Raw genomic sequence first — 72,089 nt, forward strand, 5'->3', positions numbered from 1 at the left:
AGTCTACCAGAGCAGCTTTCTAAAGGTAAATTGAGTCATCTTGAGTGTTTTCGATTCCAAGGCCGAAAGCATTAACCCTTAAAAGACTGGGCTAATTTGAACCTTTACAAAACTGGGGGGGGGGGGGGGAGAGGCTAATAGGGTCCCCTGAGATCTCGTCAACCGAAACTTCGATCGACTCCAAATTTGGCATGGTGATAGATTGCATACTAGTTGTTAACATAATTTTTTGAATTAGAATAGGCATATGCTAACTAGAGCTAATTAATTAATAATGTTTTTTTTTGTGGGGGGGGGGGTCTTTTATATTTGTCTTTATATATGATGCTTCTTATCAAACAAAACTGTGGTCATGGTACAATATACATGCTAAGATTCTATGTACACAAGCTTTGATTTTTAAAAAGGTAATTGATATGATAACTTTCCAACTAATGAATAATAATGATGTGATATTATATTATGAACACTTGAAGTCATGAAAGACACTTTTACTTCCTTATGTTAAGTGCTGGTTTATTTGTCTTAGTCATGAAAATTCTTTTAGTTTTACCGCTTTCTGTGTTTTGTATTTGTTTTTCTTTGTTTTTCGTTGTATTATTCTTTATATATTGTATTGTTTTATGAAAATGAGAATGCAATAAGTTTTATTTATCATGCCAAATGGGAATACTAACAGTACATGTGAAAATATGGGTTTAAAACTGTAACATAAAAGGTCATCTAAAAACTCTGTACTTTATATATGGACGAATTATTTAAAAAAAAGAAGAATTTTCAGTGACACACGACCGCAAAATGTTACATAACACCCAGACCATTGACTCGGTGTGCGCAAATTTGGTATAAAAAGATGCGCAAAACTATATAACCAAAGTATGTCTAATATTGCGCTATTATATTTTACCCCACCCCCTCCTCCCCCTCCTCCCCTCCTCCTACCCTCTCTCTCTCTCTCTCTCTCTTCTTCACTCCCCAAATCAAGAATTTATCCATGCGAGCCTCACTGCCAATTTTCTTGACATTTTTCATAATTTACTTCAAATATTTGGCTTCGGGATGCTTGGGATAGTTAAAGTACCATCTAGGACTAACATATGGAGAGAACTGATATGAGGGGGGGGGGGGGGGGGGGTTGTCTACAGAATATCCTCTCAACATGATCGCAATAAGTTTCGGAAAAAGTAACTCAGATGCAATTTCAACACACAATTGTATATCTCAAAGAAGTCATATTCGGATCACGTAATGATCACTATTGTATGCACATTTCGAAATCTGCCTCGAAACTGAAGCAGCTCCTAAAAACTTTCTCTAGATCATGGAGCTGAGTGTCAGAAAATCTTAAGTGCCTCGCTTCATATTTCTAATCAATTTTTAGTTTTGATGGGAATTTACAAGGAAGTATTGCAACCATGATTGCAACCCAGAGCATACTGTACTTAAAAATCACAATTTGACTCTAAACAAATCCCGCGTGTTAATTAATCTGCGATTTGCGTAATAAACAGGAATCAACTGCACACATACAACATTTTCATATTCAGAAGACCACTAATATGTTAATTATGTTAGCATTTTGTATAGTACTGATCCTGACCGAGCCAACTTTTGTCGCAATGGATATTGTCAGTAGCACCGGTTATGTGGGAGAAAAGATCTATATGAGATGTTTCGATCCAACCGACCAAGTTTTCCAGCCAACAAGATCGGTATTATGGATGAATCTGTTTCACGGCGATTGCACTGTTACCCCAACGTACGCTACGGTTGCCAGATGTGAGCATGGGTTTTGGGAATACCTGTCATACGGACATCAATTGGTAGGCAATAATGACGCATGTGAAAATGGTTTTGCTTACATGAGAGGAAAAGAACCAGGACATTTCAACTACAAATGCCAAGGAATATCCGAGGATAGAACAGATGTGATGAGAGAAGTAACATTCGCGATCACCATTCATGCTCTTGACGACTCACCAATATCAACATGCCTTGCGAAATACGTGCCTTCGTCACAAAATCTGATCTTTGATTTCACATGCAGAAATTACCGCCAACGAGACTGCCTTAATGAAGAGGAATGGGAAAACGTCTTTCTCCAGCACAACGGTGTTCGGATCATTCCTAACATTATCATGGCCAACAAGATCGTAGCCCGTATAGGGCTTGAGAGCATCAGCTCCATATCCCAATATTACTGTATCAATCAGAATCGCTCATCGCCATGTGTAGTTGATAACGTTACACTGGGCAATCCAATAGCCATAACACCCATAGTAAACCGAGTCATAGAGGGAGGTGATGCTTTTTTTGAGTGCATTCATAAGGATGGACATGCGAGAGGTGAGAAATATGAGTGGAGGTTTTCACGTCACATTGAGTTCTCAAGAATATCAAGTACTGCAACATCGACGTTGAAGATATCGGATGTCAGGTCCGAAGACGATGGTGTTGTTGTGACATGTGCAGTAGATGTTAATGGAACTTCATATTTCTCAGAAGCTGTACTCCGTGTCTTTTCTAGACATATTACATCAGAGGCTCTATTAAGAATCCGCACTGAGGGAAGACCTTCAACCACGGCATCATACTCTGCTGATACGACCAATCTGCTTCCATTACCAACACAACTTTCCAACCTCACAGCAGACAGTTGTAAGCCCATAATGATGTATTTCCTCATTCCTGTTTTTGGTGTTCTTCTGATTGCTGCGGTGATGGTTTTGGCAGTTTATTGCTTGACCAGAGACATCCCTGACCTGCCTTCAGCAGATGCTACATACGACGTTGTTCAGATCTAACGGTCTTTTAGCCAAGTTGGCTTCTTGGCGTAATAGTGACACTCTGCCGTATTTTTGCCAAAACGTCTTTACCAAAATTTAAGTACCAGTACTAGTACCAACTAGTTCAGAACTTGATGTACATGCTAGAACTAAATATTTTATACAATGTTTCTGACAAACAGCTTTTGTATCTTTTCAAAGTGCCAGAGTCTTGTTAGCCAAGTTGGCAGATTTAAGAGTTTGCCAGAGTTGGCAGATTTTAAGGTCTTCGGCATAATTGTTATAATACATGTATTTATACATGTTTAGTAATTTGCTGAAAAGAGACATAGTCAATTGCCATCTTAAACTGGCAGGGTGAGTTTGGTAGAATTAAATAGGTTTAGATTTTACTGGGTGGAAAAATTTATAGTTGGCCAAAGTGGCGAATTTATAGTGGTTGAGCCAATGTGGCAGATTTTAGGACTTACCAAAGATGGCACCAATTCGATATTTTGTTTATTGGTATGTTTTTTATTATGTGTTGTTTCCTTGACCGTAGACATTTAAGATGTGTTATTTCGTAAAAGTAATTTGGGAGTGGTAAACATTTTTTCTCAATTAGGATACTATAGACTTTTTGGACTCCATGGAAGAACAGAGCCATTAGGTTAATGTCTCTGAAATGGACTATCCAACCGTTTCATCATTCTATCATTGTTATATAAGTCTTTGATTTTGTTATATTGTGTTATTGTTTTTTATGATGATTTTCGGAAATAAAACAAACAAACAATACTATAGACTTCTCTAAACACAAACTGGACAGAGAGGCTTTGGGCTTGTGTAACGTAAAATATCACCAATGCCTTATAATGTGTGAGAAATCCTTTTGATTTAGAGGACGATTTATGTTTAAATTTAACTCTTAATTTAATGCCTCAACATAGTAACTTAATCTATAACTTTAGTTTAATCTGTTAGATAGTGAAAGCCTCGTTATTGTATCTATAGATGACAAGGGCAGCTTTTTAATTGAATTAAAAATGCCTTTGCTCCTATGTGTAAATAGAATGTAAATAGTTGATCAAAATATAAGTAATTTGTTAACTCACACACACACACACACACTCTCTCTCTCTCTCTCTCTCTCTCTCTCTCTCTCTCTCTCTTCGCACTCAGAAGTTGTACATTAAAAAACGTCGATTACTATTACTTAGAGTTCATTACAGATCATAACAATTTGTGAAAATTATTGATATTGGACAGTGAAATGTAGGTTTAGCATTGAATTATACAGAGAGCAAGGGACAAAATCTTAGATAAACCGGTTGTCTATAGATTGAAGTACGTTTAAAACTGATTGGTTAATTCTGGATTTTGCTGAAGAAGGAATGGTAAATTATCGCAGAGACCTTGGTATTTAAAGTCACATGTGTAGCCCCAAAGTGAGCTACCATGTTAGACTAGGGATGGAGAGACCCGTTAGTGACATATAGGATTTCCCGGCCAAATTCGCGCGTTTGTCATTCGAATTCATTTACTTTGCTTTTAAGTTAGCGCAGATCGGCTTTGCTATGCCAATTATCATTCAATTTTCCAGTTTTTTAATTAAATTTAGGATTTTGGTCGAAGGGTTTCATAGATCTGTCATTCAATTTAGAAACTGCTCAACGAGCATTCAAATTAATATTCACTTGTCAAAGCGTAATTTTATTATTCAAATTAACACCTGTCATTCGTATTCGTAATATTTTCATTCAAGTTACGAATGTTAGGGGGAAGAATTGCAACAAACTTTTACAGTTTTTAAATAATGAAGTTAAAATGCATGATTTGCCATTGGGGTCTAAGCTGTTATTCCATTTATTCACTGGCAGGACAATGCAGATGGGTGTAGTCAGACATAAAGTAAAGAAGGGGCGAAATCAAGGGAAATGGCATTTCTGCACGGACATGTTCTATACCTGGGAAAGGTGGGGGTACCCTCAATCGCCCCCTTTTTACTACAGTCTCGGAATTTTACAAAAGTAATTCACATCGTCTCTTATACCCAGCACACCCCTCTGTTTTTCTTAAAGAGTTTCATAGTTTACTTGCCCGCCAGCAGATCGATGGCTAAAGAAATGGCTAAATAATGAATCATGTTCAAATTGTTGACTCTAGTCCCTACCCCAGTCACAATATTGTACCCTTCTTCCATAATGAAATTATGATGAAATTATGATTAATTTATGATGAAACATAAGACAAACAAGTTCCTTACATGGACATTTACAAATATACTGAGACCATCAGGTCCGTAGATGCATGCAAGTCGTTTTTTTCTTAACAATCAAACTTAAATGCTGATGAATATCAGAGTCTAATAACTTATTAAAGTATAAGTGTATAACTGCAAGAAAATGAAATATGATGAAATACACATGGAAAAACAATCTTGAAAGAAAAAGAATGAGCTATAAAAAGTGTGTAATAAACGAGAAATGTATATTGACCATCAATAAGTGCACAAAGTGCTAATTTGAATGCTACAAATGAATTAGAATGCTAGAAGTACACCGTCGCGTTGTCAGAAAATCGTGTTGCGCCAAATCGAATGACCAAATAGCGAAAGAAGCACATTGTTCATTTATTTGAATGAAACATACGTAGATTCTAACGAAAATTCCATACATTTGAAAACTAGAAAAGGGGATATAAACAAGAGATATACCTGACTGCACTAAAACCATCGAATTTGAACGAAAGACAAATTAATTTGAATGACAAACTCGCGAATTTGGCCGGGAAATCCTATATAATAAATCATGTTCAAATTGTTGACTCTAGTCCCTACCCCAGTCAAAATATTTTACCCTTCTCCATTATTAAATTATGATAAAATTATGATAAATTTATGATGAAACATAAGACAAACAACTTCCTTACATGAACATTTACACAAATATTGAGACCATCAGGTCCATAGATGGAAGTCGTTTTTTCTTCTTAACAATCAAACTTAAATGCTGATGAATATCAGATAAATCTAATAAGTATAAGTGTATAAATGCAAGAAAATGAAATATGATGAAATACACATGAAAAAACAATATTGAAAGAAAAAGAATGAGCTATAAAAATTGTGCAATAAACGAGAAATGTATGTTGACCATCAATTTAAGTGCACAAAGTTTGAATGAAACATACGTACATTCTAACGAAAATTCCATAGATTTGAAAACTAGAAAATGGGATATAAACCCGAGATATATCTGACTGCACTAAAACCGTCGAATTTGAACGCAAGACAAATTAATTTGAATGACTAACTCGCGAATTTGGCCGGAAAATCCTATACTAAGTTGAGCGGTGAATATAAGATTGGACTAAAATTTGGTTTGGAGTAATAATTTGATGGCTGCTGGCTAGCCTAAATTAATCGTAGTTATGTTGTGTTTAGCCCAGAATGGAATTATTTCTCATGTTTTTTGTAGAAAAGAAAAGGCACACTTTTGAGTAGAATTCAGTTGTTAGGGGGCTAATATTATTACTTCATAGACCTGTACCTATAACTGTTAACATAACACTTCATATACTATCCATTATTCATCTGTATATAATGTACATTATTATACTACTTACATTCCATTAAATTTGACATGGCTTGCGTATGAATTAGGCTCGAACAACACATTGTTTATAGTTGAAATCTAGTAATAAAGTGTTACTTATTATTTGTTCACTTGAACAATTTAGGCTGACAGATTCATTCTTATAGTAATACATGTCTGGTTACATACTAGTTACAGTAGTTAAGTGTGATGGTGGTTGGTACCTTTACATCTTCTTTAGATAGCGTGATTGAGAATTTAGACACTTTTCCATGTCATTGTGCTTTTAGATTGCTTGCTACCCTTTAGGAGGAATGCGATATAGGACGTGAGAGAAAGTTCCCCAAAGATTCGAGTGTGAATAATGTGTATGGTAGACTGCGTGTAAAGGACATTAATTTGCCCTGTCACATGTTTACAGTATGTTGTGCAGGTCGTTTAGAAGATTTAAGTTGCACACGTCTGGTATAAATCTTAGGATTGAATAATGCTTACATAGTACTGATAAAGAATAATTCAGATCCTATGATGATATTTTAGCCCATCTCATTGAGAAAAAAAAACTTGTTGTTTGTTGTAATGAGCGATGTGGAGATGAGAAAGGCTTTTTTTGTCGGCGTTCTTCTTCTTGCAAAAAATAGTAATTTTGGGAATTTACTGTTTGACCTAAAATGTTAATCCCGACATTTGTCATCTCCACCCGAGTGAAAATACTTCAAACTCTACTCGTTAAAAAGATTACATTTTCATCGTTCTGTTCTCACAATGAGAGGCGCATGCACGTGTGTATGGAAGTAGAGCACACGTTAATGGGGTTCGAATCAACCGTATAAATCTCTGTGTATTATATCAATGCCCATTTGCGACTTTGTTAATGAAAATGCACAGTATTTATGTTAAAGTAACACTTTTAAAGAAAGAAGAACCTCCTTCGTTCTTATTAAAATGCGATTTCACCCATCCATTTCAGGAAAGCATGTCATATACCAATAAGAAGACGAAATATATGCTTCAAACTCCATGATAATAAAACAAAATCAATAAAGATGTAAGTATGTCCGATGATGATGGCGATTATGATTCAGATGATATACATTATTCCAATAATCATGTATTACCTTTCAGAAATGAAATGTGAATAACATGAACTTTCATTATCATCAGACTAGAGTCTCAAACGCTTAATGTCAACAAAAAGTGGATTAAAATTGCTCCTTTTGCTGATACCTAAGAAGCTTTTTTCAAAGTCCCCGTTTACTTTATCAGCACCTGCAAATGTACATGAAAAAAGAAAGAAAAAATAATCCGTTATAAATGGTAACATGGAAGTTCTAAGATTAAATAATTAGACAGCGCGATGTGAGAGGGGGTAGGGGAGGGGGTCATGCATCGTCACAAGTTTATACAAGTAACGAATCCAGCATTTTTCCCTATAAACGTTATGAGAAACTATTAAAAAAACACCCAGGAGATAAAACGTCAACATCAAAGACAGTATGCCAAAAGTAAATAAAGTTATGGTACATTGTCAAAGAACCGGGTAACCATGACATTTAATTAAATTTAACACTGGGTATCAAAGAGGAAAGTTATAGTTTCCCCCCAGGTAGCGCTAACATTATCTACCAGAGTTGCTTTCTATGCTTTCTTCCCCACCCCATCTCTCTCTCTCTCTCTCTCTCTCTCCCTCTCTCCTTCTCTTTCACTCCTATGAATTAAATAACATCAATAATTTATTCGTGCGAGTTTAATTGCTTATCTTGCTTTTCGACATTTTCCCTCATGTAGTCTATTTACTATATCTGAATTTCATAATTTTCTTCAAATAAATTGTGAGACTTTTAGCCGCATGCTTGGAAAGTTACAGTATCATCTAGGACTACTATGTGGGGAGAAATGAAATGAGAACTGAAATCAATTCAGATGCAATTTCAATACCGTATTGTATATCTCAAAGAAGTCATATTCGGATCAATAAGTGAGGATCATTATTGTATCCACCTTTCAAAAGGGCAGAGGCAAGACTTTTATATTTGCCTCGAAACTGAACCTGGAAATGACAATCCCTTTGAGGAGCTCCTTGAAAATTTTCCTGGATTTATATGGCGGTGTGTGTCAGAAAATCTAAAGTGCCCTTTTTCATATTTATAATCATTATTCTAGTTTCGATTGGATTTAAAAGGAAGTATTGCAACCATGATTGCAACTCAGAGCTACTCTACCTTAAAACCATATTTCGACTATACACAAATCGAAAGTATTAATTAATCTGCCTTTTGAATAATAAACAGAAACAAACTGCACACATATAGAATTTGGTATCTTATGCAATCTTAACATCACTGAAGTTTATCCATTTAGCATGTTCAAGAAGTTCTTTTGACATGTTTTAAAAGTTTCAAATGATACCAGGAAGTGAAAGTTCAAAGTATTGAGTAGAACTCAACACCGGAAGATCTGTGCTCATTTACGTTAGTCAGACAGCTTTAATTGACTGCATGCTGCTTGGTTTTCCAACCATTTTTTAAGTGAAACTGTCAAATGGCGTGAAAATATGAACATCGTCGGGATGCTGCTATTGAGACTGATGTTGGTCTTCACCATACCTGCTTATCTCACAATCGATACCGTTGATGGTATTGTTAATATCACTGGTTATGTGGGAGAAACGATCGAATTGAGATGTTTAAATTCATCGCCAAGAGACGTCCTTCGCAAGGGAATAAGAGATGTACATGTATCATGGATGTATCTGTTTCAAGACGATGCCAATGATATATCCACATATGTTAAGGTTGCTAAATGTGAAACGGGGTCTTGGGAATACCTGTCATACGGCCATCAATTAGTAGGCAGTGATGGCTCATGTGGCAACGGCCTTGCGTACATAAGGTCACGTGAACCAGGAAATTTCACCTACAAATGTGAAGAAAAAACAATGATCGAGGGTAGAACAGATGTGAGAGAGGAAACATTCATGATCACCATTCCTGCTCTTGACAACTCATCAATATCACCATGCCTTGCGAAAAAGGTGCCTTCGTCAGAAAATATGATCTTTGATTTCATCTGCAGAAATTACATTAATAAAGAGGAATTTGACAATGAAGCTTTCATTCAGCGCAACGGTGTTCGAATCATTCCTAACATTACCTCGGCCAACACAATAGTAGCCCGTATAGGGCTTGAGAACATCAGCTCCATATCCCAATACTACTGTATCCATCAGAACCACTCTTCACCGTGTATAGTTGATAATATCACACTCTTCAATCCAGTAGGCATAACACCGATAGTAAACCGAGCTATAGAGGGAGGTGATGCTATCTTTGAGTGCAGTTTTAAAGATGGACATGAGACAAATGAAAAATATGAGTGGAGATTTTCACCTCACATTGAGTCTTCCCGAATATCAGGTACTGCATCATCGACGTTGAAGATATACAACGTCAAATCAGAAAGTGACGGTGTTATCGTGACTTGTGCAGTAGATGTAAGAGGAACTATATTTCACTCAGAGGCTCTGTTAAGAATCCTTTCTCTAGGAGCGTCTTTAACTACGGCATCATACTCTGCAGAAGTTACAATCAATCTGCTTTCATCAGCAACACAGCTTTTCAACCTCACAACAGCAAGCATCTCTACCGAATATATAGGCCTAGACAATAATTGTAAGCCCCTCATGATGTATTTCCTCATTTCTGTTTTTGGTGTTCTTCTGATTGCTGCGGTGATGGTTTTGGCAGTTTATTGCTGGACCAGAGACATCCATAGCCATCATGTCGTTCAGATATAACGTGTCTTAACGTTGAAGGGGACAATTTCACATGATTGTTGATCAACTTGGCTGAGCACGAATCCTCGAAACCGATCTTTCTTGTTATCAAATGTGTAATCATTTTAATAACCCAGGAGCATCATTTTTAAGAGTGAGGATGGATGAGACGGGTCGGTGGAAAAAAAAGAATATTTTTCGTAGTTATTAACCTCACGCGATACACAGTAAATATAGGGGAACATGTGAAGAAACACTGATGGTTTACTAAAAAATCCTTAACATCTGTTTTTCTTGAGTTTGATGCATCTCCTTTTTATCATGTTCATTCTCACAAGACTATATATACACACTGGTAAAACTGAGATACATATTTGACAAAACAATTTTGAGCAATGAGATAATGTGAACCATCTGCGAGTGGGCAGCTTTTCTATCATGCTGGTGATGCTCCTTCTGCAAAAGGGGACAGTGTCTCATCCAATCGTCATATCTACGAAACGCAAGTAGATAGTAGTGCACTAGAGGTCAATAACCAGTCCAAGACTCCTTTTTACTTCACACTTGAGTCTGAGAAAGATAGGACATTCCAGGATTGAGCAGAAAGCAACATACGACCAACAACTCAGCAAATTAATAATGCATGAAGAGCGTCATCAAGGAATCAAAACATTTCGGGTTGGTGAGGATAAAAAACCCTGAATTAGACTATACGGAAGATTTGAAGTGTCCTAAAAACCTAGGAAGTGCATGGACCATCCTCGTTGATAAATTTTGTAAACCAATCCATTTCAGCAACCAACACGTGCTGTAAGATGTGTTAAAACCCTATTACTGACGAGGTGTCTAATTGGTGTAAAGTTGCAAACATTTATGATGTATGCTATGATAAAGATCAAGGCTAATTTGTGTAACACTGCGGAAGGGCTAGATTGAGTGACTCCGGGAGTTCCACCCAAAGACTCCTTGTTTGCCTCTCTGAGATCTTGATGTCTCTTGTTATTGGTAAGGTCGTCCATGCGATGGACATCACTGTCTGCAGTGTTTTGTAAATGAAAATGCTATGAAATTATCCGATTATTATCGTAGAGTGGCACTGTGTATAGATGAAATCACGAGAATTATGAACTTAGTATTCTATCTCCTTGACATCAGCTCGTCAAGTACAGGTTTACACTATCATGAGTTGGTAAGTCCTATGTTTTGTTGTCCCACACGGATACCGACTTCACCGAAGATTTACATAGACCTGATTGAAAAAGAAGAAACAATAGTCTTACTGAGATTGTATTAGACCGAAAATGAAGGAAAATTATGCTTCGGGTTTTGATTAATTAAAATGTTCCACGATACTTGGTCAATTTTGGAACACGAAATAATACCCTACTTCAGGCATGCCTAATTAATACAGTGTAGTTGGCTATAATCAGTGTCGTTACGGAAGGACATTTCAAGAGAATAATCTATCTTTGATGAATTTCATCTAACATTTTAATAAGATTAAGCTTTGCGAGTTTTTATTCTGGTATATATAAAACGCAACATTTATATTTTGAAGGTTGGTAAATAAAATAGTTGAAGGTTTGCATCAGTTTTACATTGATACATGATACAGTGTGAGAATATTTGGTCTCTGATTACAAAATTAAACATAAATACTTTTTCCCTTTTTGTCCGATTTCATTCTATAGTACAATAGTCTGCATCTTTATTAGTCTTCTGCTTTATTTTAGAGTAGTTGTCTATTATAAGGTTGTATATTTATTTCAATAAGGTTATTGATGCATTAATTATACAGGAATTAAATGGCAAAGACTGGTTAACACTTTATGAAAAATTGAAATATCTTCCTCACATTTTGTCAGATCATATCGAATTAGAAATAGAGAGAGAGAATAAGAGCGAGAGAGATAGAGAAAGAGAATTGGAAGGAGAAGGAAGACAAGGGAACGAAATAGCAGAACGGAGAAAAAGGGGGAGAACAATAAACATAGACTTTGCACACAAAAAACTGATCAAAGCCAATTGGAAGTTGATGTTGTTTCCATTTCGCTGGACCATACAAAAGTGAATAATTATAATGATTACGGACTTGATTTGATATTCTAGATAAGACTCTATGTATAATCCAGAAAATAGATTATCTTATCTTGATAACATTTCATATTTTGAAGGCTAGATGGGGAGAATGTGTATGTGATTGAGTTAGTGTGTGTGTGTGTGTGTGTGTGCGTGCGTGTGTGTGTGTGTGTGCGCGCGCGCGCCTGCGCGAGTGAACTCACAAGCTTCAATTCGCTTCAATCCATTATTTGTCACAATTTTGCTCTATCAACATGACTGTATAGTATTGTTTATGTATGTTCACGAATATTAACCCGATGTTTTTTTATTTATTAAGTTCTGAACTATGGCTTGTTATTATAGCAACGTCAATGCTAATAATAAATCGAAATGAAACTCAAAATATCTTCTGTTTTTCAAATGAATGGTGTTTTCTCCGGCGTAATACTAGGAGTTAAATGTTCAATGGTAGTCTTATGGATATTTTTTCTCTTCATAATCATATTATGTAATTCTTATGCATTATATTTATTCGGTCTACACTTATCAACATCCCTCACTGCATCCGTATCTTCTCTATCTTGTCTCTCTCTTTCTCTCTCTCTTTCTCTCTATCTTTCTCTCTATCTGTCCCTCAGTTTGTCTCCGTCTCTCTGTTTCTCTTCCATCTACGCATCCACTCCTCCCTCCTTCGAATTCTCTTTCGTCATCTCTCCCCAATCTTTAAGCCTTCATTCCTACAACCTTGCATTTGTATTCTTCCTCTTTATATCATGCATCTTACTTTCTCATTTTATTCAAGCTTTTCTCTGTTTTGGTCTTCTTGGTCGTCTTCTCCTTTTTTTGTTCTTCTTTTTTCTTCTCGTGGGTTTTCATCTTTCTTTTTTCTCATAATCTGGCTTTCAGACTCTTCTTTCTCTTCAATATATGTTTGATCGAGTCTTCGTTGCCTAGGGCCGGGAAGGGTAGGAGTTAACGTTCTTTAAACGAAACAATTTCAATAAGAGAGAGAGAGAGAGAGAGGGAGAGAGAGAGAGAGGGGGGGGGGGAAAGTAAATATTCTGGAAGCAAGAGTTAAATATATTTTCTCTACTATGTCCCTTTTCTATTTATAACTTGGACCAATGCTTTCGAAATTGTGTAAACCAATTATGATGTGCATGTATATGGAAATAAATAATAATAATAAACGAAACACACACACATATGCGGGCACACGCACACACACACACACACACACACACGCATACGCACACTTTTTATAAAACTTTTTTTTTTATTCCTCCAATAGTGTAATACAAACATACAATGAAATAAAAACGTTTTCAATATTGATTGCTTATACATAACCAAAAACATAATTAAACAACAACTCATATGCAGTATATATAACTGAGCTAAAATTGAAAGTAAACTTAAAGTACATAAACATAAGTTATAAGGAAATTGTACACATTATTCACTTATAATAAAAAAATAAATAAATAAATAAAACAAATGAAAACTGGAGGTTATTTTACTGGTACTCCCAGATCCCCCTCCCTCACAAAAACACATACACCCACAAAACACACCACATTCATACACACAATCATACAAAACACACGCCCCCAAAAACATCTTATCACACACCACAACAAAAGTTGCCAAGCTGTGAACATTTGCACAATCTTATATTCCAAGAGCTACCCCCCCCCCCCCCTCCCCAGTCCCCGAACCTTCCCTTCGACCCTCTCAGTCCCTAAGTACAAAAGTTTGATAGGTCACATTCCCTGATTTTGAACCTAGTTTACATACAGTATGCCGAGATGGAATGAAGTTGATAGTAATACTAATAAGAGCACAAAAAAAAGAAGAAAAACCTTTGGCATTCAATTCAATTCAATAAGGGTTTATTCATATGACGTTCTGGCAGCCAAAGCTGAATTGCAGGTCATTTATACAAGGTAAAAACATCATGATATTTAAATTACACTGAGCTTTATACATGTTGACATAAAATAAAATTAATGCCATATAAAAGGATAAAAATACTAGACACATTTATACACATAATAGGCAACATCATTAAACATAAACATATACAAAAATACATGAAGATTACTTTTTTGAAAAATAATCATTTAAAGATAAACTTGAGTTCTGGTAATGCGATTGCATTGTGAAAGAAAAGGTGTGGAATGGATCAGAAAAGTTGATCATATATAGCATGTAAGTAATGGTGTGTAATGCAAGGATCTGGAGTCATCAAAATCATCATAAATTTGGCAGAGTTTTGGTAAAGTAACAATCACTTACACAGAAAGATGTATATGGGACAACACACATGGTGTCGGGGCTGGTACTACCCTGATTTCCTTATCTTTCTATGCTCATTACTCAGCCAGTATACATTTTCTTCCAAAATTGTTTGGCACATGACATTTATTTGAAATCTTGAACATTCAGTGTAAGTTTCGTTAGATTCTGTGAGAATTCATTTTCTTTTTTTACCAGAACTCAAGTTTATCTTTAAGATACGAACAAAATAGGGAATAGAGCTATTATTAAAGCGACTGGTTTTACAAATAAATTGAGAATATTTCTGTACATTTTGTAAATTAAATTTAACAATTCTTTGACTTGGTAGCCATAACGAACACAAATCATGCTTTTCTAATTTAATGGCGAAATCAAAACAAAGTTTATTCCTACGTTCTTCCAACGTTAACAAATTGCACAATTGCAGAGCATGATTATATGTTTCATAATTAAGTCCCAAAATAATTCTACATGCCCGTTTTTGTATTCGTTCAATATTATCTGTTTCTTTACGCGTTAGGTTGGAATGAAAAAAATGCGTGTAGCTTTAAACAATGCCTTCACGGATACTTAAGCCTCTACACACTACAACTCACTGCAAAAACAGCTCCATATATACCACAGCTTGTGGCAATTTCAATATCAATTATCTTACTTTGTACCTGTATGTACATACTAATGTTTGAGGCCCCTAGTAACATGAAAGCACCTAGTTACAGGCAACCAAATCACATGAACCTTCCCTTCGACCCTCTCAGTCCCTAAGTACAAACGTTTGATAGGCCACATTCCCTGATTGTGAACCTAGTATACATACAGTATGCCAAAATGGAATGCAGTTAATAGTAATACTAATAAGAGCACCAACAAAAGAAAGACAAACCTTTGGCATGCGTGTAGCTTTAGACAATGCCTTCAGGGATACTTAAGCCTCTACTGACTACAACTGTATGTCCATACTGATGTTTGTGGCCCCCGCTGAATGGACCTACATGTAGTTACAGGCAACCAAATCACAGGTACACACACACACACACACACGCGCACACACACACACACACGCACGCACACACACACACACACACACACACACACCACGGTTAATGTACCGGTGGAACTATTCGCTCTATAATCACTTTTACATTATGCATTTAAGTACCCAAGCAAACGTAGGCCATAACAAAAGGAAGAAAGAAATACAATAGCAGAAGATAAGCCGTTTTTGTTCAAGGTATACATATGAGGGATAAATGTAGACTATCCTGTTAATTAAATTGTTTTAATGTTTTTACTTAAATTTATTCACGAATATTGAGACAGAGTAGCCTGATCAGCATTAAAAACATAAAGAACTTACAAATATCCAAATGAAAGATAAAATGCAAATTAACATAGTCTAAGACATAAACATTTCATAAACATGGATCGAAAGAATATCTCTTGAAAAACACGAATAATTTGCTGAAAAATCATATAGGCCTAGATATCATGGAAAGGCGTGAAATGCAATTTTTAAAGACCTTTCTCAGACCCCTGAACGTTAAGCCTCGGTCAAAAATACCATTACGAACTGCTACGAATGCCGTACGAACGATTTTCAGATCATTTCGCAAGATCTTGTTAAGAGGGCCGTACGAAACCAGCGTTCGTAGGCCGTTCGTAGACCGTTAGTAAGTTCGCAGACTGGTCGATGGTCTTGTCCAAAATTGTTTTTAACTTCGTTAGAAAGCCTCTCTTCTTAAGGCGGCCGAACGTCGTAAGAACATCGTAAGAACCACGCAAGATCTTCGTATATTTCGTAGGGTTGTTATAAATGTATTACTTAGTTCAGTCAATTAAATAGAACAAATTTTAGAATGTTATACAAAATACGTTATCTCAGATCTTATTTACAAGCTCTCTTCATTTAAACATTGAATCCTTTGATGTCATTTGCCATCCAAATACATACAAAATGTCCGAGAAAAATACCACCGGTAACCATGGTGTCCTAATGTATAGACTCCCGTCCTACTCATAGAGTTCTTAAAGTAAATATGTTACAATCATTAGTGAACGTATACCATATTATGATACGCAGTAACTGTGTTTGTACCTGTTTGTACTACTTGATTAAGTAAATTTGAAATGGCAAATAACAATTAATTCCTATGCGTGACACAGGGTAAAGATCAATACATTCATGGGCATAGCATACCCTTGCAATAAATATATAGCTGCCCCGGTTCTTCAAGCAACCCAAAGTATTAAGCTTCTGTGCGAATATTCCCCTGATCTGTCGCGTCATTGGAGGTGCTAGTTCTCGGATTCAATCTTTTCAAGTTTTCATAGTGATGGATGAAGGCTGCTCCATCGAACTTGTTAAGGTCTACACATGCCTGCTCCACTCCGCCAGTCATACCTGGAGGACCACAGCTAAACACTCCAATCTTTCCCACCTGTCCAGACACAAAGAGTACTCTGATTTGAATCATTCTTGGACAAGGTCGCCAATGAAGACAGGATTCATGTTATCTAAACTATATTACGAGAGATGTATAGTAGATGATATATACTCGTTCACCAAACTATCTTTCCACTTTAACATATTCTACTGCTGTATGGAGCAACAAGTGTCAAGTTTTTTTAAATTCTGTACACTTGACCTTAACTAATATATAAAAAGAATCCAGTCAAGAAACAATTTTTATGCCAAAACGACATGATTGTTTTATAATATTAATAATGATAATAATAGGCATTTCTATAGCGCCGTCTATCTAGAAATTCTATTCCGAGGCGCATTTATTATTGCTCCGGCATTAGCCTAGCTGCCATTACAGCGCTCCAGCATTTCAAGGAATCAATTCCTGCCAGGTTTAGCTACAGAGTTGTGGTAATTTTTAGAGGATAGAAAGATTGACACTTGGTGCTCTTTGACTAAATCTATATTAAAAAACTGGCGAAAATGTCCAATCGCGTTATCACCATCAAGATAACATAACTACCTCGGGTTTATAATGATGGAAATTACCATACTGTATATGGACAGCGAAAAGTAATAAAATGAAACCCGATTGGAATTCGGCTGCATAGCCAAAAGTTGACGTTTCTTTTTCTTACTAATCTAGTCTTTAATGCATAGGTTACTAAACTATCGCATCAAGCATGTTCTTGAAACGGATCATTTCCAACAGTGACTTGAAGCCGAACTCCTGCTCTAGTTTGCCAAAGAAGAATTCGGGAGCCTGTGCAGCGATCCTCTTTAGTCCCATTAAGTCTCCTCCGTTGTAGCTTAAGAACCAATTCTGAAGGTGAGAGTAGTTGTTCCGACATAACCAATTAACAACTTCCCCTGAATCCCATTGTTGCACGATCTGCACACAGGTAGTTCCTAAAAAATTGAGAAATTAGAATATGTTTTTAATACAGGTGACCCGACATTTGCTCCGGCTATAATTTATCGGGGCTTTCATATTTCTTAAAAGTATAGGATTACGAGTAAGGTAGCGATTAGGTTTCTTGTGATTTAATTGTATTACATCTAGTATAATTCAATTGACGTCAACATGTAATTTACGTTGTAACTAAAGCTTTCTTATATTTCAATGTGTTACGTTGCCTTTGCATAGTTAATTCCCCAAACACTCTAGCTCACCACATCCACACGCGCACACACATTTATATTATATTCTATTCCCTTATTAGTATTTGCATGTGTGTTCGTATTGTAGGTGATTTAATCCGTATTGGGAAAAAATGAACATAACTTAAATGAAGACACCCACCCTCAGATTTTGGAACAGCCGGGGCCGGTGCTGGTACTGCTACACTCTTCTCAACAATGATCATGATGCTATTGATGATGATGATGATGATGATCACGATGATGAGCATGATCCTGACATCTGATTGAAAAAATGAGGGGACATTTAGATAGCATATAGTCTCAGCTAGAACATACTAAAAAAACCAAGCAGAAACTATATAGAGAAAGGGAGAAGTTATATCGACTTGTAAACAATGATGATCATGATGATATTGCTCGCGAAAGACGGGAATGTAGAATCCAGTTTTTAAAAAAAGTCATGTCCCATAGAGAATACACGCAAAATGTGAAAAATTGATATGCCTCCTTTAATCGCAAAAATACGCCATGATGCATTTGTCAAATTGAAAAACTGGGGAAACAACATTCATAGAAAAGTGTCTCAGCTAGAACATATCAAAATTTGGAAGAAAATCGATCAATATTTACAGAGATACAATCAATTTTCCAAAAATATGCTGACGTCATAATATGCAAATTGAAATTTTGAGTTCGTAGGCCATTATGATGACGTCATGAGTTAATTGAGAGTCAAATGAGACATGAAATCATATTTCCGATTCATACTCTATCAAAATATGAGGAAAAAAATTGGGATCACCTTGCATCCAAAGAGCTACAATGAATTTTGTATAGGCATGTTTTTGCCCGTATATGCTATGTATTACAAGAGCTCGCACGCACGGACATGTTTCTTAAACGGACGCTCATTCCGTTATTAACGGGCAGAAAAGGGTGGACAAGGTATCAAAATGCTTGGAAAAATGTGCCAAATATGATGACAGAGAAAATTTGGTGATTCCATGTTGCAAAATGCCATTGCGCGCGCGCACAATTTTGAAATGCTTAATGACCTGATTCGTACTCTCGTTTAATAGTTAAGTGATTTTGAGCAATTTTAAATTTTGACGCGCGCGTTTGCGCGCGTCATGACCTTTGTTTGACCTTTGATGACATGACCTGTTGACCCTTGAAGTGAAATATATGTGATATGAATACTAATGAACTTTGAGTACGCATCATGAAGATATGATGGATAATGTGATTTCACAAAATGGCGCCTGGATGACGTCACGATAATGGCCTATGACTGTGCCAAAATTGAAAGAAATTAACACAACCGATCTTGAGTTATCCTAGGAACAAAAAAGGGGGAGAAATAAAAATAAATAAATAAATAAAGAAAGAAAATTCTGACGAAAACAATAGGTGATCTGTCGCAGACGACAGACCACCTAATAATAATCTTAAAATCTTAAATGATAATAATAAACACTTAATATGTGCAGAGTGGCAAGGGTGACTTCTTGTCTTGCCAAATGTTAGTGCCTGGCTGGAATTCGAACCTTCACCAAGTTTTGAATGGGTACCTGGACATAGCTGGGCTAATCCCTCAGCCTCAGGAAGAACAGCATAGGTGCTGATGAGGCTAATTCCCTGGCTAAACAATATTTGTATCATTGTCATTATTATCATTAGCATCATTATCATTATTGTTATTATTGTCATCATCGCCATTGTTATTTATTAAGCATGCAAGGAATACATTCCTACTGAGCCTCAGTTCAATACACCTGGGTGGAGAGTGGTAAATCTAGATTAATATCTGGCCAAATTACATAATGCCTCAGTCACACCTTTGCGTATTTGGCTTGCGTATTGCTGCGGTTTATGGCAAGCCGTTTTAACATTTATTCCTATTTCTTGATATCAAGATATTATTTTCTGTTGTGAAAACGGCTTGAAATAAATACGCAGCAATACGCAAGCCAAATACGCAAATGTGTGACTGAGGCATTAACTCGAACTCTTCACTAACCCGGTCGACCAATGGGCACTGGGATCTTTGAACGCGGTGAGTAATTACGTGAATCACCACGGGACATCGATGGACCAGCGCCCGGTCGTGGCGGCACGAAAGGCGGAGAAGGTGGCTGCATGTAATGATTGGCTGCTGGAATATAGACACCGTCAACGTCTTGGTCCTCATCGGACGGATAGCGCCCCCTGTCGGCCAATTCGCGGACCAGAAGTGACATGTTTTCCTGGACCAAGTCCAGCGTGTTCATCTGCATGTATAACTTGTTCCCCAACATGGCGCCCAACCAACCATTGGGAGTGTAGCCGGTCTGCATTTTCAGAGGGATGATAGCCTTGCGTAGCTTGTACGTGTATTCTGCCTCTATTCAGTCAGAAAATAAATGAGAAACAGCATTCGTTTTAAGTGCTGGTCAATTGTAGTCTGTAAGCGCAGCCTATGATTTGACACATGACATGCTTGAACACAGACACAAACTTTGTTACCTGAACACATTTCCATAAAAGCCCTGATCTGAGCCTAACTCTGTCAATCTCTGGCTGTGTCAAATGTCAGGAGCAGCAAGAGTAAATAGTCCATAGGGTAACTAAGATAATTCGTTCGTCCAATTTTTTTTCTCCTCATAGGCCACCAGCCGGCCTCGGTGAAATAAATCATCAATCGGGAAAATTCCTAATTCGTCGAGTCAATTCAGAAGCATTCAATATTTGAATAATATGTTGTATGTAATGTCCAAATATCCTCAGCGCCTTTGTTTAGGCAACTGGATATTGGCTCTCTAAAATTCCTGAATTGAATAGAATATATGAATCTAATTTATGTATATTTATATATAACTTGAAAAAATACCTTTACACGCGTTAACCTCTTTTAAAGTGTTAGAGTCCTTTTAAATATGTCCTTCGTCGCAGAACATCATCTCTCTGATATATATATATATATATATATAAACGTATACGCAAAATAAAGCCAACCAACCAATTAGAAGGAAGCGTGAGAGCTGATTTGATGAGATAACCACGTGCCAGTGACCACGCAGGGAGGTCTAATCCCTCCTGACCAAAACTAGTGCAGATAGGCATTAAAGCCGTCCGTCCCCTGGTTGCTTACTTACAAACACATATTTTCTTAGCAGTCAGGTAAAAAACAAACCAACAACAATACACCTGATATATGTTATGCAAACATTCCCAACCTAATTATGATACTCCTGTTAATTCGGTTACAAAATTAGAAATGCCTCATTCAGCCCTTCCCGAATTAACTTAGAGTACAGTAGTACATACCTGTTCGGCAAGCAGGACTGTCTTTGTACTTTTCTGAGAAGCAGATGATAACTACACAGGCTTCCTCCACGGCATTCGCCATCGCCTCTAAGGTTGAGCCTCCTAGGTAAGGCAAAACAATCATAATGATAAGGCCTTTATACACATGTTGTATTGCCCATTGCGACCGACCCTTAAATCTTGAAATGTGCGGCCGGCTTTTATTTTATTATTTTTACCGTTTCTTACAGAAAAAAAATATTAAAGCATTCAAAAATGAGAAATATCAGCCAAAAGAGGGAGAAAAAAAAAGTTAAAAAAAAAGAATTCCGACTTACCGACCCATGTTTTGGCACCTAAAGGGCACTACAACATTTTTTAGGCCTAATCATGATACGAAATAGGCCTACTATTGATGAAAAATGATAGCAACATTAATAATATCATTAGTAATTAACATGATAATAATGATGGTAATAGTTACAATATCATAATGATAACAATTATATATGTAGTACTGATAATAGTAATGATGATATTGATGTTGGTATCAATAACGATAATAATTCTTTATCTGGACATGCATTCGTGTCACAACGATATGCGTGCGATGACGCCCGTGTTTTTACGTGTCGAACGGAGGAGCTTCTCTCGGACTATCCAGAGCAATTTGTAATTAGGAGTCTGTAGCTTCTGTGATAGTGGAGATAGATAGGGCGAAAGAAAGGCCTTTAAAACGTTCCGAAGTCAGTGACCTTGGTGGGTTATTAGAGACAATATGCCTACTCTGACTCTCCGAAAGACAAGGGGTATTTCTTGATTGGACTACGGGTTTGCTGTGTGCAGAATTTTACATCCAGTAATGGTACATTTATTTCCACCAAGTCTGGTGTCAGTGAATTATGACCTTCTGCACATGGGAACTGCCGACTCTCTCCCCTAAAGAGGTTGATGCCTGAATAAATAAATGCAGATATGTCGCAATAAATTTACCCATTCTCTCCACATCCAACCACACATTGAATCCAAGCGCTTTCAAAATGTCCTTGACCTTTAGTATCTGTTTCTGGACATCCCATTGGTAGCTGATCATCACGTGAGAAAGTTTTGGGGTTATCTTGCGGTCTACTTCCGGGTTAGAGGTCTCGGGTGACGCCAACCCATTGTTTGACCCGTTGCATTCTCCACCTTTCTCTTCCGGTTTGTCATCTTTATCCTCTTCCTTCTTCTATGAAATAAAAAGTAAGATTAGCTCTTTATAAGTGTAGGATTTCTGATCTTTCTTTTCTTGACGAGCATTTTATTATAAGAATACAATTTATATATGTTGCTTGCCACGTTATGGCGACCTCATCACAATCCTCAAGCTTTTGATATTAAGGAATATCGCTGGAACTCATTCCTAGATATTCTAATTATCATAAAGAGTATCTCAACTCAACATTCCCCCCTCCCTCATTATTATTTTTTGTTGATTAATAGAAAATTGGAGGAATGTTAAGTATCCACCCTCTTTTACAAAATCCTTGATCCGCCCCTAGTCATAGTTACCACTTCTGATCTTGTTATGACTTGGTCTTGAAGATTCCATAGGATTGCTTGGCAGGCTCGGGTATAATCATCAACGCCGATGCAAGCTCGCACGTCTGAAAAAGAAGAAGAACAACAGAATAAAAAATATAAAAAAACCCACTGCGCTACTTAGAGCTACTTGCGCCCTCTGTTTAGCAAACAATGCCTCTTAAATCGATGCATGTTGGTCCCCCATGATCCCCTTTTTCGTATTGCAGCAATTTTAGCCCCAAAGTGAATAAATGAGTAAACTGTCGGTGACCTTGCAGGGTGGTCTAACCCCCCTGGCCAAACTATTACAGACGAGTTTTAAGAAGAACAAAAAGGATGATGATGATAATAGTAATAGTAATTATAAAATAATAATAACAGCAATAATAGTAATAATAATGATCATGACAATGATGATGATGTTAATACCATTTCCCACCTTGATACAACATATATATTCAAATACGTTAAATAAATCATGATTTCATTTTCAAAACATGCCTCCTCGGCGGGGCATTTCGGTGACCATGAAATAAACCAGTTTAAAGCGTCTTCATTTTATTAAAGTGGCAGTTTCAAACTTCTTGATTATGTGTAAAGGGCTTTGCTCTCCCTTCAGTAAACAGTAGGACCTGCAGGGGCCTCTTTAAATTACTTAAATGGTGCAATAAGACGATATTTGTTTTCAAGTCGATGTGAAAAAATATGATGTCGAACCGATTGTTTTCACCAAACTTAGTTTATGGATGTAGCATATGTTTCGAAAAACATAGTCAATAGGCCTACAATCTATGAATTTACAGACTTTACGTATTATTCTTTCATTGATTTAGCCATACCCTAAAACCAAGTTTTTCTTGTTCTACGGTCCAGCAAATCCTTACACATATACAAATTATAAAAAATTATGAAAAAACTTACTATCGATGCAACCTTTCTCATTAAAAATGGCGTCCTTGTTATGTGCTGTAAATGAAAGCACCCACAAAGCGTTGAGAGCGGTGTTGCGTTCTTCCTTAGAATTCTTCTCGTCTATCATGTAAACAAGGTGAGGAAGGACACCAGCCTCGATGAATTTATCCTTAAAGGAGAAGGAAGAAAAAAAAGAAATTTGCGCCTTCAGCATTTAGTTTCAATTGGAATTGGCACCTTACAAATCTATCATGATCATTACTACTATAAAGAAGTTGTAGTAGTAGTAGTAGTAGTCGTAGTAGTATTAGCAGTAGAAGCAGTACTAGTAGTGTTGCAGTAGTAGTAGTAGTAGTAGTCGTAGTAGTTGTAGTATTAGTAGGAGTAGTAGTATGAGTCCCATTGGTACAATATCCCTTTCAGTGTGACCAGACGTCCCGTATTTCAAGGAATCATGACCGCATTGTAAACAATTATTGTCCCGTATTTAATGTCCATGGGAAAATAATAACCAGTTATTATCATTATTATTATTTTCATTATTACCTTGTTATGGTCGTTTGCCGCTACTCTCTGTATAGCTTCCACCACCTCAACGGCGAAGAAGTTATAGTGAGCGGAGTAGTGGGAAGGGTCTTCCAGGGCCCTACGAAGGACCTTGACAATGAACTCGATGTTAAGACTCGTCGTATTGAGATCAATATTTTCCTCTTCAGTCACAATGTAGGCCAGAATGAAGAGCGCCTGTGTAAAGGGATAACAGGAAAAGGGTACACTGTAAAAAAAGTTGGGCAATATTTTTCAACACTTTTCAACCCAACCATCTATTGGGCAATATTTTGCCCAGTGGTATTGGTAAACGTAAGTACCCTATATACTTCACACGTGCATAATTGTTTCGTATTTTGACAAACATTTGGGCAAAGATATGACCCTTCAACTGCCCGACTACGGTAGCCCACTTGTTGGGAAAATCTTGACCAGCTGTTGGGCAAAATACGAAAATATTGCCCAATAGATGGTTGGGTTGAAAAGTGTTGACAAATATTGCCCAACTTTTTTTACAGTGTATAAAACCAATGGTTTGAAACTATTAAATTGTCTTTTTTACTTTTAAATTTTCGAACTTTTGGACTTCCGCAAACTTTTGAGCTTTTGAATTATTGAACGTTTAACTTTTCGATCCGATGAGTACTTGTGTTTTATCGCTGTTCAGCCACATCTGACCTTATATTATTAATGATAATGCGGATCCTAATCAAATGATTGGTTGAGAGCGTACACGAGACCAGGCATTTAGTTTGCCTAACACGTAATTTTACTAATGACCGGTTATTAATAAATTCATGTTCTAAAACATCATTTCATAAAAACAAACAAAACATCATCTTATAAAACAAATAATACACAGTATTTGTTCGAACATTAGTCAAATTACCCATACTCGGTACCTTTGGAATAGTCTAACACGCCTGAGACGATAGTCGGGGGCGTTTAGATTGTTTCGAAAGTACTTTGTGTGGGTAATTCTTACTAATACCCTACACAACCGTGTATAAATAAAGATATCTATTAAATTCAATGCAATCTAGAATATAACATATCTGCAAATACATTGAGAAAGTCAATTCAAGCGGAATTTGTATTACACTAGATATTGTCTTACTTATAGACACTGGGGCTAGTTTCTCAAATCCGTAATAAATCGTATTTCATGGACATCCAATTGAAACTTGAGTTCATTTTGTAATACGCATTTTAGCGGGATGTCAAAGAACTAAGAAGTATGACAGTTTCGTGAAACTTGCCCCAGGTTGAAGTGCATGTAGGCCTATATACGTCATTGTAATGTCACAATAATTTCAGCAAGTGACGCATAATTATGGGACTGCTGAAAGTGAGCTTAAGTTAATAACTTGAAAGTACCCAAGTTCGTGGTGAAGAAACCAATGCTGTCTTATCTGATTTCATTTTATTTTTTTCCAACGCTAAGAGCGAAATGAAGAGTCATCGCTTGCCCCTTTTATTATATAAGTTGAATGGAAACGCGATCTTAATTATTCAAAAAATTAATATATAATAATTAAGGTGAATAAATACAAACATGCCTGCATACAGAAATGAATAATGAAAATAAATATGAAGTTAATAAATAAATAAAAATGGTTAACTTAATAAATAACCTTTGCACGCAAAATGTAGAATCGGCAATCCAAGAAAGGCTTGAGTAGTTCCGATGCCCTGCTCCGGCGAAAAAACGCTCTGTTGTTAGGATGGTTTCTGAAAAAAAAGAACAACAAGAACCCGTGACGTAAGACATATACTCTGGTTATTACATCGACGATATCCCAACGTTTGTAACGCATATACGCCTATGAACACCGGCTAATTGTGCATTATGGTGACAACCTTTGGTGTAACTATAAGAAACATGAGCCCTCCCCCCCCCCCCCCAAAAAAAGAGAGGTGAAAATCATACAGATAAAGGACAAAGGAAGCGAGAGAGGAGAAAACCTCAAAAGAAAGTGCTGCAACCCGCCCGCTCCATTTAATGGTCTTCTTCAATGCCCATCTCTATGTATGCATTTTAGCCACTCAGTAATGCTACATGCCCCCCCCCCCTCCCCCTCCCCATCCCTATAATGCCGGATCCACTGAATTTGACGACCAAAGATGCTCGTAAAATATGACGCTGCAACACCGCGGCGGTTTCTATTTTATTTGTATTTATTTGTTATGATAACGTTAAGTGCAATATACTTAAATGCACAACATCTACCCTTTTAACACAAAACTAAGAGCACAATATGCGCAGAACTTTGCTGCGCACACTTCCCATTCATTTTACACACATAAAAAGCGCGGCGGTTTTCTTTTCCTTTCGTTTTGCGGCGATTAACCGCGTTATATCTTAGCGAGCCTTTTATCGTACCTGATGCAATTGTAGAGCAAGGTAAACATCTTCTTCAGTAACTCCCTCCTCGACATCCATTTGAGCTCTTCGTCGTCGCGGTTCAAGGCCTCAAGGTCGTAGAAGGTATTGCTTACGAGTTCAAGGATTAATGGCACAACCGTGTGGCCCATCTGGCGGCAGAGCTTGGGGCTTTTCTCAGTAAAGCGTTGGGCGGCGTCAATGAGGAGGTTGAAAGCGATATAGAAGCCTGGGTGATTGATCTATACAGGAAAGATAGATTTATAGGAGCTCGTGAACACAAGGTCCGTTGGGACAACAGATATATAATGCCAAACACACACACACACACGCACACACACACACACACACACACTCTCTCTCTCTCCCTCTCTCAATTATTGTATTACAACAATAATATTCAAATGTTCACTGCTTTAAGGGTTACGGTAAAAACTATGGCCAGAGGTGAGCTCGAAACTGTGCTATGCCCCGCAACGATAGTCGAGGTTGCGAGATCAACGAGGGCTATGGTTTTCACCGTGACGCGAAAAAGAAGCAGTCAACATTCGTTTTATATACCGCATCGTTCGATAGCTCAAAAATTAATTTAAAAGACAGATAAAATGCGGTACAGTAACGTTTTTTATAAGGGTAATTCTCATCGATCGCTCTTTCGAAATTTCGTTCGGTGTAAAGCTATGTTATGGTGCAGGCCGTGCACCCGCTTATCTAAATGGCAAGCTACGCGCGCGCGTACAAAAACATAATGCTATGCCCGGTCAATATTTTTCATCATAACGCCCGGCAGTCCGTAGTGAATTTCATGCCCGAAAAATTTGACCAATCAGAGGCCTAGAATCTAGACATGCGGTATATAATATGATTTATCCTTGAGTAACATTTAGTTGCCTTTGTATTGGTTTGTGATACCATGGTATATTATTTTTAAAACAGGTTGCTACTTTGAGGGGCACGGTGAAAACTATGGCCCGAGGTGAGCAAGCATATTTACTGTGCTAGGTCCCGCGAGACGACAGTCAAGGGACATATTAAAGGCAGTTGCGAGATAACCGAGGGCAATGGTTTTCACCGTGACGCGAAAAGAAGCAGTCAATATTTGTTTTATATACCGCATCCTTCGTTAGCTCAGAAATTAACTTCAAAGACATATGAAATACGGCACCGTAACGTGATCGTCATCGATTGCTCTTTCGGTGTTCGGTGTACATGTATGATGATGCCGGCCGCGCGCCCGCGTATCTAAATTGCCAGCTACGCGCCAAAAAACATAATTCTATGCCCAGTCAATATGTTTCACCATAACGCCCGGCAATCCGTAGTGAATTTCATGTCCGCAAATTTGACCAATCAGATACCTCTCTTTTGAAATCTAGCCATCTAATTGGTCGAAATTGGAGTCGTGGTTTTAGCCATACCCGCCTACCAATCAATATATTTTTTAAAGATGCCCGCCAATCGGTAAATATTCTTTTAATAATGCACTGGTTAACGGGCCGCATGAATAATTTTTGCAGAGATCCCCATTGGTTTACGTGTAATAAGTTTCTTTGTGCGAGTGCGGATACCATAGTTTTTGTGCGATTAATTTGGTCTTTTTTTTTATTTTTATAGGTAATTATGTTTTTTTATTTGCGACGGGGCCTAGGCCTACATGTTATGTTTTTTTTTTTAGTTTCTTAACTTTGTTTTATGTCCAAAGGACAAAGGAAGCAATATTGGCTGAAGCGACTCTTCCTAGATTTCAACTTCTTGATGGGAATGATGATGATCAATTACAAGACTTTATTAATTCTGCAGACAGCAAGAACACCAGAGATCTTCCCAGGTACATGCAACATCACTACAAGGCATGCCCATGTTTTAAGCCAGCAGGTTCAAGCCCCTACATTAAATATCCAGAACTGCGTTGTGAACATTTAGGACAACAAATAGTCTAGACTCTCACAGTCTGCGTAAATATGTTGCGAATCTGGAGTTTTATGGAGTTTTATGGGGTTCTATGACAAAAGTTACTGTTTGAGTTAATTTATTACTTCTGCTTTACCTGTTTTACCAATCCCCGTTCTACTTCTACTGGAGCACAATTTGATGATGATTTTTAAATGTGAACACCCCATGATTGGTAAGTGGCACATGTATTCTTTCACTCTTTTTACAGTTTATAAAATATGTAATGACTGCTTTAATATTCGAGGTATAGTTGTTTGTATAGGCTCTCGGGGACGTTGCATCTTGCTATCACCCCGAGGCGTGCTGAGCCTATAAAACAACTATTCCTATTTGTTTTATATAAAGCATCCCACTTAAATTTCAACAAAACATGCCTGTCAAAGTGTATTTATTTGTAGAGTGAGAGGAAAGCATTGCATGCGTTTCACAGCGCGTATCCATTGCTGACATGCACGTTCAACTATTCGTTCATGCCATGTACGCGCAAGTAGAACTTGCCCTGCAAATGTTATTCGCTACGATTTCAAGCAATTAGTAGTAAAATTCGTGCCTCCTGTTCTTTGGACCAATCAGAGCCCTATAATCTTCATATGCAGTATATACGTACATACTTAGTTTATTCACACACACACACATACAGAAAGGATTGACGGAGACCTTTGTAGATTATATCTTTCTCAATAAAATCATCCGATCAAAAAGTTTTATTGGCATCTCCTTACCTGATCATTGAAGAATGAATCTTCTGGTATCACTTCATCCTTGACTTCATCCAAGATAGATGTAAAGATTCCAGTGAAATCTTCTTTGGTAAAGAAGTCAACGCACTTTTTATCTCGTAGATTGCTCAGCTCACAAAGGGACAATAGAGTATCAAAACGTTCTAAAAATATTGCTGTTTCCAGGCTTTCCAGGGTCTTTTCTTGGATATTCTAAAAATAGATGTTAAATAATGTAAAGAAATTCATGATTGTCTTCAAAAGGAGGTTCTTGAATTTGGACTTGAACTTGAAGAACTAGACCGATAGCAGACCGACAACAGACCGACCAAAAAATGCACAAAATAATTTAACAAGTATCGATAAGTAGGAGTCACGTTAATTGGTGGTGTGACTAAGCTAGTAAAGGGAATATCCACCCTAATATTAAAATGAGAGGAACAGGTCAGTGAAAGTATGATCAGAATCCGATTTCAAATAAGAAAGTTGTGAATCTTTTATATAGTTGTCGTCTGTGAAACTCAACTTGACAACACTATGGTGTATTTTGCGAGGTCCTCTCCAATTTACTCAGTACAGAAGATTTCATTAAACTTTCATTTTTGTCTAATCAATTGTTGACGGAACAGATGTTTCATACAGGAGTTTTATAAAACATATTTGCAATAATGTTAGGGTGTCTGTATGATTGAACATTTTCTTTAGGGCAAAAATTGACATTTCTTTATTTTTTAGTATAGGGCAATTGGGATAGGACCTCGCAAGACATATGTCAGAAAGTTGCTAATTTCTGTATGCTTGATCGCTCCTTCCTGTTTTCAATAACATAGAGAAGATGAGGGAATGATAATGTACAAAAAACGCTTATACAGTCATGTTCGGGCAACTGGGGTATTTGACGGAGGGGTAAGGGGACATTTCCCCCACCTACAATATATATATTTTTTTTAATTGATTTTTTTTGTTGTTTAATCTTAATTTAATGAAAATAAAATATTTTAAATCTTTTTAGATAAAAATTGGCATTTTTTTGTTCTTTCCAAAAAATGTTTTTTTAATTTTTTTATAAAATACATTTTTGATGCAGGATAGAAAACAAATATACCATGTCTCTATTCGAGGTACTGGTTAAAACGATGGGCCTCATACTATTGTATGATACAAGTATAAAACTACTCTTTAAAAAAATATAAGTCTGCACAAATATTTTTGATGAATGTATGTTTTTTTATTTTTGTGATGTGGAATCGAAATTGGATGTACTAACCGAACATAATGCGAACTGTATGAAATTTACAATGCTTGACTTGAATGGATAAAGTAGGCCTACCTTTTGGGAACGAACTGATTTTTAAATGCCATTTTTAACTATATTTTGGGAAGTCAGCTTTTTGAAAGTGTCAGTGTATGAGGCTACTGGAAACGTGTACATTAATGCATAACAAATTTGATGTAGTACCTTTTGGAACCGACCTCTTCATATATAGTCCTAAGCAAGTATTAGACTAAAGGTACATAGATCGGTAAGTTAAAAAGGGAGACGCGGGATCGAAACCAAGTCGATACATGCGCCTGTGTCCATTTGGTAAGGCATTAATCCTCATCTCCGAAAGCCGTCGGTCCCCTTGTTCATTATTTACAAGCAGCATACACATGCTTTCTTAGCAGTCAGGTAAAAAAAAAATGGCTCTACTGATGCCAAGGCCGATCTCGATACGTCACTAATTCAGGCGTTCCTCTGGTGTCAATGACCTAACACTGGATATAGTCTGCATGCACAGACTCTAACTTGACACTTAAACACAATTATATACTGTATAGTCTTGAGTGAGGGTCTAGTACTGCCTGTCTCTGGCTGTGTAAAATACAGGAGCAGCTAAAGCATGGGTAAATTATACAGAAGCTATGGCCGGGGTGTACTAAAACTTGCTGTCTTCATAGTCTGTTAGTTCAGACACTGTACTACGACCTACGACTGACAAGGGTCTGCGCCTGCAAACTATTTCTGTTGGATTTGTGTTGGATAAGGATTTGACACCGAATATGCCGGTATCCGGATGAACCTGATTGAGGACTTTGTACATGTAGATATTCCATAACTCTCTTTCCTTTTCCTGTTCCTCCTCTTGCCACCGCTGGTCCGACGGGCCTTGACTGCCTTCTTGGAACCTATTTTGTTTACTCTCTTCATGAAGTGATTGCGAGAATATGAAAATCTCACTCAGGACTTTTAAATCTAAAGAATCGTAGAGTTATATATATATATAACTAACCCTAACCCTAAACCCTTTCCCGAAAACGATCTGTAGAATTATTGTCCTCTTAATGACAATGTCTACTTAATGACTCACCTTTTCACTCCAAATGTCCTATCTTTTAAGTACGCCTTTAGAAAAATATAAATACATATATATCATATATATATATATATATATATATAAGGTTTTGAGAGCATATTTTGACCATCATTCCATGGGAAAAAGTAAGCAAATTCAATCTAACTATAAAGGCAACAGTGTAGCCTGCGGACACACTCTGATTTGAAACAATTGCATAGAGTTTTGAGCAGAAACTAACTCTGTCAGTCCTTGGATATGTCAATGGCCAACAGCTATAGCACAGATAATATTTGGGGCAGTAGACCGTGCAGTCGGAATAGTAAAGACACTCTGTTCAAGGGGCTGTAGCATGACGAGACTACGTGTCTTTCCCGTGGCCTGATTCGGGGCCAATCAGGTCGACTACGGACGACGCGATCGCAGTACTACGTATTCACGTGCGTGCAACATACGCGAAACCGAAGCGTGAGGAGAACTTCGGAGTGTTTCGCGAACGCTAGCGCGCGCATATAGCTCCGTTTAGTCTCATTTCACAACGCCCCCTATCGTCAGAGTCAGCAGCCATACATGTTAGCCTATGGAATTGTACCAAACAAAATCGTTACAAATTATTTTTTTGTTTAAACGAAAAGCACATCCACCCCCGACTTACGTTATCACTAGCTCTTTCATTGGAACCCTCATGTCCCAGTGACTTTTGAAAGTTCACCCACCGTCATTTTATCAAAATAGGTTGCAAGCTCGTCATTGCCTATAATACACATGTCAAACAAGACGAACTTTGGACTCAGTTTGCCAAGCGATTTTAAGATTATAGGTCAAGCACACGAAGGATAAGAAGAATGAATTATCATAGATCACTTCTGCTTGGTTCATTATGTCCATTTCATCCAACACCCCACCGTCATTTTTCCAGTTAGTAAAAGCAAACATTTTGCCGAGGAAAGCAAAAACATGAATATTCATGAACGGTCAGACAATACAGCCTTTTAGAACGTAACGTATAGTGAATGGAAATGGGCGATGATCCGTCCAGGAGGTAGAGGTCAGTGGTTTGTGCTGGCAATATTCCAGCGAGCGAAAATGAGACAATCGGAGCAATATGATAACCCAGTTAATCAAGTTCATTTGTTTACGTGCAGTTGTCCAAAAGAAGTCGCAGATGGTGTTAACCAGTACTTGCCATGCTACAGCCCCTTTAAGAATTACGACCGACCAGTAGGTTCGCAGGATTTTTTCAAGGGGGGGGGGGAGGGGTTAAATTTGTAAATTTCGTAACGTCTCAGCCAGGCGCTGAATAAGTGGGGGGGGAAGGGTAAGAGCACATTTTTTTTTTTTTGGTGGGGGTCCAGTTTTTGAGGGAAAATTTCGCAACGACTCAGCCTGCCGCTGAATAAGCGGGGGGAGGGGGTGTGGGGGTAAGAGCACTTTTTTTTGGGGGGGGGGGGCCCGGAAATTGGAAAATTATGGCGACCGATATTTCGTTCAGTGGGATGGGGGGGGGGGGGTAGGGTCTGTTTTTTCACCCTTCAGCACAACAAAAAAAGTGAGAGGGGTTATCCTCCGAAACCCACACATAAAACAAATTTGAGGAGGGGGTTAAAACCCCCGTGCGTACAGCGCCTGCGAGCGTCAAGGGATTGTGCCTGCGAACTATGCCGGGTTATGTTGGATAAATCCTTGCTCAGTTAAGTAGCTCATATTTCGAGGTAGGCATACCTGCATATATTATATTTCTGTTTCAATGAGTAATCGATAACGTATATTGATGGGTGACAGATTGTCTTCCGTTTCCTTCAATTAAGGTAAAACAGCAACAGCAACAACATGATCGGCATTTCATGGGCATTTTGTGAAGGTTGGAATTATATATGCAATTCTTCTGTAAGGCTTAAACAACAAAAAAGTTGTATTGCTCTTTAGGTGCCAGAACTTTGGTCGATTGGTCGTTTTTTTATAAATTTTGTGTGTGTGTGTTCCCCTCAAAACAGCGACCGTCGCCAAACAAAACTCAAAACTGGGAACGCCGCCCAAATCTCGCTGGTTTCTAGCTGGCGCAGTACATGGTATACATGTAAACGAGACTACTTGTTTACGCTAGCAGGAATTCGAAACTAGGGCAGAAGACAAGTGGGAATTTGGGAATAATTTGATGATTTTAATACATTTATATCCCATTTAAACAAACAAACAAAATAATCTTTTATTCATTAAACCTGTTTTTCTTCCAAAAAAAAAACGGTTTAAAAAATAATCAAAAGCCGACCGTAGATCTTAAAGAGAAGGTTGAGTTCTGGGAAAAGGTGACAAATAATTTGTGAGCGTTATCATTTATATTATGCAAGTGTGGAAGAACATCAGATAAGACATGTTCCCTGAAAAGCATGGCTCTTCAAATGCCTTCATATTCTAAATATGTCATGTAACATCGTAAAACTCCGAGGTAGGATTTTTACGCCACGTGTTCGTGTAGTCCCATATACATCTTTCTGTGTACATAGTGTTTGTAACTTTACCAAGACTTGGCCAAATTTCTTATCATTTTGATGATTCCAGATCCTTGCAATACACACATATTCTTATATGCTAGATGATCAACCTTTTCTGGTCGATTCCACACCGTTTCTTTCACAATGCAATCGCATGACCAGAACTCAACTTCATCTTTAAGACTTTGGGTCAGTCGCAAAGGGCAATACAAAATCTGTTTGTAACGTATATGGCGATCACAAGCTTTGTGATTTCGGGGACTTTCGCCTGCTTCGTACTTTATAAATAGCATTCATTTTAATTTTAGGAAAGAAATAAATGTTAATTGAATTGAAATAAAAGACATTAGAATTCAGATATATGTACAGTCATGTGTAAGAATGTTAATCATGAAGATTTAGAGGACACAGGAACCATCGTGGCAAATCAAAATACGTTAGCGACGTAGTGTGTGTGTATGTGTGTGGATATTTGTTTGTCAGTATGGTGTAATTGGGTTTTTACAGACGTGTAGGCCCGTACATCTTCCCTAAATCTATTTCTTTTTAATTATTGTTCTTACCGCAATGTCTTCAAGGTCGATCTTCCCAGACCCTTGGAAACTTCGGCCTTCTTCGGTAGATTTCGTCAGGTACTCATGAAATTCCTTGAACTCATCTGTTGTGAAGCGTGCTATATCCGGATGTCCGTTTTCATGGATTCGATCCAGCGGTAGATAATGTGCAGGTCGCTCCCGCGGACTTCGGAAAGGCCGAGGGTAAGTTTCGGGATATGGCTGGCCTGCAGGTAGGGGATTGAAAACAGTCTCACGGATGCCCGGCCAAACAGAACTCTCCACCTCATCATCGGGTCCAGTTGTTTCAGCTCTTTTTGGTACCGTGTCTGATATTGTAATAGTCCGAGTCGGCACAAGAGCGATCGTCTCGCGTATAGGTGAACTCATGATGCTTATTTGTATATGGAGAGCCTGAAGGATCAGCTAAAAAAAAAAACGATATTAAAATCCTAAACTGTTCCATTCAAATATTTTGCTCAGAAGCGTTTGTCTTTGATTTTTTGATGTCCACAAATATAATAATGTACAGGCCTAATCCCGAGAATATGGCGAAACAATGGAGACCAACTTGTGTTTTATCAGCAGTGGCCTGCAAAGTGAAAAATCCTGAATTTGATTGTGACAAATCGAAAGTGGTAAGTTTTACATGTCCTCCGAAAAAGCCCTACAGCTCCATGTATCCTAGCTGTCTGTCAGCAAATAGACGAGTAAAAAAAATCAGGAAACGCATACGCAAATCTGTTAAAACATTGTGCGTCAACTGTTCGAACAAGGTCAATGGGCCTCGATGTACTAGGAAATTCAATGACACACAAGAAGACTATACTGAAAAAGAATAACCGTTTTCACAGGCGAGCGGATGTAATCCAGTCGGCGGCCTATTAAAGGAAGGTATAGTGCATGCCAAACAAAAACGCGAATTAGCAATTATACCAAATTGTGTCTGCTCAAGATGCACGCCTAAAAAAGAAGCAAAATCAATCCAACTTTTCCGGGGCAGGCGTTCTCATTTTAAGCACCCAAAATGATTTTTTTTTTTTAAATTATATTGTCGCTTAAAATTGAAGCTGAGAGAGCCAAAAGAAGAATCAAAAAGTTGATTTGATTTTTTTTCTTCTTATTCGCTTGAATACGTATTAAAGATACTATGTCCCTTTTGCAGCCAACTTCAAATTCTGTAGAACTATGCAGGAATTATGGATATGTCATGTGTGTCATATCTGTGAAATTTATACATTAGCAGTGTCCTAGTATTCAAATTATGCAAGGAAACCCGTTCACCATCTAGACTTTACTGTCAGACACTATCGAATGACTGACTGACATCTTTTTTCTTTGGTAATGACATACATAAAATGAGCTGTAAAGATACATGGGCATTTGTCTATATCAATAACCCACTACTTGTAATGGCCAAAATTAAACTAAAAATTAAACTGAAAATTAAGGTGATTGTGACATGTAATTGTACATATGTATGTATATATATAAATAATTCATAAAATAGTGTGTGGCAAAAATAGTCAACTGTGACTGATTGCCAAACAAAATCAAATCAAGAAAGAAAGAAAGCAATCGCTTAAGTCGATTCGACAACTAATGGCCGTTAGTTTAAACATATTTGTGGCTTACAACCAGTACATAAGATCGATTGATCGATCTGTAATTGAACAATAAGTCAGAAAAAATCTTGGAATAATGGCCGTTAGTTTTCAAGACCTTCCGTTTTGAGGGAGGTTCTAAATTAGTATTGTCTTTCAAATGCTGTTGGAATTTAACCTTTCCATGTTTTGGGCCTGCAAATGGGACGTGGTACCTTTAACATTTAAGAAAAAAGTATACTAAACTAAACTGAACCGAACAGGAATCAAGCAATTTGCTCAATGTGCAGAGTGACTATCTATTCACGAGTTTGTTACCAATACCTCGGGGCGACTCTGAATACCCCAAAAACAGATATAACATGTAAATATTGACGCTGAGTATTATCCTTGTCTTAATGGAGAAACATATGACAAATATTGATTTTATGTAATGAATGTTTTATTTGATCCTACGCGTATGATACATTAAGCTTTCCATTTTTAAAATATTTGAAAATTTGTGCATTTGTTTTGAAGATGATTAATTTCATTGATACTTGAGTCTTTGATTAATGTCACTAATATTTCTGTCCTTATTTATTAATTTAAATATTGTTTGTGTCCCTTTTCCCTATAGTTCATCTGCGAGCGTCATTTCCAGAAGATCTCTAACCTATCTCTGTTCACTGTTCTCATGTCCATCTCTTATTTCAGAAGTCCTCAGTTCACTTCTTTCCTTCAGTCACTAGGGGATGAACATCCAGGGGTAAGTATCTCACTATTCTCCTTGGCCAAGCATATTACCTTTACTCCGGGGACCCGTTTAAAAAAGCCCCTTTTCAATGACAAATGACATAAATCAGTGACAAATCTGTCGACAACCAATCAGAAGCAAGGCTTTCAGTAGCTTATAACAAAAACTGTCATTTGTCACTGATGACAAGTTTTGTGAGACGCCCCCCTGTTTAAAAGCCCGACTTAGTGGGTAGATTTAGTCCACTGATGCATAGAGCACCCATTTTCAATCTCTCCATCCTCTAAACATTACCATAACTCTGTAACTAAATGATAAAACAATCATGTTGTTTTGGCATAAAAATTGTTTCTTGACTGGATTCTTTTTGTTTATTAGTTAACCCTAATAAGGCCGGTGGCCAGTATTCCCCCCCCCCCCCTCCACGATTTTTCTTATTGTTCGGGAACGCATATGGATGGCCCCCGGCCGCTCGCTGACTTTTTTCTTTCGAGTCTTGCACTTCTTTAAAAAAAAAAATGAAAATCTGACCTACAGTTACTAGGTCACGTGATCTTTTGTCTTTGCATGTCTGCCCGAAAATCGCTCATTTTTGTGATTTATGTACAAAACATATGGAAATGTCATTTTTCCTAAAAATAGATAAAACATTGGTTATTGGGTCTTGTGTAAAGATTAGGTGATTGTTCTGGGGGTCAAAATAGTTGAATTGTAGTAAGAAATGAAATAAAACAACAAAAACAATAAAATACATAACTTATAATAATTATTATTACAATTATTACAATAATCTTAAGTATTAAATAATTTCATTGTTTCAGACGCAAATATGACAACTCCCTGTAATTTGTTTTCTTCCTGATTTAGCAAAATAAGCATGCATTAAACATATCAAAAGTAAGTGAAATAACAATCATTATTAATTGATATTACAAGGAGAGTAAAATTATAGTTTTCAGCCTTGTCTTGTGAATCTCAAGTACATATTTATTAAAACGGTTTCGACACCTTAAAGCCTTGAAGTAGGCTTCGTTATACGTTACATGTCAATAACTTTATTCATATCTTGGTTTTTATTTTCTTGATTTAGCAGAATTCAGAATGTCCTAGATTTAGAACTGTATCTTTGTCCTTTGTAGATAGTATTATTATCACTATCAGAAGCTCATTTTAATCATTGACTGTTATTATCACCGCATGATCATGGCGATGAAATCTTCACTGAAGTGTATGTTGTTGTTAAATTTCTTGGAGTTGGTCCTATCTGACCCACATCACATATCAGGTCCCGACGACAGGCATACCTTCAAAGATAATGCTGTCAATCTCACGTGCCAGGTGAGAGATGCATCCGGTTATTCCATTGTTTGGCACGCTGTTAACGGGAACGGCACTGGAAGATTTGTAGGGAGGTGTTTCTCCTGTCCCGATCAGGAGTCGTGTTCAGCCCTACCGGGAATGGATAGTAACTACGCAGCGTGGAGAGAGGGGGATTCTTACAAGTTGGCCATCCTTAACCCTCAGGTACCTCAGACGGATCTCTTTGGACACTTCCAGTGTGGCTATCAGGAAATGAACTGTGGTTCTGCCCCCACTACGATTGGCACATTTTACTTGTTTCAATCTGCTATTATGTTTGTCTATGATTTTCCTACGTGTAACATTGCAATAGCTATTGTGTCTGGAAGAATTTATCGCGAGTTAACGTGTTCATGGAAACCTCGATTTTATCGACAGGATAGCTGTTTGATCGCAAGGTTGACCTCTGAAAACGAAACGATTGAGCCTGATCTATGCCTACCTAGCGGTATCGTCAGCCGTAAGATTATAACGAGTCTCCGCGACCTAGAAAGACCAACTTCGGATGCAATGTGTACCGTTGATCTACCAGAGAATCTTTCAAGATCGTGCAGTTTTCCCTCATCAATGGAACAGGATATAAATGTGCTCATTAGCCCTCTAGATGTCAGCATCCACTCTGGTGAATCACAGGAGTTTCGTTGTCAGGTTCAACCCAATGCAACCATGGAACGTACTTGGGTATTATTCCAGAAGGGGGGACCTCCTGAGACTAATACGTGTACATCATCCGGCGACGTGACGTTCTCTACGGACACCAAGGAATCTCTTCTCCTGAAGCCTCGTACCGGAGATATCCACTATTTCATCGAGTGTAGTGTTAAGACAGTCGACGGCAGGAAGGTGTCTGCATTTGCCTCTGTGCAGACACTTGGGGAAGTTACGACCAATCTGCTTCCATTAGCAACACAGCTTTTCAACCTCACAACAGCAAGCACCTCTAACCAATATATAGGCCTAGACAGCTGTAAGCTCCTTATGATGTATTTCCTCATTCCTGTTTTTAGTGTTCTTCTGTTTGCTGCGGTGATGGTTTTGGCAGTGTATTGCTGGACCAGAGACATCCATGGCCGGACTTCAGGAGATTCTTCAAAATATGTTTTCCAGATCTAACGTGCCTTAAAATAAAATAGGGACACTATGCTGACACTCTACTGTGGATCATCTGGGCGGAGCGAATCAGGTCGGGCAGATCGATATTCTCCGTTAACCAACTTCTAATCATTCTAATGACTCAATTATTGTGTTTCCATCAAATACAGGGCCACATTGTGCAAATAGAAGGGGGGGGGGGGTAAATAACAGAGGGTGAGGTCCTATACCGTCTTCTTTTCTCATCGCTTTCCCATTTTCTATTTTAACTTTCGTTATTCCCCCTGTTTTATTCGTCATGGGGGGGGGGGGGCGTGCCCAATTTGTACTCCACACTCACGAATTAGATTAATAATGACAACAATACTACTAATAATGCTTCTCTTGATTATGAGTAACACTAATAGCGTTAACATTAAAATTGTTGATCATAATAATAATCATAATAATGATAATGAAAATGATGATAATATTAAACATGAGTGATGGATTATTTCAAAGCGCAAATCAGAACCTAGCAGTCCTGAGAGATATAAACTATGAATGATCACTTCTTGGTAGGGTCTAGGGGCAGAACCTGTGCCGGGTCCTTAGGGTCGCAGCCCCCAAATGCTCTCGAGATTAAGCAATTTAAAACCTTCAAGATAGTTGTCTTGAGCGATAGAAAATCTAATCTTTCCCTTGAAATTTGGAGCGCCCCTATCCGCCTATTGGTTTATTTCGTTAGAAATCAATTCTCTCTCACACATAAACTCTAGGACATCTGTATAGGACCGCCTTGTAAACCAACTATATCTTTAAGGAGAGGGGGTAGGGGATGTTCACAGGTGATCCCTTGAAATAATTTGAAATGATTATAGTTCAACAACTATACAGATTTGTTATTCTTGCCCTCTTGATGCTCACTGAAGGTACCATAGGTAATATATTAACCGTTGTAAATGTTACAGGTTTTGTTGTAGATATAGCGGAATTGAGATGTTTTGATCCATCATTAGATGTTAATGAATTCGATAAACCGGTAAGAGAGGTAACGTGGATGTATCTAATTAAAGGAAATATGTGTTCAGATAACTCGGCTTACATATTTTTATTATTATCAGACTAGCGTATCAAACTTTCAATACGGAATTTTAGATTTGCACAACGACAACGTGGATTGCTACGATTGCTCCCTCTGCCTGTAGCTGAAAAGCTTTTGCAAAATCACCGTGTACGTTATCGGCACCTGCAAGAGTAATAAATGTTTATAATGGTAACATGGAAGTTCTACGATTGAGAAGTACAGAGCGAGGGGTAAAAGATTGGGTGGGGGGGGGGGGGGTCATCGTGGCAAATATTTACAGGTAACGAATCCAGCATTTCCCACATGTATAATAGTGAGGGGGAAAAGAAAAAAAATAGTTCAAGCTCGAACATAATAGACAGTATTAATTCAAAAGTAGATGAAGTTATGGTACATTTTCAAATTACCGTGTAAACATGCTATAATTGTAATTGTAACGTTTGTACCTCAACATGTACAGTGACCTAAGCCGATACATTTTGTCTGGTTAATCGTATAAAATGATAATTAAAATAATTGTGTGCACATTAAGTATGAAATATCAATTTCCTACACTATCATTAATTATAAATATCCCTTTAGTAATCCAATTTATAAAATATTATGTTCTTTTGCCAAGTGATATGTTGCTATTGTATCGTGATACACTGTTGCCTATAAAGTTTCAACCTTAATAACGAAAACACATATTCGAGGAGAGTTCACGCACAAACTGTCTCAATATTGCTCTCGAATTTACAAAAACACGTTTTTCATTATCATCAGACAAGCGTCTCAATGTCACAAAATTGTGGATTAAAATGGCTCCCTCTGTGGACAGCTAAACAGCTTTTGCGAAAACACCGTGTGACATGTTTTATCACCTGCATCAGCGAACGTAATCTGCTCTAAATAGTAACGTGAAGTTCCAATATCAAGAAATAGAGAGCACGTGGGTGGGGCGGTGGTGCCATAAACGTTTGGAAGCTCTTTGGAAAAAGAAAGAGAGGAGAGGGGAGGGGGGGGGGGGGGTCATCGTGGCAAGTATATACATGCAACGAATCCATCATTTTCCACATAGTTTATATATAATATTGGGTTAATCTCAAAACCACAGTGAGTGCAAGCTTCAACATAAGTTGAAGTTATCGAAGTCAAAGAAGCTAGTAGACTTGATATTTTAATTGTAACCCTTGTATATCAAGATGTACAGTAACCTAAGCCGAGATAGTTATGTTGTTTGATCGCATAACATTATGATTAAATGATTGAGTGCACATTTAGTTTATCTGCCAGTGTCTATGCCTGATTTGTTTAAATACTTAAATAAATGTTGACTGAATATGTATAAGAATATATATGATGATGCAAATGAATATGAATTTGTATTTGTGTATATACATATTTATAACATCTGGGGATGTAAATGGGGCGGTTTATATCAATGAAATCTTTATACACTGAAGAAACAGAGAGAGAGAGAGAAAGAGAGAGAGACGAAGAGAGAGAGAGAGAGAGAGAGAGAGAGAAAGAGACGGAGAGAGAGAGAGAGAGACGGAGAGAGAGAGATAGTGAGACAAAATATACAGAGCCACGCTATAGAGAATTAGAAAATAGAGAGTATGAGCGGGAGAAAGAGAAATTGAGATTAAGAGAAAGTTATTAATCAAAGTACAATAAGAGGATCCACCACACACGACTTCACAACACACACACACGCACACATACCCATCATCATATCCCGTACACGTCTTTTTAAAACCTAGACCAGGCATCCAAGGTGTGCGAGTTTTACTAAGTAAAGTGATAATGATAATACGTTTTATTTAGTCAGACTTCATATCTCATGAGTATTCATGAAAAACAGAGTACTTCATATTAGAGGTTAGGCATTAGAGTTAGGGATAGGGAATAGGGTATTGGTAATATGTTAAGGTCAGAGACACGGTAAGGGTTAAGATACGGGTTAGGGTTAGGGTTAGAGTTAGGGTTAGAGTTAGGGTTATTATAATCATGCAAACCCAGTAATATCTATCCATCGTTGACTCAGTCGGGTAGGTTGGCGTAAATAATCCTAAAGTAGTTATTTCTTCATATTTTTGCCTTCATAAATAGTGAGGTAAACCATTAAAAAAAATCAAAGTCTAATTGGTTGTGACCTCTTCTCAAGGCGCTTTGGTTAATTAATAGGCTTATCTAGGTTTAAACAAATCTCATTCCATAGACACATCTTCACACGCCCTATCATCCGAATAAACATAACTTTTAATATTCAGCTTTAAAAAGCACGATACAGTACTTGACATGGTGATATTTAATTTCGTTTTCGACACCGTGGGAAAACAAGAAACAACGCATGTATAATGAGCCAATAAATCAACAAACTGAACGTTTGGGTGTCACTGCGGGGTATTTCATTTTATTTTCTTTATTTTTGTAACTTGATCGACACCCCTGTTGTCATTTCCCGTATCAAATCGCATGAATCGATCCGAGTCACGCTAGTGGCTTGAAACTTAAGTGATCACTTCCGGGTTATCTCTACTTTATTACAGGAATAGGTTTTGGCAAAACAATGCATGTTATTTCCCCCGACAAGTGTGCATCAGTAACGCACCATTTTGTGGTATTTTCTATGATTTTATTTGTTCAATTATTAATATTAAAGGCAAAGCAACCATTTGCTTCAATTTCAGGCAAAATTCAATTAAAATCTAGACAGCGTTGAAATATTCATATTCATATGGCTATGTAGGAACCAATCTTCAACATTCCCATGACCTGCTGCTTTGATTTTCACGATTATATCATTGTAGTTGTATATGGTTATACTTTCTTTTGAACCCAATTCAGCTCCATCAGGCCACCCTCAATTTATTTAAAATCTAATCAGTTGCAGATATCGCTTAAATGGGCTCAGTCTCATAGCACACTCCTTATATATTCAGGCATCAATCCTCATTACCAGGTCCCTCGGAGAGTACCTAAAGCCGCCGGCCGTCTGGTTGCTTACTTACAAGCATTTATATTTTTTTAGCAGTCAGGTAAAATAACAACCACCATATTCCTATTTTTCCTTTAGTACATTTACGTATGCATACATCAACATTAATTTTGTTTTCTCTTTTACTCGCATTTTATTATTTTGTCTTGCCTTTTTGTGCTATTAATTTTATGTAAAGCATGGACTGGACAAGAAGATACCTTTTTGCTGTAGTTATAATCTTCTGTTTGTTTGTAAGTTTTATTTTTTTGTTAACAGTTTTCTTGATTTGCTGAATAAATTATATAGATAATAACATTTATCTTTTACTGTCAATGACATTGAGAAGGACCTTCAACGATTTTAAGACAAATGAGGAGTTTCACTTTCCCATGGAAATATAAGGGGATTACTTTTCATTGTTTGAGCACATCATTAATAATGCTTATAATGAGTATTTCGAAACTGAAAATGCAAGATAATAAAACAGATTTATAATCTACCGGGGAGAGATAGAAACAACCGTCAAATCTTAAAACGATTGATTAAGGAGATTGACACAAAGTCTTTGGGATTTCTGCCAATCTGCCTGATCAATCCAAAAAACAAAAAACAAAAATTACAAAATAGGGAATACAATGTTCTGGGCCCCGCAATAGTTGATATTAATCGCAACTTATCAATCGCAAGTATGTACATTAAAGATAGAAGATTGCAAAATTGCGATTGATTGGAGGACTTGCGATTTATAAGGATCAAGCGTAACTCTTTGTAAGACGGAGCCCTGATATCCACAATTTTTTATTCTTTTTTTACATTCCTTTATTTATCCATAGCGTTAACGCAACTATTAAAAGAAGAGAAAAATTCGAGACAATTTAAATAGGCTTCTGGGTCATCTATTGAAATGCGCGAGCATGACAATGAGGTATTGCTACTCCGAACATGACTTCTATGGGAGGTAAAACAAAAAGGATATTGAAATTGCTCTTGACTTTATTTTTCGAAAGTAGTTGTGATTGTTTTATTTATTTGTTCTACCTGCTTAAAGGTAGTGTATCCCTTGTTTGCCTAAAAAATGGGACATAATACCTTTAACCCTAATAAGGCCGGGGGGGGGGCATTATGCCCCCCCCCCCCCTCTACGATTTTTCCGATTGCTCGGGAACTCATATGGATGGCGCCCCGCCGCTCGCTGATTTTTTTTTCTTTCGAGTCGTGCGCAACTTTTAACAGATTTCTTTTTTTAAATCGGACCTACGGTTAGAAGTTCACGTGACTTTTTTTCTTTGCATGTCAGCCCGAAAATCGCTCATTTTCGTGATTTGTGTACAAAACATATGGAAAAGTCATTTTTCCTAAAAACAGATCAAACATGGGTTATTGGGTCTTGTTTAAAGTTTAGGTTGTTGTTTTGGGAGTCAAAATAGTTGAATTATAGTAAGAAATGAAATAAAACAACAAAAACAATGAAATACATAAGTTAAAAAAACAATGAAATACATAAAAAATTATCAAAACAAGGGATAACATAAGGAATAAGCTGGCTCTTCCAAATGTTTTTGTCGTATTATTATTTAGAATGGTCAAATGAATATATGTAGAGACCAAAGAATGCTTAAATATGAATAATATATGATTTATGGGTAAAAATGTGATTTTTATGACTTTATTTGCATAAATATTACCATAAATATGCAAATGAGTGAATTTTTCAAAAAAATGAAAATATTTTATTATTCTATACACTTCATTTGACATGCGTGCACATTTTCGCGGCGATCGGCCGCTTCGCGCCCCCCCCCCCCCCGGCCATACTAAGACCTGAAATAGCCCGGCCTTTTTAGGGTTAAAGCTTTATGGTCAACAACAAACCCAATCAACTAACTATAACCATTTAGCAAAGGACAAATCAACTCGACATCAAAAGAAACAACAGTCAAACTTTTTAAAATTGATATGCGTGTTTAATAAAAAACAAAATGACAAATCTACGAGTGATATGGTATGGAAATACACATAGCCTACATGTACACTTCATTAAGGATCTAACTCTTTCCATATAATACTTTCATTTCGATTTCTTCCAATGTGCATTCTCTCTCCTGGTTTACATTACATATTCATGATATAGGAAATATACTGCCGTAGCTCATAATTTTACGTTTACTTGTTAAGGATACCTTTAGAAATGGAATAGAAATGGTTTGCAGTTTTATGAACTAGAAATGTGAAAAATCTGACCTAATCACATTGCTATCTAAATAATGAACGCTATTAGTGATTAGTTAAAATATTTATAGAGTGACGTTTTCTTCAAATGTATTCCCTTTTCATACGAGGAAGAGCGCAGATGGCCTCTAAAACTTGTAAATCGGAAGAAAATCGGAAGAAGCTCAAGAAGGGATCACTGTCTACTGAGTTTGATTTATTGTCTTGCATAGACATATATATTTTCTTAGGTTTGCAACACATACTTCTCCTTTTCCCATTAATCAACACATGTACTAAAGCCAAAATCACACTACACGATCGGCTTTTCAAAGAAATTACAGTTGAATTAAATAGGAAATCTAAACAAACTTTAGCTTCCTGATTTAACTTCTAAATGATGATAATAATTATAATAGTGCATTGAACTCTTTTATAGCTGAATCGGCTGCAAATCGTAAACATTCGGAATGACGTCACTACGATCCTGAGCCGATTCATCCTTTACTCTTCCTAGGAAACATGGAATCTATTGAAATTTATTTTTTCTTGATCATATGACTATTCATATCCTCGTTCATTTAGAGTTTTACAAGTTCAATTTGGGATCGTAGTCCAATCGGGTAGGGTGCGGGGGCTTAGAATAGACTTACTTTTAAAAAAGTGCATTGAGCTTGAGTAGAATTGACTTTAGAGTTTTCTAATCTAGCGTGGTTCCGATTTTGAAGTGTTGTTGCAGGCATGAAAACAAACTACACTTGACAGCGCGATCTAATCATCTCAGGTTTGTGGTAACCAATATCTAACCTATGAAGTTACATGCTGTATAATATTAAATTTACGATAAAAATACAAAGAGCATAAAACAAGACATCAATCGTAACAGTGTATCTTTAAAATCCATTTCTTTTTAACATTACAGTAATTAAGAATATACATTACTTACGTTAACAATTAGATTATGTCAATAAAGTTAGAGTGATTACAACAATGAAGTTTATTAGGATAGAAAAAAGTTGTAAAGTTGCCATGATTCTAGGTTCACAAAAATATTTATATTTTACAACGTTTTTATTGCACAACAAAAAAGTACTTTGACTGAACATATATATCATTGCTTATATGGTGTATATGTTTACTGTATATCACATCAACTATAAAGACTTGTTAGTCTATAGCCTGGGGTGCGGTAATCAAAAGTGCTATACATTATGCGGCCCAATTCGTCCAATTGCTGTACTTATATATCAACAGATAAATATGATAAATAAGCCTGCGTAAATGAAACCGCTTTCATGAAATGATTTAGAAAGGCACAGTAATAGAATAACAATTTTACCCCGCCCCCCCCCCAAAAAAAAAAAACAAAAACAAACAAAAAACGAGATAATCTAACCAGATGACTGTTAAACAAATTCAACTTTATTTAACCGCTTGAGTTGCCGTGTCTAACCTAACACCGATTAACCATATTTATTTACAACTTGTTCTTTTCATCACCATCATCATCTTTTCCTACACTCACCATATTGTCATTAGAACCCATGTTCGAGTAATTTACCTCCATCATTCGCGGTGGTTGTTTGAAGGTGCGTTTTCGTGATCGCTTCCGGACGATGATAAAGCCAATGACGAAGAAGACGATGATCAGGACGATGGGTACGGTAATAAATATTAGGGTACCCACCATGTTGCTGTCCGTAACGGGTTTTCCCTCTGGCTTAACAGATGTGCTTTCTACGATATGAGCAGGTGCAGTTGGTGGAGTAATCGGAGTATATTCTTCCCCAAGTGTCTGCACAGAGGCAAACGCGGATACCTTCCTACCTTCAACTGTCTTAACACTACACTCAATGAAATAGTGGGTATCCCCGGTACGAGGCTTCAGGAGAAGAGATTCCTTGGTGTCCGTAGAGAACGTCACATCTCCGGCCCTTGAGCGCTTGGATGTGGAGATCTTCTCGGAGGTTTCACTATTCTGGAAGATTTCCCAACTGCGTTCTACGGTTGCATTGGATTGGACGTCACAATAGAAACTCTGTGATGTACCAGCTCGGACGCTGGCGTTAAGTGGCTTGATGAGCACTGCCGCATCCTGTTGCAATGGCAATGAAAAGTTACAGGATTTCGATAACTTTCCAGAGAGAACAATGGTACACCTAGCATTCTTGATGTCTTCTTCAAGTTCTTGAGGGCTCCCCGAAACAGTATTACGCTTGACAATGCCATGTGGAAGCTTAAGATCGGGCTTGACCTGAGTATCACCAATCGTCAGCTCCACCTTAACGTTATTTTCCGTCTGAATATAGAAACGTGGTGTCCAAGTACAAGTCAATTCCCGCAAGAAGTTGCCTTGGAGTGGTGTTAGTGCACTGCTGCACGAGGGGAGATCATAAACAAACACGATAGCAGATTGAAACAAGTACAATCTGCCAATCGTAGTGGGAACAGAAACACATTTCCTTTTCTGATAGCCACACTGGAAATATCCAAAGACATCCGTCTGAGGTACACTAGGATTACTGATGGTCAACGTGTAAGTTTCACCCTCTTTCATAGCTCTGTAATCTTCCTCCATACCCGTTTGGACTGAACAAGTCTCTTCAGAGGGACAGTTGAAACATCTCCCAACGATGGTTCCATTGCCATCCTTATCCACCGCGTGCCAAACGACGGCAAAGTCCGAATCATCCCTTACATGACATGTGAGATTAACAGCATTATTTCTGAAGACAAACATGTCATCGGGCCCTGAAATGTGGGTTGGTTCAGGTTGGACCGGATCAAAGGCAAGTAAGGTCAATATCAACAGAATCATGGCTGTAGCCACCGATGAGTTGACCGCCATAGTTGGATTCAAATGTAGTGATTACAATGTGCCGACTAACTGAACAATATCATCTACAAGTGGTCATCCGTGATTCATGAAGCAAAGACGATTTGAAAGTTAGCACATTTGCTTAACCCATCAAATGGAGGGGCGGTTTGCAAAATTAATACACGAGATCGAAACCGATCTTGCTTGTCGAGTCCCTCTTTCGAAGCACTTGGCCATCCATTAGAGAAGAAAAAACACCCATCATCTCCAAGATGGGATGATAAATGCACCATTAGAAGCAGAATAAAAGCATATCAATCGAAGCTGTCATAATAGAAACTATATGTCATAGGAAAGCTGGTTTCCTGGGGAACAAGATATTAATGGGCCTTGAGACTGATACCATCTTTGTACATACAACGTGTATAAATACTGCAGTTATCGTTTGTTTCCTTTTTGGGGTTTAGCCCGTTTGACAGAAGATTCACTTGATATACTGGTCTACTCAAAATACACCCGAAAACTCATTTCATAAAGACTACAAATCTCTTGAAAAAGGTTAATACTAGTAAAGGGTGATACATAATGTTTCATTCGCCTGTGGGAAGGAATATTCTCGCAATGTATGGTATTAAAGCGGGTTGCTCTTGAAAGGCTCTCATACAAACACGACTAGAAAGTAGAAATACCTTGGGCAAACAAATTAATATTGCAATGCCACATTTACAATGTGCATACACTTGATTTTCATCACGGTTCATTGATCACGTTTTAATGATTAACTTAATATTAAAACATTTATTCATTTTGAGTTGCACTTGTTTGTATTAAGATCAACCATCTAAACAACTTTTCCATTATGTATTTTACAATGCAATGGCAAGGTCCCTACTAAACATGATACAGGATAGGCATTTCATGGTACATCACCACTTCCTGATTATTTCGGTGTTTGGAAGCCATGAGAGTCGGGGGACGTTAGGCTACTAACAGGCAAGAATCGCAGTAGTCACATTTTATCTTAAAGTCATGAAACCCACTTTTGTCGACCCCCCCCCCCTTTTTTTTTTAAATATACATTTTGTTGACATCCTGACGACCAGTATATGTTTGAATGCAACAACAATGGATACATTAATAACCATTAATGACCTCAAGTGAATTACAGCGTTAACTTGTTTCGTTTTCATACGTGTCGATGACTATCATAATAAAAATGAACACTTACTTCGTCATGTGAGCAGTTTCATAGCATGGGTCAAGAAGAAAGAGGGAGCACCGGCACCAAATGGTTAAGGGGCACCCGTTAGTTATAAACCCGATGAATGGGATGCAAATTTACGAGCTCATCGATTTGAAAACGATCCCATTTGGTTGAACTATAATCAATACAGTTTTAGTTTTAATTTTAATTTGATTAATGGGGGAGGAGTATAAAAGGGTCTTATCGTTTTCTTTTCATGACCCTCCCCCTTCTCCTTCTCCTTTTTCCTTCATTCGCGTATAATTAAAATTCTATTTCAGTTGATGGGGGAGGGGAGAGAGACACGTATCTCGTTGTGCCCCATGTAGCTACATCGATCACTGCGTGGGATTACTGTCTCAGTACAGTTATAATCTATCTGACAAAGCCAGGCAAATAATTAAAATACATAGAAATAAGGAAGGGCCATCTTCATCAAATCGTTTTTGAGAAGGTTAAGGAATAAGATCTTTGCAATAAATTGAAGGGGACGAATCAACTTCATTAGCATGTAATACATGTAAATACAAATTCCTTATTTTATAGTACACACACATTCTTCATTGTAAGATCAGATCCGATAGAAGAATAATACATGTTGAAAAATCAGACAATTTTATTAAAGAGGTTTAACTCATAGCCTGCCATTATAGGCTGCATGCACGCTATCGCTATGCTGCTTTGTCCATGCGAGAGAGCTACCGCTCGAGTGCCATGTGCGTGCAATGCAGCATTCGTAACAGCAGTTATTGTTCATGCTCATTGGACTGTGCTGTGTATTTTGCACTCGCTATTCATAGAACCATCGCGTTACTCAGATTATCTCCAAAACAACCTGGCACGGGGGGGGGGGGGGTTGGGGCTTGGCACAATGGGGATTAGCCCTGTGGCATGATAAGAGTTAAGGAAGATCTGACAACTATACGACTGTTATGTACCTTTCAATAAATACATCGAAATGTATGACAAAAATGAAAATGACAATTCGACAGTCTATAGATTTTTTGTGTCATTCCATTTCCTCTTATAAATCGCTTTGTTATTTTGATTCCATCTATTGGAATTAATTGTAAACACCTTTACTGTGGTTATATAAACATGTTATGTAAATGTAGATGATTGTAAACAATCGCGTGTATGTTAACGCATTCAGTTGCTTTTCCCCCCTCTAAGCGCAGTCGCTCGTTTGTCACACGCGTAATTCTGCACTAAAAGATAGTTACTGATTGGCGGATGGAATACGTTGTGCAACACAGTCGCTTTGCGAATCAATACTTTATACACATTTACAGTTGTAATTTATTCCATGACAACCATTATAACACCGATATAGACTAATTTTGCTCTGAAAACAGTTATATATTCGTGAAGCCCTTGGTATATCTACCCCATGATAAATACAACGTGGCACAGGAATATTATTCATGTAGCATATGGAGTGCTAAAGTATTTTGTTTTACTTAATCATATAGCCGAATCAAAACCATTCGTTTAAATGCTCACCTTATCATTACATATTTTCATACATAATAACTGGAAATTTAAATTACCAGTATATTCATTACAACGAATGGAGAAAAGGATGACGTCACAAACTCACTTGCGAGTCACTAATTCGTCTAGTGACTTTCAACATTTTATATCGACAAGTAGTGTCATTTACGATTCACAAATTTCCCAGTAGTTGTTCACATAAACTGCTTGTCTTATTTTTTCTGCTAGTAATACATGCACAATGTTATTGGACAGGATTTGGCATCTACTGAAAATGATGATACAATCTTTTTTGAAGATCACATAAATATATAAAAGTGTTCATTTTCTCAAGAAATTTAAATTCTTTTGACCGAGTTACAGCCTTCTCATACCTCTTACAGGTCAGTTTCATCACATTCTTCATTTTTAAATTCCTTTTCAGCTTCATTTTTGTTTTCAGCAAAAACCACCACGCTACTATCCCCAGGACCAGTGTTCCCGTATTGCACCTCTACCATTCGAGGCGCTTGTTTGAAGCTGCGCTTGCGTTTACGTTTCCAGACATGGGCGAGGCCGACGACGAATAATATGATTATGACAATGATAACAGGTACAACGACGAAGATTATAGTGTTCCCCTTATCATTATCAGAGGCAGGTTTTTCCGATGGTTTAACGAATGTGCTGTTGACTGTAGGCTTGAATGTTTGGATTAGGACGCTTGCCATGCTTGCTGACGTTGACGGAGAAATGTTGTTATTGGTTGACATCTTCAAGGAAGCCGAGACGGAATTCAGGCTGCCTGTTGTCACAGCTATGGAGGTCGACGAAGAAACAGATTCCTTGCCAGGAGTCATCGTAGACATAAGGTTAGAGACTTCACTGGTCTCCGTTGTCATAACAGCGGGTGTCGTGGACTGAACGTTAGCATCCTCATGGATATGTATGGAAGCAAAAGCAGATACGTTCCTGCCATCTGCAGACGCAACAATACACTCTAAGAAGAAACTAATGCCACTGGTTCGTGGTTTCAGGAGTAGGTACTCCCTGGAGGCGGTGGAGAACGTCACATTGCCGAACGTTGAATTCGTGGATGTCGTAATAGTCTCAATAGGTCCCCCCTTCTGGAATAATACCCAGGTACGTTCCATGGCTGCATTGGGTTGAACCTGACAACAAAACTCCTGTGATTCACCAGAGCGGATGCTGGCATCTAGAGGATCAATGAGCATATTTATGTCCTGTTCCATTGGTGAGGGAAAACTGCACGATCTTGAAAGGTTCTCTGGTAGATCAACAGTACACATTGCATCCGAAGTAGCTCTTTCTACGTCGCGGAGACTCGTTAGAGTCTTGCGGCTGATGACACCACTAGGTAAGCATAAATCAGGCTCAACCGTTTCGTTTTCAGAGGTCAACCTTGCGATCAAAGAGCTATTGTCCGGTTGATAAAATCGAGGTTCCCATGAACACGTTAACTCGCGATGAATGCTTCCAGACATATGAGCTATAGCAATGTTACACGTAGGAAAATCGTAGACATAAACAAAAGCGGATTGAAACAAGTAAAATCTGCCAATCGTAGTGGGGGCAGAACCACAGTTCATTTCCTGATAGCCACACTGGAAATGTCCAAAAGGATCCGTCTGAGGTACTTGAGGGTTAAGGATGGTTAACGTGTAAGTATCACTCTCTTTCATAGCTTTGTAAGCGTTATCCATACCCGTTTGGACTGAACAAGTCTCTTCAGAGGGACAGTTGAAACATCTCCCAACGATGGTTCCTTCGCCGTCCATATCCACGGCGTGCCAGACAATAGCATAACCGGATGCATTTCTCACCTGGCACGTGAGATTGACAGCATTATCTCTGAAGGTATCCCTGTCGTCGGGTCCTGATATGTGATGTGGTTTAGATCGGACCATCATCAAAAGATTCAACATCAAAATACTTTTCAGTGAAGTTTTAATCGCCATGATCATGCGGTGATCATAACAGTCAATGATTATAATGAGCTTTTGATATTGATGATTCTATCTACAAATGGCAAAGATACAGTTGTACTTCTAGGACATTCTGAATGATAGCACAGCTTCCAAGACCTGCTAAATCAAGAAGTGATTAAATCAAGATACGAATAATGTTCTTGATATGTAATATATAACCACGCCTACTTTAAGACTTAAAGAAGGCGAAACCATCCTCTTGAATAGGTACTTGAGGACGATAATAAAACTCAATGCCAACGTAATGCAAACTACATAAAAGGTATGATATGATGGGGAAAATTAAAGGCGATATCATAATGTCTTCCTGGTTGAAGATGTTTGCATAGCATTTTGCCGTGCTGCCCACTGCGTTTTTATTGGCAAATGTTTATACCACTTCATTATTTGATGAGGATTTTAAAAATAGCCGGTTTCCATGTCATGTCGAACTGACTGAGTCTGTTGGAGATTGGACAAGGTGATGCTCGGCGGGCGGGGACTTGAACATCCCACTTTATTCTTCACAAACAAATACTCCTGCATGTTTCATATACACGAGCTGCTCTCCAGCAGGCCTACCTAGCTGACTCTGATCTAGGGAGAGTAAAAGACAAATAATGGAGAGAGAGAGAGAGAGAGAGAGAGAGATACGAGGGATGGAGGAGGTGGAGAAAGTGGAACCAATATTATTGAGGAAATGTTTGGACTTGCATTTCTGCCCTTATTCCAGGAGAACGACCGGGTATCCTCACGATGCATGCATGTTCAAACTGTATCTTTAACCTAGTAAGTCCAATGGAAGATACATGAGTCAAGGCTGGGAATTTAAAAAAAAGGGTTTCACTGTCCTTAAAATATTAACTAATGATTGATGTTCTTTCACTTTCCTTTGATATGTTCAATGAATGCTTATTTTGCTAAATCAGGAAGTAGAAATTTACACGGAGATTGTCATATTTGCGTGAGAAACAATCATGTAATTGTGCATTTTTTTTTTTTTACATGATTAAGATATTGAGACCCAAGCCTTTCGTTATGGTGCAATATCGATCATCAATGTCATGCCAATCATGAATAATGGTGCACTGAGTAAATACATCAACCCTGGTGATTTAACAAATCAAACCATTTCCGTTACAATATTTGTAGTTGCTAAGCACCATGGGGGTTGGGTAATTATACAACATATATAGCCTATCACTAATGATTCCGGAAAATGCTTTTCTTTTTTTATTACTCTTACGACACGCTATCATTTAGTTCACATTTGCTGAATAGATCAGCCACTGAATTAATGCCTTTAGAATATAGGTTAATGCTGATTGCACTGAAGAGATTTATCAATCTAATTATTTTTCCACGATGCTGTGACAACTTTCGTTTTGGGTGGATTGCATTTTTCCTCTTCGCTGAAATATGTTTAAAGCTGCATTTACACCATTTTTCTTCTCTTTTCGTCATTTTGAAAATACGCAACGGCTGAAAACCATCCTAAATGAATTTGGTAAACCAACAAAGTTTAAGTGTTTTCGTGAAAACATTTCTGAAAAAAGCAGTGACCTTTTCATGTATTATTTATTATGGAAAACCCCCGAATGGAAAGCCCAAAACCCTTTTCCGTGTATTGTGATGATATAAAAAATAGTACAACTCTTTCTAGGTTGAGAAGGTTATCTAAAACATACCTACTTGGAAGACTGACATAATTCTACTTTGTATCTTAATAATTTCTCATTCTCAAATGCTCATAGACCACTAAGCCTGCTGGAAAGAACACACTCATTCACAGTGTGAATCACACTGTGTTTCACACTATGAATCACAGTGTGCTCCAAAATGTTAGATTGGGGCGTTTTCACATTGTGGTCGATTCGTTTCAGACTGTGGTTCACAGTGTGGATAACCGGAAAAGGAAAGAACACACTTATTCACACTCATTCACAGTGTGAATCACACTGTGTTTCACACTGTGTTCCCAGTGTGAACTGTGAATGAGTGTGAATGAGTGTGTTCTTTCCACCTACTCATCAGTGTGTGTTTGCTGTGTATGTGTGTGTGTGTGTGATCTATGTATGTTCAGCTCTCATTAACATAAGAAAACGGGGACTGCACTACTTGCTGAGCTATCTTTACACAGTGTTTGCCCAACCCGGTTCAAGTTGGACACAATATGGCGACTACTGTTTTGTTGGGCAAGCACAAAACGAAAGAATATACGCCATGTTGTGGTCCAGTAAAACCAAGTTGGCCAAACTCTGTGTATAGATGGCTCAGACTACTTGTAGCTACGTGTGCCCTCTATATAGCCAACAATGCCTAAGCGGTACCCATTGGCCCCCCATGGTCCAATTTTTCTTGTGTTAATTGAGAGCTGATCTGATGAGATAACTACCTGCCAGTGACCACGCAGGGAGGTCTAATTCTCCCGCTCAAACCAGTACAAATAGCCTTAACTTAATATCCTATATGGTTGGTGGGGTGGGGGAGGGATCTCAATACTAAGGTGACAGTGTCATATAGGATATGTATTAAGAAATTGCCTGGATCCCCTGATTGTATGAAGAACTTTATGTTACAACATTGTTCATCGTGGCTCTCTTATAGTACAACTACCACGTTAATTAAAAAAAAAAATATTTTAATGATTTATCAGTCCGTTCTTTCTTTTTATCCCCACACACAGCGCGTTCTCTCCACTGATCGCGCAATCCCCAAATTTCCGTCCACGTATTCGAGGTCCAGATTGAAAGGAATGGCCAGGTCTACTTTCAACGTTGAGGGTGTTTTATTTTATCAGCTGATTAGGTGCGCTACACGAAAACGGTACAGAGGCTGGACTACCTTTAACGTTTAATACCTGACGTGCATGAACCATTAATCAGGTCAAGTCCTGGGCTCTCCTTATAATGCTCTCCTTCGGTTTACATGCCTTTGTCATAATGTCTCTGTTTCTTTATTGTTAAAGTATCAATAAAATGATGTACCAACAATGTAGTGTTTGCAACGTTTGAATAAAAATAAATTATTTGCACTCTCTATTGATTTCCTCTTGACGACACTAATATCACCGCAGACCCCCCCCCCCTACACACACACTCACTCGATCACATAAACATTCTCCCCATCTATCCTTCGAAATGTGAAATTTGATCACGTGAGGAGAAACAAAAGATGATCTCTTTTCTAGATTGATCGAAAACGAATATGCAAATGTTTTATCCAGAATGTCAAATTAAGTCCATAATCATTATTATTATTCACGTGTGTATAGTCCAGGGAAATTAAAACAACCTAAACTCCCAATTGGCTATGATTGGTTTTCTTGAAAAGTCTTAGCTTTTTGTTCCCTCCCCTTTTTAAACAGGTCTTCTGTTTATACCCCCTGTCTTACTTTTCCTCGGCTTCCACCTTTTTTTTCTCTCTCTCTCTCTTTCTCTCTCATTATTTCGATATGATCACACAAAATCTAAAGACGATATTTCAATGTTTCATAAAGTGTTAACCAGACCTTTAAAAAATTAATTTATATAGAATTTTTGCATCAATGACCTTATTGAAATGAACATAAATCCTGAATAGACAACTACTCTAAAAGAAAACTGAAGACTCAGAGAAGCATACTGTTAAAAGATTGAATAAAATGGGACAACAAATAGAAAAAATATGAATGTGTAATGCTGCAAACTGAAGGTACGTACGGGCACATTCCAATTTGCTGAATCAGTAAATGTCACTGTGATGTTCAAATGTAGTGCCCGACAACTTTCCTATTTGTTAACACAAACAATAACCTAAATATGAAATGTTCAACAATTTTGTGATCAGGTGTTTTTTTTCGTTATATGGACATATGATAATTATCATATTATTCATCTGATATTTTTCTTTTTGGCTGTTATTACATCCTTGATTTTTTTAAACAAATAGATATTGAGCTTACTAAATTCACAAATCTGATAAAGTATTATGACTGTATTATTACTCTCACAGAAAAGATTTGATTTTGAAGAATGAGAAGAAGTATTTATGAATCATGGAAAGAAGGATTTCTAACTCGAGTATGTCCCGCTGTATATCGGATAGTCCTCGATAAATCGAGGTTTTATTCAATCTGCATAAAAAATCGTCTTGCGATTGCATAATCATTTAATACATCAATGACATTATTCTGACAGGCCATTAAAGCATTGACCTTGCTTTGTAATTTCATTCTTAGTTTGCATCAAAAACCTTTCTTGTTTTTACCAAATGTATACAAAGCTATCGTGTATATGTACTCCTTATTAATTCACTTTATCTTTCAAATGAATATTTGTAGTATAGATTGAATATCCATTGTAAAGTCATCTTGTGTAGACCTAATGCCTGTTCGATAATTTGTTATTCTTAAACCTGTCCTTTATCTATTTCATATGCAATAAAGGAAATACAATCATCAGCTCCACAGTACAAATATTCTCTATATTATGTATCATGTATGAAAGTAAAATTGATGCCATGCAACATGTTTCATTTACCCACCTTTCATATGTGAATAGGCCCCTACTAATCGGAGCAGCGCCAGGAGTGTCACAACGTGATGGACATGTGCGCTATATAAGAAGCCACCATTTTTAAAAGTACTAAGTGTTGCTTACATTACAAACCAGAATAAAAACTCGCAAAGCTTACTATTACTCATTTTAGTGCGACCAAATAAATCAAGCATGTGATGCATTATTTTTACAAGTAAACCACTACACATATTATAGAAAATTGTACATTGATGGTTCGATGACTCAACCGACCAAAAACACTCTATGGTGTTAAAGGTAATACAAAGTTTTGGGAAATTTTGAAAAGTGGTCGGATAGTGATTCTTAACAAATTTGATTTGTTTGGATGCCCCTGTGGGTGTATTATAAGCATTAGAAAATTTAGCCCCTAAAGCATTTCTGCTTTTGAGAAAAATCGAATATAAAAATTTACCGGTGCTCCTGGTAAATTTTAATAAATTTCAATTCTAGCGCCTACGGCCGTACAATGGTAGCTGCGACCATGAAAATCTCAGAATATGTAGTTGTGATATATAATTTCCAAACGGGAATAGCGAATCGGTCGATTTTAGTCAAGAAACATTGTTCTATAGCTTAATTGATATCTTGACCTTGAGAGGGAGCTACACAACATAAAGAGTTTATTATTTATAATTTCATAACTTTAGACTCGATTTCAACCGCTACAACGATCACTGAATATTATAGGATCGCATATGCTTCCAATATGTTTATTTGAACCAAATTCATGACCCCATACCAAAACTTTGTATTACCTTTAAGTTAACTGACCGAAAACACCCTCGCCATATCGGTCTCTACAAATTTGTTCATATTCCACGCTCGTTAACTCTCAATGTCAAAATTAAATTTCAATTCTAAATCTCAACGTTATACATTTGATAAATTGTATTTGAACCAAACTCATTGATACCTACTTCTTTAGCAGGATATACTTGATACGGTTGAACACAAATGATCCCCTCACGGAGACATTTGAGACCACAACTATGCATCAACAATGTGAACAAACATGTCCGTTCTCTGACGTGTTGTGGCTCTGACCTTTGTCGTGACCTACTTTTTCCCCCATATGCACAGGCCCCGGATATTATTGAACAAATATTGAACAAAAGAAATAAATTGTTAAAGTTAATTAAACATGAGCAAACGTTTAAAAATCCTTGCTATTCTTACTAGTCAACTTATAAATGAAAAAGTGACATTTTCACCGAAACCATATCCTGTCAGATTGGTAAATAAAGGCCTTTCCGAGTATACAAAAACACGACATTATAACAATATTTCGACCACGTACACTCATGAATAATTATTATGTGCAATGTACCGATCCTATTGTGAAAGCTGTAACTTGAACTTCGTTTATCAATTTCAGATCGCATTTGTGTTTTGTTTGATCGATTTTGCTTTTGATTTGCTTTGATTGATTTTATTGCAATTATTTGAAGTGGTATTTCCTTTCACTTAAATAAAAAACGTGCATGTTCAAGTTTCAAATAACAGAAACAACATCATTCAAATAAAATCCTCTTTATACGAAGTACTCAGAACTACTTCATTGTGTGGGATAATATACAGATCGGATCAAATTTCGGATCAAATTTGTTTCTTGTTTACTTTCCAAAGCTTTTTTAAATATTGTTTTTCTTCAGTTGTTTGTTTGTCCCCTACTAATCTATGTTAAGATCCCAAATTCCCCGAATGACTGTTTGGTGATTATTATTCCCTAAATTCTGTTGACGTCGCTAGGCACAAAAATTAAAAAAATACTATTAATCTCCCCCCAAATAAGGTAACAAAATCATCGCGGTTTAAAAGAACTATTGTTTATATGTAACATCAAAAGCATGTCAGATGTCTGATTTATATTATCCACTCAACGTCGGGTGCCCTCCTTTTGCTTCATGAATACGTAATCTACTTTCGTTAAAATTCAATGGCATTCTATGTTATGTTATGCAATACATTGTTTAAATATAAGTCCTAAACGATAAGCAGAGCTCAAATCTATTGTAAAGATTCGCGTTAATGATTAAATTATACAAAATTATAAACCACAGCTATTTAATGTTGATGCAGACTATGTTCAATGAATATATTTGTATATATGCTTTTTTGCCTAAGGCCTTTAAGATGTACCTATTTAAGCCTTAATGCCTTTAAAATTGGCGATGAACTAGTCTGAGCTAACAATAGTCCAGGTTCCCCTGTAGCAGGCCTTATCTTCACACACAATTAACAGGTGTAAATGTTACTCACTCATGATACCTTGTATAAAAATAGACATTTGTAACAATTTTAACAATAATAATTCCAAAATATATTGACTTTGAAACAATCGAGAGAAATACAAAGGAAGTTATTTAAATCAGTTGCTATTAAAAAAACACGATAGCTACTACTTTCGTAAGGTGACCTTTAACATCAACTTTAGAAATAAGCGAATGTTTCAACAACCATACAATAATCTATAGGATGAGTAGAAAGTAGTTGCGAACGCGTTTAAAGAAGGGTAACGTAGCACAGACAACTTCCTAACATGTTTTGCTAGGAAGACAAAGAGAACCATTGTTTCGTAATTAATCTATAACAATGAAACGCATTATTCTTTTTTGAAAAGTGTACCATGCTTCTTAACATTTCTATTGCTATACAACAAATAGTATTCCATTATATTGAAGGTACCTCGAGGAGGGATGCTCTCCTTAATTCTAAATAATAATGACGATGACGTCAAAAGAGTTATACGCAGAAATCCTAAAGTCTCATTAACTCAGTGGACTAGAGATCCAAATAAAAAACAAAAATGAAACGATTAGCGGACATATTTCACGTTTGTTATTAATAGCGTCTCTCCAACATCACTAACACTACTAATGTAATGTCCAACATTAATCTAGATATGATGTATGCATGAAATCACATTTTCCCTCATCTCCCAGAAACTTCATATCGCAAATGTTCTGGTTTGGGGCGCTCTACCCCTTTGAATTGCATTTCAGTTTTTCATAATTGTCGGTTGTACTATTTTCTCTCAAATATGGTATACGATTAGAACGGAAATTATCATATCCCGAGTCAGCGGCAAGATCACTTGAGACTTTGTTGTCGTTTGTAATTTTTGGCATCGTTTCATAGTTATTGTTCTCTCTGTTGGCCTTTAACTCATCCCCTTGTGATGTCTGCTCAAGGGTCACGTAGGAGTGCTCTTGTCGTCCCAGAGTAGTCTCATTTGACATGGACGACTTCATTGTGTTATCGTCGACGTCACCTGTGTCGATTTCATCTAGCGGGAAGTAAAACACTTCATTCTGTCCCTTATTCGTTGAAACACTCAAGCGGGAATCAATAGTGGATTCTTCATCAATGGTTGTGGTTCCGACATTGTACGGGATATGTCCTTGTAAAGACCTGTTCCTCCAAGGCTGCCGGCTGTTTGAGGAGTCAAAGTAAGTCGGGTCTTTGCAATTACTTGCCCTGTACTCTGACTGGGTGCGTCGCTTGGGAATGTAGGGCGTGGCATACCCATCCGACGTCGTGGCCACTTCAAGCGTACCAGTCGTCATCAGAGCTACCTTATTCGGTTGAGAGTATCGAAACGATTCTTTACGCTCCCGGTGATCTAATTTGTCCACGGTATCATCGCATTTCAAACTTTTTTGCTTCAGTTTTGATGAGTCAATAGTGGCATAGTCGTCACTTGTGTGGGACGGAATTGCCGCCACTTTAGCGATCTGGGGTTGTTGTTCCACGTCTGCTTGCGAGGCGGGCTTTCTTCGACGACACATGGCACATAAGTATGCTACCGTTATTACAGCCAGCGCTAGAGCGAGGCTTGATGCTACAGAGCAATAGTAAACTAAATATTTAATCCATGAAGGAAAGGAAGCAAACGTTATATCGCCATATGAGTTCAGTGCTGCCGGGGTCGCATAATTCTTTTCTGACGGTGCAGGTGTCATTTTATTGTTCGTAGTTTCCCTCTGATCACTTTGCATTCCATTTGGGTCAGTGCTAAAGATTCGTACCTTACTGTTTTGTGTAGGAGAAAAAGCAGTATCAACGTCTAGAGAATCGTGTATTGGCCGGGGGGCTGCAGTTGTACGCGGAATAACCGAGACAACTGCTGCCTGACGACGACTGTATGCCAATTCACTTGACCGGTTTTCAAACCCGCATTCATAACTTCCAGAGTCGGCCCGACTGACGTTAGTTACCTGCAGCACGAAGTGCGTCCGATTAGATTCCTTAAGAGATATTCTTTCATTTTCGAAGTTAACGCACTCGAATGGCATCTGGCAACGACCAATATCGGTATTTGATTTTCTCCATAGAATGTTGAAATTTCCGCCCACGGGATCTGAAAATGTGCAGGTTAATGTCAAATTCTGTCCAATGATGGCGGTAGTGTTGACAGGGCCAGAGCTTAAACTGACAGCTTGTGTTCTGGCAAGGTGGTTCAGCGAAACCATGAACAATGCAACCTTCACTAAAGCGATCATCGTTGTGTCCCGAAACGCCATTTTAATGAATGAGTTAAGTGGATATATTTAGAAGTACTTGAATAGACGAAGTCATTCAATTTCCCCTCTTGTTTAGTCGCAAAAGCGTTACACTGTCATGTCAAGTGGAGTTGTGAGTTGAAAATTTACTCTTAAAAGAATCAGCTGATGAAACCGCAAAGAATTCATTCAAAATCATCCATGAATCCAAGCAATACTATCCTTATGGTTAAAGTCAAATAGCATACAGTTGAAACACAAGCACCTGATATATCCTCGGTGGTCCCTGTGAAAATCCTGATGTGCGCCTCAAAAAGAATATTTCTTAAATTTTAAATAATCGTTAATACACTGATTTGCCAAATTTGTTCCAATTCCACGGCTTCGTCTCGAAAGTAGGCCTTATAATAAATCCTAACAAGTAATGGATCACATGTCTAATTGCTTCGAAGAAGAAAGAACTGCGATTGGTGAGCTTAGAGTCACATGATGCTTCTCCTCTTACACACACGACTTAGACTGATCAAGGCAGTGAGCTGAATCGAGACTGTTGCTGTTGCTCCCACGTACTTGGCATTGTTTGGAGAACGAAAGTCATACAGGTGTGATGCACATCGAATCATATGTGCTCATCAGGGTATTTTCCTCCCTCGGCTGCCAAAAGCAAAAACAAAAGAGCCCCGGTGAAATTCAGGGGGGGGGGGTCGAATAAATTGAGACGAGAAAGAGAAAGAGGGGACGAATCACACTCTCAGTCTCAAGGACCCGACTTCCTAGGTATCCCCCGCGCGCTATAATGAAACTCAATTCCGCCAAAAACACGCTTAGTCCCATGAGTTTGAATGAGAGGAAAAATACGAGTTTGAACACGAGTCATACCGAACTCTCACCACGCTCTCTTTCCGCCAGTTAATTCGCTGTCATCGTCCCGTGTAATTGAAAGGGTTTGATAACCGTGTCAAAAGGTAGAACTGTACTTTGCTGTCTCCTATAACCCATCCATGCCACAAGATTATTGTGTTTGAGTTTCAGGAAGGGTATTGATACGTGTCTATCCTGATCATCTTCTTTTCGATAATAAAATGCTGTATTATTTTGTTTATTTTGAGCATCAAATTAAATAGTACACTAAATCAGTTAGGCAATGTAAAAAGTCTCAAAATTAAACAAAACCAAACAAAATGTAATCTCGCAATAAGAACAGAATAGTAAAGCAATTTATTTCTCTACTCTCACCCAAAACCTTTACATCAATTTGAATTCATTTACTAATATTTTCAAATTGGTAGTCAGTATATAAAAGGGGAAGTGAAGATGGAGAAATACAAGGCTACCGAAGGTGCTATCAAACATATATGTTTGTTCAATGTGACAATGAACAAGTAATGACAATCCAAATTATTGCTGAATCATTAAAGACAGTGAGTAATTTATTTTGGCATTAATATAGAACTTATCATACTAAACGATTTACTAAACAAAAGCGAAAAGGAAGAGAGACAACCAGTAATCGTGAAATGGAGACGATTAAAATAGCGTGCAAGAATAACAAGAACATCACGGGATCCGGAAGAAGAAAGATAGGTTTCACCATGATCGGGAGATTTTCATTTAATAATTTCACAATCTCATCCCAGCAGGGATGGTCACGTTTCCTACTCGTGTTTCAATTTTTTTAAAGAAGATAAAAAAGGAAGAAAGAGAGTATTAAACGAAGGAAAGAATGAACAGAAAATAATCGGCCTTCATCCTTTGGTAGAATGATGTAATTTCCGCATATACATGTTAACAAAATATTATTAAAAAAAAGATCTTATAATTTTTTCCATGCAAAATGCAGGCCTCCATTTTTAAGTTGTGTAGAAAATGGAATTTCTTTTGGTGCCTGACATGTCAATGATCATGATGATATTGACGAGAAGGAAAATGTTTACTAAGTACATATTATTTCAGAATTAGAGTAAGTGCCGTAGGGACGTATGAGCAACCTGAAGTATATCTTCTTTCGCTTTTGTTTATCTGTTTATCTCCTGTATTTTCAAAGTTATTTTGGTGACTGATATACCATATAGAATTTCCACTTACATGAAATCAATCTATCGATCTTCTCTCAGTTCGGAGGTTCAATGCAACATTTTCCCACACATCTCTGTTTTCTGCCATCCTAGTACATTCTTGCAGTTTCAATCCATCCCATGTCTTACTATTCCCCTCGAAGTTAGTTCTTGGTTTCCTTCTTGGTCTAGTAACTTCTACTCTTCCTTCCAATACATCTTTCAAGAGACTCTGGAGTCCGTTAATGTGGCTAAGATATTTTTCCTTTCTTCTTTAACCATTCACATTAGGATATTTTATTTAAGCCCTGCACGCATGCAGAATTTCTCTGTTACTTTTCATATCTTTCTCTGGTATTCTCATTATTCTCCTGTACACCCAATTTTAAATTGATGTAATTTTATTTTCCATATTCTTTCTTGATGTTCATGTTTCTGGTCCAAATAATATAACAGACCATCAATATCGACAAAAAAAAAATAAAACGAAACAAAAAATCTAGCCTTTCATGTTTAGGGAAAGAGATGATTAATTTTACATGTATACTGATCCGGATATAAACTTGTCAACGACCCCATAAATAAAAATAATACCATGAGAAAATTAGCAGTTTTCTCATCCCTTTTAGTGATTAACATGTTGACATAATGAGGGGAAGTGATATCGATGTTATCGTGTTGTGGTGCGGTTATAGGAACCGTGGCTGGGGGAAACTAGAAAAACGTCCGTTGCAATAAGTTATAAATAAGTGATTGTTTTTCTCTTGTTCGGGTAAAATATAAAATTAGTAGTCTTGTCGAAATGTGAATGTTGAATTAGTCATCTTATCGTTATAATGGTTTAATAATAACGGGTAGACACCGACAGGCTAGCTAAAAGTTTCCAACAGTGCTACGAAATAAAAATAGGAATCAGATTGTTATCTTGTTTTGGATGATAATTACAATGGTAATGACTTTATGTTACAGGTACTTTGTCCCTTTTGCAGCTAACATCCCATTCTATAGAACTTTGCACAGAATTATGGATATGTCAGGTATGTCCTATCTGTGAAATTTAATCGTTAGCAGTGTCATACTATTCACATTATGCAAGGAAACCCGATTACTTTATACACGTTACTGTCAGACACTATTGAGGAACTGACATACTCCTTTTTTTCTTTAGTAATAACAAACATAAAATGAGCTGTAAAGGGTACATGAAGAATGTGTCTACATCAATAAACCACTTCTTGTAATGGCCGAAATTAAACTGATTGAATCTTTAATAAAAGGAATGCAATCGCTAAATTCGATTCGAAAACTAGCGGTTATTAATTTTCCACAAAAAGAAATTTTTAAGCCCTTCCGTTTCGAGGGGAGTTCTGAATTAGCTTTATCTTTTAAATGTCGTTGGGATTTAACCTTGGATGAATAATACTAATACAAATAGTGATGATAATGATAATGAAAATGACACAAATAATAATAATAATAGACCTAATGATAATAATAATAATGATAATACAAAAGGTTAGGAGTACTTCCTTCTTATTATAGTTCATAATAAATGATAGAATAAACGAACAGAAAATCAAATGTATCTCAACAAATACCACTAGACAAAGAGGAAGTCAAATTCCGACAGAATTATTTTCGGCCGATTTAACAGCTTCAATGTTTTGCTAGCCTCTTTCTTAAGGCGGTAGTGCAGTCCGTAATTTAACAAGAACTAAAAAAATTACCTTTTAAAACGATATAAAGGTATTGTTAAAAAAGACATACGCCTACATTGTTCTGATGTATGTTTCATTCGTTGATTTAATTAGTGCTTGAGATCTTAAAGGAACTTGGTAACATTGTTCAGATGAGAGAAAATGGTGCTGAGGTAGTGACTTTAATATACATGACTTGTACAATTAAAGATAGTCTGAAAGTCGCTTTGCGCCCATTTCCTGGACCGATCTAGGCTAGATCGGTCTCGAGTGAGAACGGACCATCTCTGTTGGCATAGAAAAAGTCTCTAATTTGGTATATATACACAATTATTAGTAATATCCTCTTTATTATTTTGCTCTTTTGATTAAGACGATACAATGGATAGTTTGACCGTGTATCTTTAAAGGTTATATATATTTACATTTCCTCCTGCGAACGAGTGTGTCTGTTACAACATCAGAATATACAAGGGATACGTTTATAAAAGCGTGCCAAGTTATCTGTGAACAAAATAAAAGGGAGATATCATCTTGTGCGTTGTGCATCAAACATCAGGGCTTCATTGCTAGTAATATATATATTTTTAAATAAAAGTGATATCAGCTTCCAACAACACAAACTTACATATTCTTTGTTGGACATGATGTATTAAACTTACAGCATTTAAACGTTTATCTGCTGTTTCTTCTCCCCTTTTAAATCAGTTTTCCATGTATGGTCAATGCTTTTAAATCAAGTTCATCCACGCAGGTATTCGTTTGTTATAGTGAATCACGGGTTAAAACTGGTGTTTATTTTTGTGATGACTAAACAATGATGATTACATTCCGTTGGTTTGTTTCTAATTCATAATTTCCCTTCGACTAGGAAATCCTTGATTTGGTTTATCAATTTCTTGTAGCTGAAGTCAACCGTAATGACACTCTTGGCACCGACAATCACGGCTGGGTCACACCGGGGGCACCATCGGTGTTTAAATACGTCCATCCATAATGTTACCGCTCATAATTCGCGGTGCGCTGTAAACAACGAGGACTTCCGATGTGTTTGAAAATTTAAAGATTTTTTGAAATTTCATTGATAGTGGATTGAGTCGGAGAATGATGCTCATAAGTAGAGTAGCAATGGACTAATTCACCCGTAGCATACTGCGTCCAGAAATATATGGTTATTGTTATTATTATTAGCAGACTGTTAGGAATGAAAGATCGAATGACCGCAAAAATATTAAGGCGTACTTTGATCAGGAACTTGGACAAACTATGATGCTCATAGTACGGACAATGTGCTCATCCCTCCCCATACCCCCCCCCCTTTCCTCCCCATCCCCTCACGATTCAAACAACACTGACATTCCCTTCCTCATTGGTTTCTACTTTCCTGGTTGTTATGATGAGGCCATGATGAGGCGCTAATCACTTGCGGCTGTAAATGCTCGTCTTCTTCACTTAAACATATATTAAATACCCCTTTTTACTACCCCGGCTTTGTATATGCGCACAAGGCGGTGTAGGTGGCTAGGAGCTGCAGACCCCTGAATATGTCAACATTGCCATTTTTGTCTCGCCTGCGTAACAAAAAGCGAGACATAGTCTCCGCTTTTCCGGTGACGGCGGCGCGGCGGCGTCAACATCAAAAACTTAACCTAAGGTTAAGTTTTTGAATTTTTAGTATAATCTTGAAAGTATAGTTCTTATTCAATGGAACTTGGACTAAAGGGTTATCAAGTTTCCCCAATCATGTGAGGAGAAATTCAGGTCACGAAGTCAAGGTCAAAGGTAATTTCAGGTCAACAGACTTAGACTATGTTTTCACAACTTAATATGAGAATTAATAAATCAATTTTTGTTATTTGTTAATATTCCATTACAGTTATCAATCTTGGAACAAATAAATAATTCTTCTGATGATTCTTAGTCAATATACACTTCAAAATGCTGATCATATTCACAGGATTTCATTTTGTTGGGCCTGCTAATGGGCCACCCTGCCTATAGATAATGTCCCAACCTCAATTTTCATCATATCGAATTGCGGAATGCAGGTGAGACCGCCGACAGCGTTTCCCTTGTTTTAAAGCAACCAACACCTCATATTAAAGTGATTGGATAACTTTGTCTCAGATTTTGAAACAAAATCCTGGATTTAGCTCATGCTGCAATGATAAGTATAAAAAATTAGGTCAGTCAGGAACCCCATGACCTTTGCAAGCCGATCGCCTGTGTGATTATCAAGATATTTATGATTGAAAATCGAAATCAAATTTTGTGTTTTCCTAACGGTTTTCATAAAACTACAGTCTTTTGGGAAAAATGAGTATGGTAAAACCGGTCACTCAAAGATTTTTACTTTTTCAGGCGCTTCTTGATCATTTTGAAGCGCGATTCTTGTTAGGGCTTCAATATTACATCATGTCACAGACACTGATATTACACGTAGGGCCGTGCATCTCAGATTTAACATTGTTAAACGGTGCCTTAAAGGGATCCGGTATAAACTTTGTCTCAGATTCTGAAAACATATTCTGGATTTAGCTCATGATGCAATGATAATTATAAACCTTTAGGTCAGTCAGGAACCCCGTGACTTTTACAAGCCGATCGCCTGTCTGATTATCAAGATATTTATGATTGGAATACAAATTTTGAAAACCGTTCGCCTGACGGTTTTCATAACACTACAGTCTATTGGGGAAAACGAGTATGGTAAAACCGGTCACTCAAAGATTTTTTACTTTTTTGAGGCACTTCTTGATCATTTTGAAGCGCAATTTTTTTAGGGCTTCAATATTACATCATATCACAGACACTGATAACACGTAGGGCCGTGTATCTCAGATTTAACATTGTTAAACGATCCCTTTAAATGTGCAGAAAGGTGGTATTTTTCCCTTTTTTTTTTTTTTTTTTTTGGGGGGGGGGGGGGGTATTCATATTCCACAGTTTTCTCTTTTTACAATAGTATAATAACAATGGTACGGTGACTATATCAGACAACCAGACATTATACCTGTCCGTGGCTCTCATTACAAAGACGAAGGACAACGAGATTACTCGATTTATGATTGAATTAAAAGATGACTGGATGGCCTCTGGCTGAGTGACACGAGTTATAAACCTAACTTTGATATCATAATCTAACGGATGACTATATCACAGACAATATTGAATTAGCTAAGAATGAATCATTTCGGCTGTGACATAATTGCCGTTTTGCACTCACGAAGGAATATTAATACAGATATCATTTAAATGATGTCATAATCCATCAAAAAATGACATGTCAGGCTTAAAGGAGTCAGATGTTTGACCCAATTCGCGCACTTTCTTGTTTTATTTAATTATGAAAACGCCATGGGGTATAGCCTAGGTCTACTACTATACAATAGGATACGGATCGGCTTCTGAGGTTCAGAATATATTTTGTGAAAAAAGGAGTAGGCCACTGACGATTTAGATATTTAGATTTTTTGATTACAAAATGACCCCACAACTGCTATGCACGATAAAGTTAAATATTTGATCGAAGATTTAATGACAATTGCCCCTCATACCGTCTATCACCCCGAAAATCTCTTGTACACTGGACAACTACAACATGGATAACTGTTTCTAGGACAGCTCTCGACAGCTGCTCCATTGTTTATCACTTGTTAAATACCCCACCCCTTGACAACTACACTTCTTCCGACTAAGCCCTATGCCCCCTTCATGTTTTGAGGTCGCTATATTAAACGAGTATAATGGATGAGGGGGGGGGGGGATGGTCTAATACATTTTTTTCGAAGGGGGTGGTGTGATAAGATGGTGTCTTACCAGATATCAACGGTACACTCTTAGCAAGTACTACTTGAGCATTACATTGTACAATTCAGGTTAAAATATGCGATAATTGCTTTAAAAATTGCAAAACATTAACCAAATTGGTTGTTTTTGTTTAAGTTCAAAAGTTGGATGAATACATAATTACCCTAATTTCGTTTAACAGTGTAACATCGGCTATTATTTTCCCGAACATTTTGAAAAATCAGTCCTAAAGGTTAGCCCCAAGGTCGGAGAAAACATGGTCGCATCACTCTATGGAGAGATCAGAAGTATAAATTCAGATAGATTTGTTCCACGGTACGACGAGAATTATTTTAATATAATCAAATGGCATACATTATTAGAAGACCTTGTATTAAAATTAACTTACCTATCCTGTTATCTATCATGTGTTTTTTTAACGTTTAATGATATATTTTATCATAATCTCCAACGTACTTTCATTGCAAGGTTCTCGTGACCATGCTGAAATGTTTGATGTTATGGGAGATAGGCATAATGAAAGTCATTCGAAGGAAGATAAACAAGGACGTAAAAGATTATTGACTGTCGGATGACATTAAAAGTATCTAATGAAGTTATTAGGGTAATGAAACGGGATAGAAACAGAGAGGGAGAGACAGACAAAGGGGGAGGTGGAGATGAAGAGAGAGGGTATGCATAGAGACCAAGGGAAATAAAAGAAGGAAAATGGATAGGGAAAGTGATTCGATTTCATGTAAAAGAGGAACAGACATAATACAGATAGAGCGAGAAAAGGGAAGGGAGATGGAAGAATGACAGATAAGAAAATACAGAGGGAGATACAGTTAAAGTGAGAGGGGAGAGACAGAGACAAAGAGAGGGGTGGGGCAGATACAATGAGGGAAAGGAAGAAAGTCAAAGACACGGGCATGTGAGTAGACAGCCCGACAGACAAAAAGACAAATGGAGACAGAGACAACTAGAAAAATGATTTGTCAGAGGTGCCAAATATCGGTGAATCGAAAGGAATGTTTGAAATCAAGTACATCCGTCAAAATTCGAAGCAGATGGCAAAAAAACAAAATTACTAAGGCCACATCAGCCTTGTCATTTACAGAAAACCTGAATTGTCGATAGTAGATTAGAGAATCACTTCCCTTGACGTTTTCTCGAGACGATCTGCACTGAGCTTGAACTGGCGAGAATTTAGGTAGTCTACAAGAACAGACTCTGACTTGAATATCATAGAACCTTGGGCCAAAACTAGCTCCGTCAATATCTGGCTGTGTAAGGAGCTGCTAAAGTACAAAACCTACGGTGTGCAGAAGACCTTGCGGACTACATAGTCTCACAATTAAGACACGTTGTTATGTACAACAATTGACGAGGGTTTGTGCATGTAAACTATTATCCAGGTACGTACGCATTCATTGACCTTTTCGTCCGAAGTCAGATGAAGAAGGGGGAGCAATATTCTCAATTACCGTGAGGCGAAGGGTATTGGAACCTTGTTTTGACAAACAGGAACAACTCATCATTTCACACTTGCGTTTACATGAATGCCAGTGCGAGGTGGAAAATCTGGATTAAATGTGATTAACATTATCCTGAATGTGTTCGCTCTTTGTTCCTGTGGTTGGATTGTGAAGTATTGATCAGTAATAAATGAGTCGTTACATTCCATTTATGATTGTTTTACGTCTAATATGTATATTCTTCGCGCTCCTCCTTTCGTTCTCTCTCATTCTCTCTTTCTGTCTCTCCATATGTATTTATTATTTTACAATGTTAAATGTTGAAAATATACATAGTCATCAATATCAACAACAAAAAAGCGTTGAATCCCGTTTCCACGGTTCTTAAAGGGGTTGTCTCTAGCACCAAAAACAAAATTTAAAAAATTGCTAAAATTGAAATTAAAATCATCAAAGAAAGATTTAGGAATCTCACAATCGATGTCCCGACGAAGGATAGCAAGGGTACACTCTTTGTGATTGGGTAGTGTGGGGGTAGGCTAATTTGCCGTATTATGTAAATAAGAAGTGAGAAAGCTGTTTCAAATACTCTCCACCCTTTCTCTAT

General features: G+C 37.4%; 2 protein-coding genes across 2 annotated transcripts; both read right to left on the reverse strand.

Moving 5' to 3' along the window:
- Positions 1 to 15,578: 15,578 nt before the first annotated feature.
- LOC105439672 lies at positions 15,579 to 18,370 on the reverse strand. The gene is made up of 2 exons (XM_011668909.2): positions 18,266 to 18,370; positions 15,579 to 17,871 (listed from the first exon to the last, which is right to left on the reverse strand). The coding sequence occupies exons 1-2, from the start codon at positions 18,327 to 18,329 to the stop codon at positions 17,627 to 17,629; spliced, it is 309 nt and encodes a 102-aa protein (XP_011667211.1). The 5' UTR covers positions 18,330 to 18,370; the 3' UTR covers positions 15,579 to 17,626.
- Positions 18,371 to 20,120: 1,750 nt separating this feature from the next.
- On the reverse strand, positions 20,121 to 35,380 carry LOC105439671. Its single transcript, XM_030977043.1, has 10 exons — positions 34,861 to 35,380; positions 29,473 to 29,682; positions 26,798 to 27,039; positions 26,049 to 26,145; positions 24,412 to 24,609; positions 23,875 to 24,034; positions 22,942 to 23,036; positions 22,384 to 22,618; positions 21,412 to 21,513; positions 20,121 to 20,488 (listed from the first exon to the last, which is right to left on the reverse strand). The coding sequence occupies exons 1-10, from the start codon at positions 35,239 to 35,241 to the stop codon at positions 20,121 to 20,123; spliced, it is 2,088 nt and encodes a 695-aa protein (XP_030832903.1). The 5' UTR covers positions 35,242 to 35,380.
- Between the last annotated feature and the right edge of the window lie 36,709 nt (positions 35,381 to 72,089).

Source organism: Strongylocentrotus purpuratus, unplaced genomic scaffold, assembly GCF_000002235.5.
Source record: "Strongylocentrotus purpuratus isolate Spur 01 unplaced genomic scaffold, Spur_5.0 spur5_scaffold_9, whole genome shotgun sequence".
Lineage (NCBI taxonomy): Eukaryota > Metazoa > Echinodermata > Echinoidea > Camarodonta > Strongylocentrotidae > Strongylocentrotus > Strongylocentrotus purpuratus.

Excerpts from the sequence above, each read along its gene's own strand:
- LOC105439672 (XM_011668909.2), bottom strand. The coding sequence starts at position 18,329 with ATGATCATTGTTGAGAAGAGTGTAGCAGTACCAGCACCGGCCCCGGCT. Across the intron at positions 17,872-18,265 it reads GGCTGTTCCAAAATCTGAGG|GAACTACCTGTGTGCAGATC; the intron begins GTGGGTGTCTTC and ends TCAATTTTTTAG.
- LOC105439671 (XM_030977043.1), bottom strand. The coding sequence starts at position 35,241 with ATGAGTTCACCTATACGCGAGACGATCGCTCTTGTGCCGACTCGGACT. Across the intron at positions 26,146-26,797 it reads TTGCTCTACAATTGCATCAG|AAACCATCCTAACAACAGAG; the intron begins GTACGATAAAAG and ends CTTTTTTTTCAG. Across the intron at positions 21,514-22,383 it reads GTTGGATGTGGAGAGAATGG|GAGGCTCAACCTTAGAGGCG; the intron begins GTAAATTTATTG and ends TGCCTTACCTAG.